We start from the raw sequence: 72,089 nt of genomic DNA, 5'->3' as shown, positions 1-72,089 counted from the left end.
TTGCTAAAAAGACCAATTCCTTTTGCATTATTGAAGGCGTAGGTTTGTACTTAGTATGTTCTGTTGCTCTAACGTGTCAATATTCAGATGGTACAAAATTGGAGATGTGACAACCAGGTTTGTCTTTAATTATATATGCTGATCAAGTTCTTCTGTATTTTACACATGCTATAAAAGAGTCTTCTTGTTCATTATAGAAGTAATGTATCAATAATAATGCTTGTTGGCACATAATGTTTATTTCAAATCTGAGCTAATAAGTGAGTAGCATAATCTATAAACAATGATGTTTGTACCAAGAGGATTCACTCAGTTAGTTGAAAATAATGCGTGAGTTATTAGTATTTATTTTGAATTCCTACAAATAAAAAAACAATGATGTTTGTTTCAAAGCTATCCCATATAGACATGTGGCATGATCCATCTATAATGATGTTTATTTTAAAAGTCTTTGATAGAAGATTAGCATAATCTATCAATGACAATGTTTATTTTAAAACTTTGTGATAGAAGAAAGGCATAATCTATCAATAATAATGTTTTGAAAACTGTACCATAGAAGAGACATTGGACTGAGTCACTTTCCAATATCATGCATAAAATCTGGCTGAAATTCATGAAAGCTGCATTTCACGGTTAATGTGTCCTTACAGTACCAATAATGTTGTTCTAAAGCAGAACACAAACTTTATTGGTTCTGATCTGAACCACACACTCATCCATCACATAGTATCATAGCCTCTCAATAATTCAATTGCTCATTCCTGGAAACCTGTGTGGTGAATCTCAACCGCACACATCATGCTACCTTATCATCTTTATTAACCGTTCATTTCCTAGCCAGTTTCACACACCCCACTGAACTCACTCACTGGAAGCCTTGTTGTGAGTAAGGGAAAGGCTTCCTGCACTGAGCACCAAGTTGAAACCTCTTGATTCTTTGCTTAGAATTCCACAGAATATGGAGACTGTTCTTTTCAATGACTCCCCACCTTTGGAGTTCAAGGTGCGTAGAAATAGAGCCAACTGTATGGTTAATCATCACTAAAATAATCTTAATAATGGGAATTGAAATTTAATTACTGTATCTCTCTCTCTGCCTGTTTATGTAATTTTGTGGAGTATGTACCCTTTATTTTATTTGATATCATGTTCGACCCCCACTTTGATGGTTTGAGAAGATATCTAAAAACCACAAAGTCATGAGAGGAATTCACATGTTATTTATTATATTATATATGTGTCAATATTATATATTAGAACTGTTTGATAGTTACCCTAAATAGAGAGATTAATGCACAGTGAACTCACTATACAGATCCAAAAGATTTGTATTTTGTTTAATAAACTTAGTAAAGTACAACATGACCAGCAGTTATTAGTAATTTGGGTTAATTATTGTGCTAATATGCATCTTACATTTTATAGGGAAAGATAGAGGTAAGGCTTAAGAGTATGATATGCCTTTATGGTGGGTTTTGTCATAGGCATTGGCTTTCATTGGTGATTGATGCCCCCTTTGACACTGAGCCAAAACCATTATAATATGCATCAATTTTTAAAAATTACTAGTCATTTTGATGTTTCTTGTTGAAGCAACCACATATTTTTCTGATTTCTGATGAGTATAGTTGATCATTGACATATTCTTTCTGTTTCTTTAAATTTGGGACAATTTGCATGCATTGTTACATAAAAAAAAAGTCTTTTTAGTTTCTTTACAGTTTTGTCAGTTATAAATTGATTAATTTTTTGGCATATTATTCAAACTTTTGTTAATTAATCAGTGATCTAAGGTTTGAATATATGAGGTTTGTGGCCCTGGACCAGTACTACCCTGCCTTCTCCAGTTCGAGTTCTATACTTCTCTCGCTAGGCAGCAATGCATATGAGAGAATAAGGACTTTGAGAAACTCTTCTGGAAATGGAATTTCTTTTGAACTGTGATTGCAATCATAGAGGGCACCATTGAGCTTAAATTGCTGATTATGTATGGCGGTGATTGCAAATATTTCTTTCATGGAGGGGAATATTTAGTGTCAAGCATTGATTTTGGATCTTTTATATGTATTTAAGGGAAGGGGAAAACCAAACAAGTAGTATTGTTGACCACTGTGTAACCACCTCTTGTGAAATCTTATTTGTGTGATAAAATTAATTTATTCTCTTTATAAAATACTTTATTATGAAGATTTTGTCGGGAGATTTTTTATAATGAAAAGGTGATTTTTCCCTAAAAGAGAACTTTGAGTTAAAAAAAAACTCTGTTTGTAGTAATCATGTCATTTTTCAGAGAAAATCTCTCTTAGTTTTTATTTTTTATTTTAAAAAGTAAATTTTGTAAACAATTTGGAAAAAAAGAGTCATTACAGAGTCGTTTTTCAAACTTACTTCAATAGATCTTCTAAGCATCAGAAAACATATGGATCATCAAACAGGCACAATGTTTTTGCACAAAAGTGATTTTATTGGTGAACCTGTGGCAATAACTTTTCACATATTGATTATTTTGAGGAAGGGATGTTTTTACTAAGAACTTGTAACTTTTATATGCATATATGCGACCAAATTACCTTTTCATGGTTACTAGCAACCCGCTCACGGGGATGCATGAAAAACTGAAGAACTGATTAAAATATGTTTAAAGTTTGAATTTAAAATTTTATACAAACTATTCAAATTGTATATTACTATACAGGTTAAGAATTTTATTTATTGTCTTCAAAATATTTAATTTCATGAGTACGTCTAAATAATCAAATTAAAAAAATCTTAATGTTTCAAAATATTTTATTTTATACAAACTATGATGTATACAATAAATACAATGCCCCTAAAATAGTGTTTATTGACAATTAACTATGATTTATTTTTACAAAAAATTAATTATGATTTATTACATAATAGGTCGAGTATAAAAATATAACTTAAATGAGTAAAGAATTGATAAGTTATTCGTTTTTTTTCTTTTACCAAAGTTATTCGTTTCTTATTTCTCCAACGAAACTCTATTAACAACAAAAAAATAATCAGTAATAATGAGTTATACATCGATTAATATGTATTTTTTTTCAGTCAAAAAAGTTAATATGTAATTTTTGCTTTCTAGTTTCAAATAAGTTTTGAAGTTTCTCAAGACTTGATTTTTGTGGGATCTGCCCCTAATTTTTTATGAAAATGTTTTTTCATTTTTATTCCACTAAACTATCATATTTAACTATTTAATATACTTTTCTTAAAAAAAAAACTATTTAATAGACTTTTCTTATAAAAAATACTATTTAATAGACTGAACAATTCCAGTTTCATCGAATTTATAGAAACATTTTTTAACCCATTAATGAGTAGTAAACCTTAACCCCCCCCCCCCCCCGGGCCCCCCCCCCCCCCCCCTCCCTTATTTTTTTACAGTCCCTATTGATCGGATTTTATGTTTTCGTTCAAAATGAAGCGAAGCCGGAGGTTAATCGGATGGAACTATCATCGCATCCCCAAACACAACGTTGTAATATATTGCCTGCTGGGGAGTTACTAATGGAATTGGATTGAATACCTTGTTTTGTAGTACTACATCGGAATTAGCTTAGGAAGAAGTACTTATGTGGTTCTTTGCTTTTAATTAGTTATGTTTTCTTGGTAATTTCACGTCAGATTTTTGGAACAAAAGAAAAATTTGTGTAAACACCTAATTTTCATTTTTCTTTTCCCCGAAGAATATGTGTAGAGCGCTGTGAAGTGATAATCCGGCCTAGACACTAAATTATCGAGGGATGCATGGTCATATACAACAAATACCGAGTTTTAGAATTTGTTTTCTTTAAAATTACGCACAGGATTGTCAGTTTTGCTAACACCGGCAAATTAATCTGAATGGTAATCAAAAACAGATGTTTACATATAGGCAAACTATTAATTGATTGGTCTTTAAGTTTTTGCTCTAAATAAGTAAGAGCTTTTAAACACCTCATTCATTTAAAGAAGAATTATGACTCATTTATTTAAAAATGCTCGAGCTTACATGTACAAACACTGTTAAATGTTATTTCACCTATATTGTATATTGGTTTGAGTGCGTAGTAAGATTATTTTTGTTTTATTTTTTAGATAAGATTTCAAATATGAGTTCATAAACAAAGAAAGTAGGTGTTAAAAGAATTTTATTCTTTTAAATTAGTACTCCCACTTAAAAATAAATAAAAATTTAATATGACTTCCAAATATTAATGATTTCAGATCACAATGAATTTTTCAAACTTAGATATAATTTCTATAAATATGACTATGAATGTGTGTGTGTATATAAGTGTTTGCCAAATACTATCTGATAAATTTAGAAATTATTCAAAGAGATGAAAAACTAAGAAATTGGTTAGGATTTATATTTTTTCTCATATAAATAAATGAAGCATTTATCATGTTTTCTTATTAGTCAAATTTAAAGTATTAAGTACTGTAAATTCTCTCAATTTGTTTACATCCTTATACAAAAATTTGATCGTTGCTTATAAATAATATAGATTATTAATTATGTAAATAATAAACTAGTATTTCAAATGAATTATTAGTTTGATCCCTATATGATTCTGCTAGTTAATATCATATGCTTCTCTCGAGTTGTTTGTAAAAATAAAATTGTGACAGTATTAAGCCGGAGTTACACAATTTTACTGATTCTTCGAAGGGCCATGTTAATGGCACACTAAAGTCATACGCCACCCCTGGATAGCAGATTATGTTAATATAACATCCTAGTGTACACATAACATAAAAAGAGAGTGAGCCGTTATTACATTTTTTTAATAATTAATAACAATATTGATAGATCAGCAAAAGAAAAGAAAATCAAGCTTTTAATAATTTCATTTCTATTTTAATGACAATAAGAAAAGGCCGAGATAGATGGATTTGTTCTTCAATTTGCAGACAGAAAAATGCTGATGCATCCATTAGTTCTCTATACACTATTTTCACGCTGCTGGATGCGTCTCTATTTGAAACACACGTACATTTTGTACATTTGGGTTCATGTCATGCACATAATACCATCAAAACCTTTTTTTTTTCTGTTAACTTTATATTATATATGAGCTAAACTAAGTTTTAGTCAACAAGAAATGAATAACTTTTAAGTAATTAATATAAAACTAAATCATTTATAATATATAACTATTTGTGATTAAATAATAATATATAAAGAAATAATTTTATATATTCTTACATCTCTGTTTGCTTATATTTGCCATCAGGGTATGAGCAAGGAGGAGGAAGACTCATTGCTAGGGCAAGTTGAAATATGGAGGTACATGACATGCTTCACGGACTCCGTGGCCTTGAAATCCGTCATAGAGCTGCGCATAGCCGACATAATAGACCGTTATGGGAAACCACTATCCTTGTCACAAATCGTGGAGAACATAGATGATGCACCCTCCCCAGATGCCTCTCTTCTACAGAGAGTGATGAGAGTGATGGTACGTAGAAAGATCTTCAGTGCAGAACAATCAGAGACTGGAGAGACCCTCTACGGCTTGACACGTGCCTCGAAGTGGATCCTCCGCGACACAAAAATGACCCTAGCACCCATGTTGCTGCTGGAGAACCACCCAATTCACCTGAACCCTGCTCACTACATTAGTGAGATTATTAGAGAAGGCACTAAAAATGGCACTGCTTTCTTTAAGTGCCATGGCCATGAGCAATTTGAGATGACAGGTTTGGACCCTGAGTATAATAGATTGTTCAATGAGGGCATGGTGTGCACTGCTAGGGTTGTGTCCAAGGCTGTGATCACTGGGTACAAAGATGGGTTCAACCAGATTAAGTCCTTGGTTGATGTTGGAGGTGGCATTGGAGGGTCTCTTTCTGAGATTGTTAGGGCTTATCCTCACATCAATGCCATCAACTTTGACTTGCCTCATGTGGTTGCCACTGCTCCTAAGTATGATGGAATCACCCATGTTGGAGGTGACATGTTCGTGTCCATTCCAGATGCTGATGCTATTTACATGAAGGTATCAAAAACTATCAATACCATATCTTATTAAATTGCATGTGCTAAGGGCATTATAACACTCCAAACACACTACTTTTGGAAAAGGTGAAATTTGGACACTCAAAATATTTGAGTCCCAATATTTTAATATTTTTAAATATCAAATACTCTTAATTTCTCTTTTCTTATCGTATCACATTTATCTAGGGTATCATTATTTCTTTCTCTTCTCTCTCTATCTTTCTCTCAAGGTGCCATTTTTGGGTGTTCAAATACTTTTTTTTTCAATATTTAGTTAACACTTACTGAGTGATCAAGAGAGAGAGAAATAAAAAAATATAAACACGACAAGTGATATGAAGTAATAAAATGAAAAAAAATAAAGAAAAACAATGAAGGTTAATTAAGTATTTTAAAAGAAAAATAATTTGTTCAAACTTCTACATTTTGATTAAAATTAGGTGAACATAACTATGACTGACTGCAGTGAATTTAAATCCTATATTGTTATATGGTAGTAATAAAGAAATAAAAACACAATTTTTTTTTATCAAACATATATAATTAGTGGGGTTTTCAAGTATATGATATATGGTGAAGTCTTTTATTACACGTCAAGTATTTTGGGCACTTACCCGTCAAAACTTTTTCTTTGGGGTGAATATATATATGCAGTGGATTCTGCATGACTGGAGCGACGAGCACTGCGTCAAGATCTTGAAGAACTGCAGGAAGGCAATACCAGAGAAAACAGGGAAAGTGATCATCGTTGATCACGTGCTGCGGCCCGAAGGCAACGAACTCTTCACCGACGTTGGCATTGCATTTGACATGATGCTTCTCGCTCACAACGCCGGCGGCAAAGAGAGGACGGAAGAGAACTGGAAGTGGCTGTTCAAAGAAACAGGTTTCGCCCGTTACAACATCATCAAGATCAACGCTCTTCCTTCCATCATTGAGGCGTTTCCAATCTAACGAAGAGGAAGCCACTACACTTCATGTGCGTGGTTTTATGTTGCATGTGTTGTTATTATTATTAACAGCTATGTGATCTTCGTGTGATGTGGTTTTCATCCCTACCCGTGTTATGTTTGTGTATTAAATAAAAGTATGAAGCGCCCCACCACCAAGTAATATGGGTTATATACGTGTTCCATATATACCAAGAGAGTGGTGCGTGGTTGTGAAGAATCTATATATTGCTATTAATGAATGAGTACTTTGGTGTGCAAAACTTGCTTTCTGTGATGTTTTCTCTCCTCACTCCATATATATATATAATCCTTTGCTCAAGTTCAGAAAACTTCCATCGTTCATAAGTTCTCAACACTTATATGTTAGTTTGTTAAATAAAGTAAGTAAATAGGTCAAAATTAATCAAAAGACCTAACTTATTTGATTGAGTCGAATATGTAAATTATTATAAACTTTTTATCTTCTATTCTTATAAATAAAAAGAGTCAAAATTAATATCTAAGTGGTCATGATTAAGTTGATAAATAGACCACATAAGTGTTGACGTGTAAATAAAAGTTAAGAAGTTAGTGGTAGTTTCTTGTAAATAGGAGTTATGTGAAGTAGTTAAATGGAGTAGTTATGCGGAATAGTTTTAAATATATTGTAGCTGCACTAGTCTATATATTGTAACATTGTAACTACAGTAGTTGAATTTGAAGATTAAGAAAAAGTGCATTCTCTCTAAAACTTGTATGTCATTGTTCTTTTTAACAATTGGTATCAGAGCTCCATTGTAGGGGTCTGATATTGAGTGCATGTGAGAAAAACAGTGAGTGTGAGTCAAGAAAGAAACTGCAGTTTTTCTTTCTTTCGAGTAGAACGAGTTGAGAAGAATGGCAGAAGGTGGGAGTAGCAGTTTCGTGCAGCCTGCAATTCCAAGGTTTAATGGTCATTATGATCATTGGGCAATGTTGATGGAGAATTTTCTCCGCTCCAAAGAATATTAGGATCTCATTGAGAATGGGATATTGATGGTGGCAGATGGAATAGAGCCTACGGAGACACAATGCAAATTGATCGAGGAGCAGAAGTTGAAGGACTTAAAGGTAAATAATTACCTTTTCCAAACAATAGATCGTGAAGTCCTTGAAACAATCCTCAAGAGGGACACGACAAAAAATATATGGGATTCAATGAAGCAAAAATTTCAAGGTTCAACTAGGGTCAAAAGAGCTCAACTGCAAGCTTTACGCAAAGATTTTGAGATTCTTCAAATGAAGGAAGGAGAAACAGTGAATGCATATTTTTCTCGTACTTTAACCATAGCCAACAAAATGAAGGCTCATGGTGAAAGTATGAGTGAAACAGTCATTACTGCAAAGATTTTGAGATCAATGATCTCAAATTTTGATTATGTGGTATGCTCAATTGAAGAATCCAACAACTTAGACATGATGACTATTGATGAGTTTCAAAGTAGTCTTCTTGTTCATGAGCAGAGGATGAGAAGTCGTGGAGAAGAAGAGCAGGTTCTGAAGATCTCCCATGAAGACAAAGCAAGTAGAGGTAGAGGTAATGGTTCATTCAGAGGAGGTCGAGGAAGGGGAAGACAATCATTCAATAAAGCTGTTATTGAATGTTTCAAATTAAATGTCACAAGTTAGGACACTATCAATATGAATGTCCTGATTGGGAGAAAAATGCCAATTATGTTGAATTAGAGAAGGAAAAAGATGAAGAATTGTTATTAATGTCTTATGTTGAATTGGAGCAAGACAAAATAGAAGAAGTGTGGTTCCTTGACTCCGGTTGCAGCAATCATATGACTGGAAACAAGGAGTGGTTTTCAGAACTGGATGAAAGCTTTAGCCAAACTGTAAAACTTGGCAATAACACCAGAATGGTTGTTGTGGGAAAAGGTATCATTCGTATGCAAGTGAATGGATTTACTCAGGCAATTTCTGGTGTCTATTATGTTCCTGAACTTAAGAATAATCTATTGAGCATAGGGCAACTTCAAGAAAAAGGCTTAACTATTTTGATTCAACATGAGAAGTGTAGGGTATATCATTCTCAGAAAGGATTAATTATGCAGTCAGATATGAGTGGAAATAGAATGTTTTCTGTGTTGGCTACCATGATACCAAAAGCTTCTTCGTGTTTCCAAATTGTATCAGAAAATGAATCTCATATTTGGCATTGCCGGTTTGGTCACTTAGGCTATAACGGATTGAGGACACTTTTTGATAAGAAGATGGTAATTGGGTTGCCTTCGGTCAAGATTCCAAAGAAGATATGCATAGAATGTTTAACTGGAAAGCAACACAGAAACTCTATGCCTAAGAAGAGTTTATGGAGAGCATCAAACAAGTTACAACTTGTGCATGCAGACATATGCGGGCATATTAAACCAGAATCAAATAGCAACAAGAGGTACATCCTAAGTTTTATTGATGATTTCACTCGTAAAACTTGGATTTATTTCTTACATGAAAAATCAGAAGCTTTTTCCATGTTTAGAAATTTTAAAGCTCATGTTGAAAAAGAGATCGGTGCATATATTTCTTCTTTGAGGACAGATAGAGGTGGTGAATTTACCTCAAATGAGTTTGTAGAATTTTGCAAAAATCAAGGCATTAGTAGACAATTGACTGTAGCCTATACTCCTCAACAAAACGGAGTTGCAGAGAGGAAAAATAGAACGATAATGAACATGGTGAGTTCTATGTTAGCTGAGAAGTAGGTTCCTAAAATGTTTTGGCCCGAAGCTGTAAAATGGAGTGTGCATATCCTCAATAGATGTCCTACTATGGCTGTGCAGAACAAAACTCCAGAAGAGGCATAGAGCAATGTGAAGCCAATGGTTGATTATTTTCGAGTTTTTGGGTGTGTAGCTCATGCACATGTCCCAGACCAGAAGAGAAGCAAATTAGATGAAAAAAGCAAGAAGTGTGTTTTCTTTGGAGTAAGTGATGAATCAAAGGCATACATATTATATGATCCAATTTCCAAGAAAATCATCATTAGCAAGGATGTGATTTTTCAAGAAGATGAATGCTGGAATTGGGGCAAAAGCAATGAAGAATGCATATCAGATGTTTTAAAGTGGAACGATGATGGCGATGAGAATAACATGGAAGAAGGAATAGAAAACAATGAAGAAGAAGGTAACATTGAAGGAGAAGGCAGTGATGTTGATACAAGAAAACTCAAGTGAAACTGGTGTTTCTTCTAGTGAATCAACTGAAAATGATTCACCAATTCTGAATGAAGGGAGGGTAAGAAGACCACCATCTTGGGCAATAAACTATGTAACAGGTGAAGGTTTGTCAGATGAAGATGGTCTGAATGCTATGATAATGCTCACTGAAGATGACCCACTTACATTTGAACAAGCTGTCAAGAGTAAGAAGTGGAGGGATGCAATGATGGCAGAGATAGAGTCAATAGAAAAGAACAAGACTTGGGAGTTAACTATTCTATCGAAAGGGGTGAAGCCAATTGGAGTTAAGTGGGTTTTCAAGACCAAACTTAATGAGAAAGGAGAGGTAGACAAGTACAAAGCAAGGCTAGTGGCGAAGGGGTATGCACAATAGTATGGAGTTAATTATACTAAAGTTTTTGCTCCAGTTGCTAGACTTGACACCATTCGATTAATACTTGCTTTGGCAGCACAAAACAATTGGGATGTTTTTCAACTAGATGTAAAGAGTGCATTTCTTCACGGTGAACTCAATGAAGAAATCTTTGTGCAACAACCATTGGGATATGAGAAGAAAGGTGAAGAAGGCAAAGTTTACAAGCTAAGAAAGGCATTGTATGGCTTGAAGCAAGCACCAAGGGCGTGGTATAGCAAGATAGAGGCTTACTTTGTTCGAGAAGGGTTTGAAAGGTGTTTATGTGAACACACACTGTTCACAAAGTCGAAGGAAGTAGGTAAAATTTTAATAGTAAGTCTTTATGTTGATGATTTAATATATACTGGAAATGATAAAAGTATGTATGATGATTTTAAGAATTCCATGATGTTGGAATTTGACATGATTGATTTGGGGAGGATGAGATATTTTCTCGGGATTGAAGTAATACAAAGTTTAGATGGGATTTTTGTGTGTCAAAGAAAGTATGCTCATGAAATTCTAGGAAGGTTTGGAATGGATATAACCAATCCAGTGAAGAATCCTATTATTCCAGGCACGAAATTGTCAAAGGATGAAGCAGGAACCAAAGTTGATGAAACTTTGTTCAAACAGGTAGTTGGCAGTCTGATGTACTTGACTGCAACTCGACCTGATTTGATGTATGAAGTGAGTCTTATTAGTAGATTCATGTCTTGCCCAGCTGAATCTCATTGGCTTGCAGCAAAAAGAATATTAAGGTATTTGAAAGGTACAACTGAGCTTGAAATTTTCTACAAAAAGGATGGTTGCACAAATTTGGTGGCTTACACCGACAGTGATTTTGCTGGTGATTTCGATGATCGTAGGAGCACTTCTAGCTTTGTATTCTTACTTGGTTCTGGAGCAGTTTCATGGTCTTTTAAAAAACAGCCTGTAGTGACATTGTCTACTACTAAGGCTGAGTACATAGCTGTTGCGTTTTGTGCCTGTCAGTGTATTTGGTTGAGAAGAGTTTTAGAGAAACTTGGTCATAAGGAGGAAAGTAGTACTTTGATTCAATGTGACAATAATTCTACTATACAACTATCAAAGAATTCTGTTTTTCATGGCAGAAGCAAACATATTGATATAAGGTTTCATTTTCTTAGAGATTTGACCAAAGACAAAATTGTGGAGTTGAGTTACTGTAATTCTCAAGAACAGGTTGCAGACATAATGACAAAACCTCTCAAGAGTTAAAACAATTCTTGAAATTACGAAGTATGCTGGGAATGGTTGATGCGTCAGTTATAAACTAAATGTTTGTTTTTCTTTTTAGTTTAAGGGAGGAAATGTTGACGTGTAAATAGAAGTTAATAGAAGTTAAGAAGTTAGTGGTAGTTTCTTGTAAATAGGAGTTATGTGGAATAGTTATATGGAGTAGTTTTAAATATATATTGTAACTACAGTAGTCTATATATTGTAACTTTGTAACTGCAGTAGTTGAATTTGAATATTAAGAAAAAATACATTCTCTCTAAAATTTGTATGTCATTGTTCTTTTTAACAATAAGTTGATATGTTACCTATTTCCATATATCCTAGAATGAATAGACCACAAAACACAGGAAAATTTTGGAGTGTTTGGATTTTTTTATTAAGGAAAATTTAAGGGCAGAGAATAATATCCCAACTTAAGATAGGAAAAGTCTAAAGACGTAAAGAGAGACGTACTAATATTTATCTCATTTTAAACAGATGAATGAGGTTTCGAGCTTATAACCTATTAAATATGAGATCTTATTTTATTTCACTCAACTTTGGGGCTGGAGTATCGATTTTAATGTATTTTAATGATTTGAATACATACAATTTTATAAGATGAGAGTTATTTCTACTTATATATTTTTTAAACTCTTTCTCTAGTAGATATTGTAAGACGATTTTTTTTTTCAATAGAATAATAGTAATACAAAGAGATATATGAACGGTATGGCTGTTAAGTTGCTGTGGCAAGGCCTGCTTCACTTGTGAATCATCGTTGCCTATTTATAGCCATTGCCCATTGGTTATACATGAGGGGGTGATTGCTTCTATATGTTCTAGTTCCTACACGTATTTACCTGATCAAAGTTTTATCGAGAACTTTCTTTTACAGTCGTTGGTCAAACATGAGGTTGATGATTGCCTCTGTTATTTTCTGGATTTGAATCCACTGGAGTTCAAATATAAACTGCGGTTGCAGTTTCGATCCAATGGTTTCTGTTATTGTTTTACAATACAAACTTATTATTTTAAGGGCTAAGATTGCAGTTGGTAAAAACAGATATAATGCAGTTGGAAAGACAACTATAGAGTAGGCATTTTATGTATTTTAGTGAATTTGTTTGTAGAAATAAATATTGTTAGTTTTATTGTGTGTTAGATTTATTTTTTATTTTATAATAATATAAAAATTTTAATTATTGTTGAAGATAATTATAGATAATAATATTGTTATTTATGATTTCTTATTTAAATATTATATTATTATTTTTGTTAATATTTAATGATATTAATTATAATTTATGTTATTTGTAATTGTAAGACTTTGTTGTTGTTGGGTTTATAATTTTAATTTTTAGAATATAATTTTAATTAAGATTGATAATAAATATTACTGTAATATTGTTATTGGGCGTATTTAAAAAATAAAGGCATATTGAGTTTGATACAATATATCAATAGTTTAAAATTAAAATCAAACTCTAAATTATAATTAATAACTTTTAAAATAAAAAGTTAAAATTAAAAAAAAAATTCCTCAATGTGAAGTGGCCTATAGTATCAATTATAAGCAGAATGAAGTCTCATTCCACTTTCCTGAATTGCTGCTATATATATATATATATATATATATATATATATATATATATATATATATATGTGTGTGTGTGTGTGTGTGTGTTTTCTTTTTTATTATTTCATGTATCTCGTACAATTCATAAAATCAAATTTCTTTAACCTACCTTCGACATTATATATTAAAAAAATAATTTTGAAGAAATTTTTTATTTCAATTTACTGTCATTATAATTCATTTACTTAAATTACATGTTCATTTCTAAAATTTAAATTATGTATTTTTTTAGAATATTCAGTATGATGAGGCATCTGGACCATTAGAGGATGATTTATTGTGGATGCAAAAAAAACATATATCACAGCATATTTGGAATGGTGCTGATGATAGGATGTTAAAAATCCGACGAGCTACACCACTGTACAATCATAGAGAAGCACCGCCCGACGAAATTATTCCTCTATTACAAGTTTCGGTTTGTACCCGATAATGAAATTGGCGCGCAGTTGAAAGTAAATGGAGCATTAGTTAATGCTTTTATTGAAAGGTGGAGGCCAGAAACGTATACATTTCATTTGAAGTGTGGGGAGGCAAATATTACACTTCAAGATGTTTCTGTGCTACTTGGTATTTCTGTGGATGGAAGACCTTTAATTGGAAATACAAATATTGACTGGTTTGAGTTGTATCATGAATTATTGGGTGTCATGCCTGACGATGCTGCATTTGATGAGAACTCACTTTTATTGAGTTGGCTGGCTTCTCATTTCGCAAATATTCATGATTTTACATGCAACCAAGAAGGGCTTGAAAGATTTGCTCGTGCTTGGATCTTAAGATTCATAGGTGGGGTGATGTTTGTTGACAAAAGCAGCAAAAGGGTGCCAATGAGATATTTGCAGTTTTTGAGAAACCTTAGAGAGTGTAGCAGTTATGCATGGGGAGCTGCTCTGTTGGGTAACCTTTATAGAGAGATGTTCATCGCAACGGACTATAATGCTAAATCAATAGGCGGTTTCACTCTCTTGATTCAATTATGGGCATGGGAACGATGCCCAACGTTAGCCCCATCAGTTATTCCTCCACAACAACAAAACACACCACTTGCCTTCAGGTATACTTTCCTTTACTAATTTGAATTGATTATTAATAAATATGGTTGATTGATGTTAATCATTATTTTATGTAACATTTTATTTTGTTATTTAATTTTTTGTGAAAATGGTTGGGAGGTGAATTTCATCACATAGGCAATGACAATTTACTTGATTTTTGTCGTAAATTAGATGTCATGAAACGCGACGAGGTAACAATTTTGACGTTTGTTTATTAAATGATGTTGTAATTCTTAATTAATTTATTAAATTTAACTTTTATATGCAGTTTGTCTGGGTCCCTTATTCTGGACATGTGGAAATGAATTTGAGTCAAGTTTGTTTTTTTGGGTCTGTATTATGGACATGTATCATACCACTTATTTGTTTTCAAAAAGTGGAGTGGCACCAGCCGATTCCAGGCCCAGTAATGCAACCCAACAACATACATGACTTGACATTAAAGGGAAAGGAAGGAAAAAATTGGATGCGACTAATGTAACCTGCGCTTAATGAATGGAATAGTAGCTATGAAAGGAGAGTAGAGCAAACACCGCCATAAACAGAGACCCTTAGTCTGAACTCTGAATATATGAGGTGGTACAGGCGTAAAACAAAAGTTTATGTCGACCCAAAACATGCAAAAAGAGGACTATTGGTATACATTGTTCATTATAATTTAGAAAACAATGTTGCGCTTATTGAAGATTATTTTAATAACTATTCCTTTATTTTCTATGCAGGGTGAAATCGCCGAAACACTACATTTTATGTTGTCGCCTATTGGGAGAAGGGTTTGTACTTTTGAAGATTTACTGTCATGTATCGAGAAGATCACTCTTTTGTCTGACAAAGAGTATAGGATACTTGAGGCACATGAAGATGCTCCCCCTTCTCAGCCACAATTTGAACATCAACAGTTTAATATACTATAGCGAAGTGTGGAGACTCGAGGCTTAGTGCGACGTTGGGAAACTGTTGATGTAGCAATGTACAGTTTGCCTCCGATGCCAGAACGACAACATGGAATGTATTACACACCGTCGACATTCACCCAAGAACCGTCGCAGATGCCACCGATGTATTCATACCAACATGATTTTCAACCAGGGTATAGTTTGGCAGCATATTTGGGTCCTCTCCTCCTTCAACGGGAACTCCTTCATTTTTCCAAAGTGGTGAACTATCGACCCCAAATGTCCCACTTGCTCGTCCGTGGAATGTACCTGGAAATGTACTTGACATGGACGACTTATTAGGGGTCGATTTACGTCATGATTTCTCTGCCGAGACTGACCAAGTGGATAAAAGGGCGAATCGTAGAAGAAGAAATCCTGATAGGGCAGCTAGAAACTGGGACCGGCCATGTGGGACTTCGTCGAGGCATCACAGATATAGTTATGATTGATTAATAATGGGTTTACATTTTTTCCGCATGTTTTAACATTTTCATGTACTTTGTATTATTTTTTTTTTCATGTTTTAATATTGTCATGTACTTTATATGGTTTTTTTCCATGTTAATTTTATATTATTGTCACTTTAACGTTTCAATCTTATTGTGCAATACTTTTAAAATAAATAAAAAAATAACGATAATGTCAATAACACATAATTATAACCAAATATTAAATTATTAAGTTACAAAAAAGTTGGTGGCCTATAATGCAAACATAAAACAAAAGTGATCTCTAACATAATTTAATGGCCAAATCAAAAAGCATTTTAAAACATTTTAGGATTTCAAAATGTATTTTAAGTGAAAATGTATTTTATTGAAAATGTACTTATATATACTTCAAAAAGAGAGAATAATAAAATATAAAAAAATAACATATAATACTAATAATAAAAATGAAAAAAATTATAATTTTTGATTAAATATATAATTTAGAGTCTATAAAAAATTGAACACAAAGTACAAATGATAAACAAATACTAATAATAATGTTATTGAAATTTGGGGGGGTGGGGGGGAGGGGGGGGTGGGTGGGGGGGACATAAGTTAGCAAGTATGACAGGTATCAAAGAAGATCAACCATGTTTCACACCTCAAAAAGATAGTGTTTCTCTCAAGCACACAAGTGTTTCAGTTATATGTATTTCATTCAAACCAATTGAAGTTACAATTCTCAAATTTGCACATCATCTCATCCAATGCAATCACACACATAATATGGATCACTAAGGACTTTATTAGGCTTGTAACATGGTCGGGTTAACAAGGAAATCATGGTTTTTCTCAGATTCAAACACTTAGGTTCTAGGAGAGCATTCACCCATTCCCTATCTATTTTCGTAACCATCAAACCTTTATTATCATGCCACACTTAACATCACACATGGATTCCTTGATATACATTTGCTTTCAGTTTTTTTAGGCACTACCAAGGAATGTAGTTATGGTTTTATGTGTAATTGTTACTCATCTCCCTATAATAGAATTTACCCAAGACACTCCCCTAAATTTGGAACAAATTTAGCTCGATCCATAACAATGCTCACTTATAACCTAAGATAGGGTGCACAACATTAGCATTTGCATTTAGCTCAGGGTTTAATGACAAAATTCATTCACATTTAGGCTCAAGAGGGTGCAAGGGATTCAATCATTCATTTACAACAGGGTTAACTATTGGCTAAGTGGCTGAAATTAAAAATAAACAACAAGGCCTTTATTATATCCACATCAAGTATGCACTCAAGAATATCAAGAATCATGCAAAATCGAGAAAGTAAAATCAATCGTTCTCTCGCAATTATGGTGCACAAAACTCACACGGTAATGCAAAGCATTTAGTTTTTCATCCACAATCTCCTGTCATGCAAGCTAACCGACTCACTCACGCATATTTAATTCACAACCCATCACTCAACAACAACGCGTGCTCACTCGAAAATCAGAAATTCCAAAACATTACTCGTCAGTACACACTTTATCTCATTCATGCAATCGATTCAGCCAAACATGCCTCCAAAAAGTGTCAATTCAACCAAACCCAAAACATATCATTAATTGTTGTCCACAATGCAGAAAGTAAATTAAAAGTACTAAAAATAACTACAACAAAATAACCGTCATAAATACGAAAAATAAAGAGAAGTCTTGATAAAAAGATGGCCCTAATCCTGTGTCGGTCACGGGTCTCATGCTCCCTGAGCAGCTGTGACATTGTTAGTCGTCATATACGACTAACTTTTGTATAGAAAAGTTTTCCAAAATATTTATTTTACCCAATTTATGGTTCGTTTTGTAGGATTGTAAATATTTCTTGTTTAGTTTTTATCTTTGCTCAGTAGAGGCTCTTCACATGAAATTAATGTAAATTTCACTTCAATTTCAGGTAAAAAGAAGAATAATTGGAAGGTGCAGAAGCTACTGTCTCACTAAGTCGAGACCGTGTGCTTAGCGAGTATCATTTGCTTAGTGAGGCAGCAGCTCGCTTAACGAGTAAGAAGAATCTTGAAGGGAATCTGTCATGCAAGCACGCGCTCAGCGCGTCATCAACTCGCCCAACGAGTCATCTGTCTCTTTTGGCGCTTAGCGCGCCTGGTTCGCTCAGCCAAATATCACTTACTCGCGCTAAGTGCGAAAATGGCGCTAAGCATGCCTTTGAGGTCAAAAAGCCCTTTTTAAGCCTAAAATGAAGAGAAAAGAGAGAGCTTGGCAGATAGAGTGTGAAGAGCAAAGAATAGAGGCGCCAAACAGAGCAAGGAAGCAAAAAACCTTAGCTTTTAGGAGGATTATAGGTTTTAGGATATTTTGTAGGTTCATAGAGGTGGAGGAGACATCCCCACCACTGTGTAATCTATTATCTTCTCTGAAAACCCATTTCCTGCTTGTGAAAGATGCTACCTTGTGATGGAAGGCTAAACCCCTTGTTGGGGAATTCTGCTAAGAACTTGATGTAAATCCTTATCCTATCTATTTAAAGTTGTTTTTATGTGTTCAATGTTTCTATCTGTGCTGCATGCTTGTTGCTTGATCGCCCATTTGTATGTAAAGTTAGGAGCTTTAGCATTGGAAAATGTGCAACATCCTTAGAACTAGATAGAATGGGCTAGGTTATCGTATGTCTGGACACAGAGTGCGGTAATTTAGTTTTATTATGCTGTGACCTTAATGTTGTTCAGTTAAGCTAAGTTCGACGAGACATCCGAGAATGAGGTTTAATTAGAGTTAGCCCAATCATGCAAGACATCGATGTTTGAAAATTTTGTCCTCAGCATAGAACACATGAACATTTTTAAATAGAGAAAAATCTTAATTGCATCAAGTAACTCAGTAGGAGGACCTGACATTTTTAATTATCTATTTTAACACCCACTTGCTCATATTTTCAGTTATTAATCATTAGAGTATAATACATCTTTGTTTGATTCATGATTATTGATTCTTTGTACAAATGTCTGCTGATTGAATGAGAGTTCACCAAATGAACAAGTTCCCTGAGATCGATACTCAGTTTTTACCGTTTTATTATTACTTGCATGACTTGGTACACTTGCCAGTTAGATTTACGCATCCATAATAACAAGTAACACTGGGGCGTAAATAGACATCGACGATATAATCATCATCATCTCAGGCCTTTACAACATCATCCTCACCAGATGGTCCTACGTTAGCTCCAGCTCTAGAGGCAGCAACCCCCCCCCCCCCCCCCGTAGAGGAAGGCCTCTGGCGTCATAACCTGCTGATAAAGGAAGATCTGATGAAGACTCTGCATAAGAAAATATTGTCCCTAATGAAGATTTGTCATCATGGGAAGAAACTACTTATGAGGAGTAAAGAGAAAGGAAAGAGGAGTGGAGATTGGAGGAAGGATGACTAATGGTGGGACCGAGGGAGGGAGCATCTGGAATGGCACAAGCCTAAGCTTTATTTGGCCTTAAAAAAACCACAAAAGTATATGCTAGGTTCCAACAATTATTCTAGATATAAGCAAGGTTGATGATGGGGCTCAGGAACTCAAAGGTCAAGGTGTTTGAAGAAACTCCCTTGGCATCGTAGAGGGCGGTGATCAACGTAGGGAAACTAAGCTGGGAAAAGTTGGACTGGGCAATCTGAGTGATTTGAGAGGAGATCATACTGCCCAAGTCCATATCCATCTTCATAATAATCTCGTATATCAGTTGGGCTTAGTCCATGTTCAAGTATGAGGTGTGGGAGGTGGGAGCCAAGTTAAAGTAAGAAAGGACGCTCCGTGTCTGAGCTAGAGTGGTCAAGTCTTTTTGCAGAATCTTCTAAGAGGGCCCTGCTGCATTTAGCATAAGTTGGCATTTAGCATAAGTTGGCCTCCCGGCGTACACAGCTTTGCCGCAATGGCCTGATGGTCGGGATACACGTGGAGGAATTGAGAGAAAATGGGGTACCACTCCCCCCTGAAGGACTATCGGTGTCTCCAGAAAGGTGTTCAACATCTAAGCGTCGAACCGGATGAGCTTCCCTTGCACTTTGCATTGCTTGGGCGAGCCGTCTTCTGGGTCATAGATATTTGCATAAAATTCATTCACAAGTGCCACATCAATGTTTTTCTCCGGCAGTCAGGTGAGCTTCCTGTGCCAGTGCCTCCTCCAAAAACTTGTCATACTGTGTGTAAGCCAACTCCATGTTCCTCTCCATAAAAATGTTTCAAAGATGAATGTTATTCTGATATCGATGCCAAGCCACCTCCAATGTGAATCTGGTGGAGTCCCATATGGGTTCCACCCCCTGAGGTCTACTGGTGGAAGCTCGACGTTTCTTAGAGGCCATCTGCAAAAAGAAAGACAACAAGAACTGGTAAGAAAAAGATAAATAGTGAAATGTAAAAGTAAAAAGGTAAAAGTAAAGGAAACATGCAATGATTGGGTGCTAAGCTCCCATCTAGGTGCTGAGCACCACTCTAGCAAAAGCGAGGAGAGGCTTAGCAAGAGGATACGCGCTTAGCCCAAACATTGCAAATAAGCGAACAAAGAGGGTTTTGGGCTTAGCACGATTGGCTTGCTAAGCCCAATGCAAAATTGGGACCTAAAAATAAAACTTGGGCTTAGCGCGAACAATACACTTAGCTCAATCATCAGACAGAGGAGAAATTGGGCATAGCACGAGGGTACGCACTAAGCCCAAGTGATACAATATTTATTAATGATTTGGCTTAGCACGTGGTATGTGCTAACCCGTGCATGGGAAGACAAAAAGACACTAGGGCTTAGCGCATAATTGGAGCTAAGCCCATGCATAAGAAGAAAAAAGGAATTATAGAAAATTGAAACGACTTGTGAGCTTAGCACGTAAACGACGCTAAGCTCAGATACTAAAAACACAGAAACAAGGTGCTCACTTAGTGCATACATCGCTTAATGAGCGATAGAGTCTAGGAAATTCCAGATTTGCTAACTATTGATGAACATTTAAATGATAAAGAACACAAACCCAGGAAGGCATACACATTAATACATAGACATATGAACTCGCTAAGCGCGGGATGCAGGCTTAACGAGTTCATAAAAAATTCTAGAAATGCATACAAAAACCCAGAATGCATGAGCTCGCTAAACGCAAAGGTCTGGCTTAGCGAGTTCACGACTTTTCTAGAAATAAAAAAGCATGAACACAAGTATACAGAAAAACAAAATTAACGAGGACTACATATACAACATAAAAAACATGGGAGTGCAATACAAGTAACAAGTACACATGCAGAGCCATAGAGAGATAAAATAAAAACAAAACAAAAGTAATGAGGGCATGAGGAAGCAAGAGAGCTCAATGAAAGCATGGAAGACAAAAGAAGATTTATCTGAAAGTGGAAGAGTGGGGAAGAAATGTTCGTGGGAAAAATGAAGAAAAAAAGAAGGCAAAAGATAAGGAAGACAGAGTTGTTTCAAAACTATTCTGTTGTTATGGCTTGTGCGCTTGGCACGAGAATCACACTAAGCCTACAAGCACTAACACTTGCAGGTGCATTGATGGTCCTCGTGCTTAACGAGTATGACCCGCTTATCACACCAATGACGATGTCCTTTGGTCTTTCCCCTCTTATTTCATTTTGAATTTCAAATTTTTTTAAACAAGGCCGCACTTAGCGCATGTTCGAGCACTAAGCCCAATTCATGAAATTACTAACCTGAGAGTGTTTTGGGATAAGCGTGCCTCTCTGGCTTAGCTAGAGTTGCAGGTGAAATCTGGCCTACAACTTTCACTTAGCAGGCTATGAGTGCTTAGCAAGAACAAGTGGCTTACTTAGCCTGTGATGTTATGCGTAGCCAATTATTGCATTGAAGTTACAGAGGTGTAGTATGTTGGACAAGTGGTCTCAATAACTTAAGAGGGGGTGAATTAAGTTTCAAAATTTCCCACTAACAAACTTTTAACCCCCTTCTAAATGATAGGCTCAGAATGCAAAAGAAGAAGCAGTAATCGATTTAATAATGTTCTTTAAACATGCAAGACAAAATTGATTGCAATAACATAAATGAGATAAGGGAAGAGAGAAATATAAACTCGATTTATACTAGTTCAGTCACTTCCCGTGCCTACGTCCAGTCCTCAAGCAACCCACTTGAGATTTTCCATTATCTCTGTAAATGCTTTACATACTTTGAACACACCTTGGGATCCCTCACCCTTGTGTTCAAAGATTATCCAAGAGACAACCCGTCTCTTGATTATAATTCTCATGTCTCTTGATTAAAACTGACTTTCTGAGATGAACAGAAAGATTTCTCTCCTTTATAGTGGATGATACAAATTGAAGTTCTTAGAGGATTTTCTCTCTTTTAGAGATGATAATACAATTTGAAGTTCCTGGATGAATTCTCAATAGATTTGCAAGTGTTTGCCCAAGAGTTGTTGAGAGAGCATTAGGAAATTAAGTTCTCTTAGAATATCTCTCTCTTGATTTTCAAAGTCAGACACACAAATATATAGGCCCTTCGTGCCTTTTCAAAATGGTTTGAAGAGATGTGTCTTTTCAAAAAGTTTTTCTGAAATTCTTCATTGGTAATCGATTACAGGTTTCTGGTAATCGATTACACAATTATATTTTGAAGGGTCGTGACTTTTCAAAGTATTTTTTGAAGTGTCATTGCTAGTAATCGATTACAAACATCTGGTAATTGATTACATGATTCAAAATTCAAATTCAAAACTCTTTTTAAAAGCTGATTTTCAAAATCGTCTTCTAGTAATCGATTACACTGCCTGGTAATCGATTACCAGAGCCTTGATCTCTTGGAAACACTTGTTTTGAGGCAAAAGCTTGATCTTGAATTAATCTTGAAGCAATGCTTGTTTGTTGAAGCAACCTTGTATTAGTCTTGAAGCAGTGCTTAACCTTTGAATGTTTGTTGAAGTAATCTTGAAAGCAACCTTCTGTGATAATTCTTTGGCAGCATCAAAACCATGTATTCATACATTCACATAGTATAGCTTAGCGCGTATGGTCGCTTAGCGAAGCCTACACCTGCACGCTAAGCCCAATTAGTAATTGACCCAAGACAGAGAGGTTTTTGGGCTTAGCGCGATGCAACAACTAAGCGAGTCTTGGCAAACTAATTTGTGCACTTAGCGAGTATGTGCGTGCTAAGCCCAATTTGAAAATTTCCAAAATAGAGAGGATTTTGGGCTTAGTGTGACTTACAAATTAAGCACAACTATCATAATAACACACTTGTGCTTAGCACGCTTTGAGCGTAAGGTGACCATCTTCAAAGCATAACAACCAACCATTAAACACTAACCAACTACACCACATTAATCATACAGAGCATACCCAAAATTGAGCAGACATCACACTACAACAACAACAAGCTCATAATTTTTGAAAGTCAATGTGTAACCAAAGTTAATCAATATTCACAAACATAAGAATTCACATGCATAGATCAAAGCAACATGAATTAATATAACAGAAGAATAAGGTTAGAAATCCTGGGTTGTCTCCCAGTAAGCGCTTCTTTAATATCACTAGCTTGACGTAAAACACCCTCACAGGTCATGGAGGTGGATGATGGTGGTCAATTTATCAATATCGCCACCATTGTAGACTTTCAACCTTTGGCCATTCACTATCCAGTTACGCTCTTAGTTAGTAGAAGAGGGGTCCATCAGCTCAATTGTTTCATAATGCTTCATGTCTTTGATTGTGATTAGGCCATACCACTGGACTTGAGCTTTCTAGGGAAAAGCTTGAGCCGGGAGTTGAACAGTAGAACCTGCTGTCCAGGCTGGAAGATTTTCTTCATCGGCTTCTAGTCATGATAGGCTTTCATCTTCTACTTGTAAATTTTGGAGGATTCATAAGCATTGAGCCTCATTTCTTCCAGCTCCAGTAGTTACAACTTTTGCTTCTCCCCCGCTAAGGACTCATCAAAGTTAAGGAACTTGAGTGCCTAATAAGCCTTGTGCTCCATCTCTACTGGGAGGTGAAAAGTCTTCCTATAAACCATCTGGAATGGAGACAAACCAATTGGGGTCTTAAAAGTAGTTCTATAGGCCCATGAGGCATAATCTAATTTCACAGCCTAATCCTTCTTTGAAGATGCAACAGTCTTCTCAAGGATCTTCTTTAATTCCCTGTTGGATAGCACAGCTTGACCATTTGTCTGGGGATGATAAGGAGAAGCAACCTTATGCCTGATATTGTAGTGCCCCAAGACCTTCTGCAGTTATGCATTGCAGAAGTATGACCCAAAATCACTTATGAGTACTCTTGGGACTACAAAGCGGGAGAAAATGTTATTCTTAAGGAACTTAATGATGGTTTTAGTGTCATTCTTCTGAGCAGCAATAGCTTCTACCTACTTTGATACATAATCCACAACCACCAGTATATATTCGTTACTGTATTAGGATGGCAGAGGACCTACAAAGTCAATACCCCAATAATCAAACACTTCTACTTCAATAATATTTTGCAGGGGCATCTCATTTCTTCGAGAAATACCCTCAGTTTATTGACACTGATCACAATGCAACACATGCTCATAGGCATCCTTGAAAATAGAGGGCCAAAAGAATCTGGTCCCCATTATAATGTCCTCTATAGGGAGAATTGTGACAATGCCACAATATACTCATGGCCTCCTTCTTAGTGACACACCTTCTTAGCAAGTTATTTGCTCCAAGTTTGAACAAATGAGGATTATCCCAAACATAATAATGTGTATCATGGAGAAACTTATCTCGTTGATGCCAATTATGAGTATTAGGGATGATTCCAATTGCTTTGAAGTTGGGAATGTTTGCAAACCAAGGCCACTCACTCACAGACAACGGGGATTCGTCTAGAAACTCATCACGAATCTCTTTCTCCTCCTGAGTGACTTCTTCATTCACCAACCTAGATAGGTGATCAGCCACCAAATTCTCGCACCCTTAGTGCAGCAACACCCATCTAATCAACCTAGGCTTGGAATCAACCTTTGTCAGAAGATACTTAATTGCCGCATGATCTGTGAAAATGATGACCTTGGAGCCAATAAAGTATGATCTAAACTTCTCAAATGCATATACAATAGCTAGCAACTCTTTTTCTGTGGTGGCATAATTCAACTGTGCATCATTTAGGACCTTGCTCACATAATAAATTTAATGAAACACCTTATTCCTCTATTGTCCTAGCACTACTCCCACTGCATAGTCACTAGCATCACAAATCAACGCAAACTCTTGACTCCAATTTGGGGCCACAATCACAGGGGCTGACTGATGAGAATCCCAAAGCTGCCCAAATACAGGGACCTATAACCAGGGATTGGACCAAACAATCAAAGGATGCCCTCCAACAAATGGTAGCAACCATACTTGACAAGGCCCAAGTGGAGAAGAACGAAGGCCCAGAGACACTCCCAAGAATCCAATATTTTCAATTTTGTAAATGTAATTAAATAAATTGGTAGTTGAATCCTATGCCTTTTCAACTGCACCAATTTCAGTCAATGTAGTAATTTAATGTTATACTATATGTATTCAACTCATTTGGAAGGAAAGGTACTTTTTGGCATTTTTTAGAAAATACCTTGTGTATTCGTGAAAGCTTCTCTCTGGGTTCCTTATCAAGCTAATTCTGGACTTATCAAGGTTGAATCCTTGTGGCATCTACCCCTGACTTATCTTCCATCTCTGAAAGTGGCATCATTCGATTTCGTGACCTGTACCAAGTGATCCGTCCCTAATAAGAATCACATCACTGACATAGGCCTCTCCTTGTGAGTTTGAAAAGCCAATAAACACTCTTCATCAAACTTAAACACTTCACCCTTGTTCAGCAGGTTGCTTAATGGCTTGACAATTTTGGAGAATTCTTTTATGAACCTTCGATAAAAGTTGGCATGCCCGAGAAAACTTCGGATGCCTTTCACATTCACAGGTGGAGGCAACTTCTCAATAACATCAATTTTTGCCTTGTCCACTTCAATCCCTTGGGATGAGATATTGTGGGCTAAGGCAATCCCCTTTTAGACCATGAAATGGAATTTCTCTTAGTTCAACACCAAATTGGTTTCTACACACCACTGTAACATCGATTCCAGGTTGGATAAACAGTGGTCAAAGGAAGAGCCAAAGACAGAAATCATCCATGAACACCTCAATGCATTTTTCTACAAGATCAACATAAATGGCTAGCATACATCTTTGGAAGGTGGCAAGGGCATTATATAATCCAAATGGCATCTTTCTGTAAGCAAAGACATTGAAGGGGCAATCCAAGAAACAATAAAAAGCTTGTCCAACTAGCCGCTCTAACATATGGTCCATGAACAACAAAAGGAAATGATCATTTCTTGTGGCATCATTAAGCTTGTGGTAGTCTATACACATTCTCCACTCGGTGACTATCCGTGTAGGGATGAGATCATTCTTCTCATTACATATCACTATCATACCGCCTTTCTTGGGAACCACTTGGATTGGAATCACCCAAACATTGTTAGAGATCGGATAGATAAGTCCTGCTTCAAGTAATTTGATGACTTATTTTCGCACTTCCTCCTTCATGGATGGGTTGAGTCTCCTCTACGGTTGTTTCATCGGTCTATAATCAGCTTCCATCATGATTTTGTTCATGCAATAAGATGGGTTGATCTCCTTAAGATCAAAGATGTGTCATCCTATTGTTGCCTTATACTTCTTAAGTACCTCCACTAATTGTGCTTCCTAAGTTGAAGAGAAGTCATTACTGATGATTACTGGTTTGACATCATTTGCCTCAAGAAAAAAATACTTCAAGTGAGGAGGTAAGACCTTCAACTCAACTTTAGGCTTCTCTAATGTAGAGTCTTTTTTCAATTCTTCAAAAGCATATTCCTATGAGGGAATCTCCTTCAACCTGTCTAAATATTCTAGAAAAGCCCTGAGATCCTTCTCCTCATCATTGGTCAAACATTCAATGGCATTCATTAGGGCTTTTTCCAGCAGTGAATGAATAGTGAAACATTGCACAGCATAATCTGCTCCCTACTCAACTGCCTCTACCTTGAAGCAGGTTTTGCAATCATTGGGGTTCTTTATCGCTTTAAACAAGTTGAATGTCACCTTTTGGTCCTCCACACTCATTTCTAGATTACCATTCCCCATGTCCACGACACATTTAGCAGTGAGCATAAATGGACAGCCCAAAAGCAGGGGAACGTATGAATCCTCCTCTATAAATACTGCATTTTTTCCTCCTCTATAAAATTTTCCATTACTGGTAATCGATTACACAATAGTGGTAATCGATTATAGCTTTTAAATTTCAAATTCAAACTTTTCTGAAAGCTGTTAAAACCATTTTTGCTTATGGTAATCGATTACAATCTTTGGTAATCGATTACCAGAGAGAAATACATATTTTAACAAATGTAGTTTTTACTTAAAAACTTTATAAGATTTTTGAAAGCTTAATTATTTTAAGGCCAAACCTTTGCAACCTTTTTAAGAGATTATTTTAACATATAAAGGTCTATTGTAAATCGTTTCTCTTGATTTCTTGATCTTGACTTGAATCAATGATGAATAGCTTTTAATCTTTTGGCATCATCAAAATCTCCATACAACATATGTACTTACAATCTCTCCCTTTTTGATGATGACAACAATCTGAAAACAAGATAAACGATATACGATTTGCAATGCGTGCACTCACCCTTACTCCCCCTTAAATTTGCAATTTATTGCCTAGTTTTTAGATAAGATCTACCCTTAGTTTCTCTCCCCCTTTGGCAGCATCAAAAAGCCAAAAAGACCGGAGTAAATATCAAAGCCACGAAATATCTAAAGCAAGCATCATAAAAAAAACAATCATCCATTGCAAAACAAAAGCTAAATATCCAAAGCAAAACACAAAATTAACCAAAGTGCTAAATAACTAAAGCCAAATACAAGGCATAAATAGAAAAATGTCTAGAAAATTAAGAACTGATAATACTAGAAACGTCTAAGAATCCATAGGAGGATCAAAGCAACGTCAGATGAAGCTCATGTCGTCTTTAAGACGCGTGATACGGGAGTCCATGGCATTGAAGCTATCGCCGACAAATGCTTGAAGATCTCGTAGCTTAGTATCGCATCATGCATTATGTCATCCATTGGCCATCCATATCCTTCTGGTATCCGAAAGAAGTAACAGCACCAACACTAATAGCAAAAGATCTTTTAACCTTAACAAAAGGTTCATCCTCTAAAGAAACATTGAAATGTGGAAGAAACAAAGTAACAAGATGAGGATAAGAAAGAGGTGCATTGGCCCATAATGCCTTATGCATTCGATAACTAACAAGATGGGCCCAACCAATTTGACGACTGGCTTGAAGAGACCATAACAAGATTAAATGATGCGATACTCAAAGGTGAATGACTCAGCAAACAATCTGCCGGTCATATCAGCATGGTCATTGCAGACCATTTTACGGGCATCATGACTAGAATAGACATGCTTCTAGTCATCAACTAGAGTGCCCTCAAAAGAAACACCCTGACTACTCAGTTTAGTCAAAGAATAAAATAGAGATTGATCAATAACAATAGGGATTTGATGCACCTTAGAAAAAAATGACTCCATCCTGAATTTTCAAATTATTGTAAAAGACTCTAACTAATTCAAGATAATATGGTAATTTCAGAGACATAAACTCAACTAATTCAGAATTTTGAAACACTTGATAGCAATCAAAGGTTTCACCATCAAAGAATTCTACATCTAAATACTTAGGATCGAGAATGACACGATTGGAGAATTGGGAATAATACCTTTGACACTGGTCATCAGAAGAAAATAGAGTTAATGACCAGGGAGATGAAAAGGAAGGAGGATTTAGTGCTGGTGGGTCACCGGATGTGCCGTGGCGGCATTGGCCTGTAGCGGTGGTGGTGGAGGAGGATCCCTTTCTCTTCTTCAAGGATTCTGCCATTTGAGCTTATTTCTACAAATTCTAATCTGTGGGCTTTGTAGAGAATTGAAAAAGAAGAAATTTGAGCTTTGTTTAAAGTGATTTGGACAAGAAATGAGAAAGTTATGGAGATTTGAAGTTTTGAGAAGAAGAGGCACCGTCAAGGAGAGTGAAGGAGAAGAGGGTTGCACAAGGAGAGAGAAAAATGCAGTATTTATAGACAGAGAAGAGTTGTAATCGATTACAGCTCATGATAATCGATTACAGGTGTAACCCGTAACTGACCAAGCCCTCTGGTAATCAATTACAACTCATGGTAATCGATTTACAGGGAATGATAATCGATTACCAGACCCTAAAGACATGGATTTTTCATAAAAATCTAACTATTTTTCACTCACAAAACACACATTTAGTATAACAATCATCAATAACAATCAACAATCAAAATATACAATCAAAACAAGCATCAAAACTCTTAAACATATACATTAAAGATAATCAAAATTTCAACAACAATCATCAACAACAATTAACAATCATCATAACTATCAAAACATATTCATCAAAGACAATCAAAACTCAAGAAAAATCAATCATTAAACCTCAATCAACAATAATCATTAAAAGCAAACACAATCATCAAGGACAATCAAAAGTTTAACAATCATAAGAAAAGAAAATAATAAACAAACAAATTAACTATTTATCTAAGTCATTGATATCTAGGAGTCCTAATTCTCTTCTAATAGCAAAGAAGGTTTCTTTTAAGAGAGGTTTTGTAAAGATATCAACTAATTGATTCTTTGTGTCAACGAATTCTAGTACACAATCCCCATTTTGAAAATGATCTCTCAAGAAATGATGCCTAATCTCAATATGCTTGGTTCTCGAGTGCAGAACAAGATTTTTGGATAGGTTTATTGCATTTGTGTTATCACATTGAATGGGAATATGATCAAGAATTAATCCATAGTCAGAAAGTTGTTGTTTCATCCAAAGTATATGTGCACAACAACTGCTAGTAGAAATATATTCCACCTCAGTAGTGGATAAAGCAACATTATTTTGTTTCTTACTATGCCATGAAACTAGAGCAGAGCCAATGAAATGACAGGTTCCACTAGTGCTCTTTCTATCAGTTTTGCAACCGGCAAAATCAGAATCAGAATATCCTATTAGATTACAAGTGGAATTTTTAGGGTACCATAATCCTAGATTAATAGTGCCTAATAAATATCTCATGATTCTCTTAACTGCACTAAGGTGAGATTCTTTGGGATTTGCTTGAAATCGTGCACACATACAAACACTAAACATTATATCAGGTCTACTTGCAGATAAATAAACAAGAGATCCGATCATACCTCTATATTTCTTTATGTCTATTGACTGACCGGTTTCATCTTTATTCAGATAGCAAACAATACTTATTGGAGTAGCCATATGTTTATCATTTTCCATCCCAAATCTGTGAATCAGGTCTTTGCAATATTTTGATTGACTGATAAATATTCCATTCTTTGTTTGCTTGATTTGTAGTCCAAGAAAAAAGTTTAACTCACGCATCATTGACATTTCAAATTCATTTTGCATATCTTGAGAAAATTTTTTGCAAAGAGAATCATTAGTTGAACCAAAAATAATATCATCAACATATATCTGTACTAAGAGTATATCATTCAATTTCTTTTAAATAAAAAGGTTAGTATCAACCTTACCTTTTGAAAAACCCTTGTCTAAAAGAAATTTACTCAAAAGTTCATACCAAGCCCTAAGGGCTTGTTTTAATCCATATAAAACCTTTTTCAGTTTAAAGACATGATTAGGCTTTTCTGAGTTTTCAAAGCCAGGAGGTTGATCCACATATACTTCTTCTTGGATAAAACCATTTAAAAAGGCACTTTTCACATCCATTTGATAAAGTTTAAAGTCCATTATGGATGCAAAGGCTAATAACATTCTAATGGCTTCTAATCTGGCTACTGGAGCATATGTTTCCTCATAATCTATTCCTTCTTCTTGATTATATCCTTTGGCTACTAGCCTAGCCTTATTTCTAATTACTATTCCATGTTCATCTAATTTGATTTTGAATACCCATTTTGTTCCTATAACAGGATGATTATCATGTTTCTCAACTAATTCCCAAACTTTATTTCTTTCAAACTGATTTAACTCTTCTTGCATAGCTATAATCTAGTGTTCATCAATTATGGCTTATTTTAAATTTTTGGGTTCAATCAAAGAAAAAAAAAGCCATATTATTGCAAACATCTTTGAGAGAGTGTCTAGTTGTTACCCCTTTAGATATGTCACCGATGATGTTGTCAAGATGATGATATCTAGAAGTTCTTCGCTCTCTTGGAAGATTTGTATTTGTTTTTGTTTCATCAATTTGAAAGTCTTCATCATTTCCCTTTCCTTTTCCTTTGTGCTCTTCACCATGAATATGCATACCTTCTAAAGAATATGAAATATCATCTAGAGTATCCTTTCTTGGCAAAATTGGGTTAGTTTCATCAAAAGCAACATGGATAGATTCTTCAACAATCATGGTTCTTTTGTTATAAATTCTAAATGCTTTACTGTGCAAGGAATAACCAAGGAATATACCTTCATTAGATTTTGCATCAAACTTACCTAAATTGTCTTTGTCGTCGTTTAGCACAAAACATTTACATCCAAACACATGAAGGTAAGAAATGTTCGATTTTCTTCCGTTATACAATTCATATGGAGTTTTCTTCACGATTGGTCTAATTAAAGCTCTATTCATTATATAGCATGCAATATTTATAGCTTCAGCCCAGAAATATTTAGGAAGGATTGTATCATTAAGTAAAGTTCTGCCTATCTCTTCTAAAGATCTATTTTTCCTCTCAACAACTCCATTTTGTTGAGGGGTTCTAGGTGCAGAAAATTTTTTTTCAATGCCATTTTTATCACAAAATGATTCAAAATCCTTATTTTCAAATTTTCCTCCATGATCACTCCTAATAGATGCAATTTTGAGATTTTTATTATTTTGAATATTTTAGCAAATTTCTTGAAAGCATGAAAAACATCTCTTTTATGAGTGAGAAATAATGTCCATGTAAATCTGCAGTAATCATCAACTATAACAAGAGCATAGTAGTTTCCTCCAAAACTCATAGTTCTAGAGGGGCCAAAAAGATCCATATGCAAAAGTTGTAAGGGTTGAGTTGTAGACACAATATTCTTTGATTTGAAAGAAACCCTTACTTGTTTTCCTTTTTGATAAGCATCATATAATCTTTCTTTTTCAAATTGAAGTTTTGGTAAACCAATAACTAAATCTTTAGAAATTAGTTTATTTAAATGTTCCATGTTTATATGGGCAATTCTTCTATGCCATAACCAAGGATCTTCATCTTTACTAAGAAAACATTGATCATGATTTGGTGTTTTATCTAAATTTATCATGTAAACATTATTTGATCTATAACCTATATGTTTTATATTTCTATCATGTTTGTTTTCAATAACACAATTATGAGAGTCAAATGATACTAGATAGCCTTTATCACATAATTGACTAGTAGACTGTGCTTAAGACCATCAACAAGTAGAACATTTTCAATGGCGGTAGATGAATTCGTACCTATTTTTCTGACTCCAAGGATTCTACCTTTGTTATTGTCACCATAAGTCACATGTCCACTATTCTTGGGAGAAATATGAGTGAACTTCGATACATCTCCCGTCATGTGTTTAGAGCATCCGCTATCAATGTACCAACTCTTCTTCAAAGAAACCTATATGATCATGTTTATGACTTAGGTACCCAAACTTTCTTGGGTCTTTGAATTTTAGTTTTGATAAAAGATCCTTTTGGAACCCATATCATTTTAATATTTACTATTTTTCCTAAAATAGCATGTAGATGAACCATGTCCTTTCTTTCCACAGTAAAAACAAGTTAAGAAATGAGAACTATTCTTTTGAGTGGATACAAATAAATTTTTATATAATTTTTGTTGTTTATCAAGTTTATATCCTAATCCAGCGTTATCAAACACACATCTTTGCTTTCCTAATATAATATCTAGATTATTTTTGCCAATAGTAAATTTTGAAAGAGAATTTTTTAGATCCTTGATTTCTTTTATAAACTTGCTACAACAATTACATGAATTAGATACTTCTTTACTATCATTTATTACTTCTATGGTGGAAGATTGATTTGTGTCAATTGGTTTTAAATTTTTGACTTCAGTTCTAAGATTTTCTAATTCTTCATTTAATTTTAAAACTTCCTTTTCTAAGTTTGAAATAGTTTTCTTAGAAAATGAAACTAGTTTTGCAAGTTTGACTGATTCTTTATGTAAATCAGTGAATGCATCTTGAATTTCATCAAAGGAAATAGATAAGTTATTGTTAGAAGATGTTATGTCTTCATCGCTTTCATAATTTTTTGCCATCAAACTTATATTCGCAACTTCATTTTCTGAGTCTTCGGATGAATTCATATCGTTATCTTCCCAAGTGATGTAAGCCTTTTTTGCTTTCTTATCATTGAAGGTTTTCTTTTCAGATCTTTCTATTCTTTTCTTGAAACTTGGGCAATCAACTCTAAGATGTCCTGGTTGATTAAATTCATAACACTTTGGAAGAGAGGATGAATCTTCTTTTTTCTTTGGTTTGAAATTTGATCTTCGTTGGTTTACTTTGTTTCTTAAAAATTTATTGAACCTCTTTACGAAGAAACTAAAATCATCATCTTCCTTTATTTCATTCAAATCTTCATTATCACTTCCTTCTTGAATTGAAGATGAAGCTTTAAGTGCGATTCCTTTCTTTTTCTTGTCATTTTCCTCATGTTGATTTAGTCTCATGAGTTCCATTTCGTGTTCTTGAAGCTTTCCAAACAAAGTTGTAAGAGACATGTTAGTAAGATCTCTTGATTCTGTAATAGCCGTTACCTTTGGTTGTCATTCCCTGCTTAAACATCTTAGAACTTTGTTAATAAGATCTTCATTGGGAAATATCTTTCCTAATGATGCAAGATGATTTACTATGTGTTTGAATCTCTTTTGCATATCATGTATAGTTTCATTTTGATTCATTCCAAATAATTCATACTCATGGGTTAGGGTATTTATTCTAGACCTTTTTACACTCGTTGTTCCTTCATAGGTTACTTGTAAGGTATCCCATATTTCTTTAGCATTCTTGCAATTTGAAACTCTAAAATATTCATCAATTCCCAATGCAGATGTAATTATATTTTTTACTTTTAAATTATATTGTACCATTTTCTTTTCCTCTTCATCCCATTGTTCCCTAGGTTTTTCTATAGTTGCATTTCCTGCTACCGTAGTAGGGATGTAAGGACCAATTTCTATGGCTTCCCAGATGTTTAAATCAATAGCCTCTATGAAAATTTGCATACAGGTTTTTCAGTAATGATAACCCACACCATTGAATATAGGAGGCCTATTTATAAAGTTCCTTTCGGGAAATAAAAAGTTTGATGAGGTCATGACTATTCTTGAAGTTTCTAAACCTTATAGAAGAATTATGCTCTAATACCACTTGTTAACCAAGTGGCCTCAATAACTTAAGAGGGGGGGTGAATTAAGTTTAAAAATTTCCCCTAACAAAATTTTAATTTTCTCTTTAAAAGAAATATGCAGACTTAATATGTAGAAAAGAATTAATGAACAATTTACTCGATGCTTCTTTAAATATGCAAAGTAAAATTAAACTGCAATAAAGTAAAGAGTTTAGGGAAGAGAGCATTGCAAACTCAGTTTTATACTGGTTCGGTCACGCCCTATGCCTACGTCCAGTCCTCAAGTAATCCACTTGAGATTTCCACTATACTTGTAAATCCCTTTACAACTTCTCAACCACCCAGGGATACCCTTCCCTTGTGTTAAGAAAACTTTACAAATCAAGAGAACTATTGTCTCTTGATTAACAATAGATTGCTTTGAAATACAGAAGATTGTTTTTTTTTCTCTTTTAGAGAAGAATGATACAGCTTGAAGAACTTATAAGAATCCTTAATGATTTTGCAAGTGTTTGTCCAAAGGTTTTCTTGTGAGAGGATAGGACAATGAATGTTCTGAAAAACTCTGAAGAATTTCGAATACAAGTCACATATATATAGGCCTTTGGTGACCTTTCAAAAAACTTGTGAAGAGTTATGACTTTTTAGAATTATTTTCAAAATTTCCTCACTGGTAATCGATTACAGATATGTGGTAATCGACTACACAGTTAATTTTGAGGAGTTATGCCTTTTCAGTTTGAATTTCAAAATTTTCTGTTATTGATAATCGATTATAGCTTTTAAATTTCAAATTCAAACTTTTCTGAAAGCTGTTAAAACCATTTTTGCTTCAGGTAATCGATTACAGCCTCTGGTAATCGATTACCAGAGAGAAATACATATTTTTCAAAATGTAATTGTTACTTAAAAACTTTATAAGATTTTTGAAAGCTTAAGTCTTTTAAGGCCAAACCTTTGCAACCTTTTTAAGAGATTCTTTTAACATATAAATGTCAATTGTAAATCATTTCTCTTGATTTCTTGATATTGACTTGAATCAATGTTGAATAGTTTTTAATCTTTTGGCATCATCAAAATCTCCATACAACATATGTACTTACAATTTTGTCTCTCAATGTGTAATTTACTGACAAATGTGTCCCTGAAAGATGAAAATACAAAATTTAGTCCCTGAAAGTGTAAAAAGTGCGACAAATATATTCGACCGTTAACTTCCATATTTCACCGTTAATAAAATAGCCTACGTGGCACGGAGGGACAAATTTGTCACTGAAATGATTGTCAATGTGGATTGTCAGGATAAGAGCATATTTGTCATAATATTTTTTTTGACTTTTCGTCTTCCCGCTTCACTAACAAATGCATCTCTGAAAGATGAAAATGCAAAATTTAGTCCCCAAAAGTATAAAAAGTGCGACAAATGTATATGAACGTTAATAATGAATTGTATAGGAGAGAAGCTAAGGAAAAAGGGATTAAAAAAATAGTAAAATACAACTTAAAATTTGAACTCTTATACTTTGATTATCTCTATTTATTCATCTATCAAATTGTTAATTAGTTTTTAATTAATCAATATAACTACTTATTTTCCAAAATAAAATAAATTTCTTTAGTTTTATGATGTAAAAAAATTGAGTTACCATTTAAAAAAAATGAAAGCCTTTTATTTCTTGAAATTTTTTGTTTCTTCAATTAATTGTTAATCTTTATTATGTACTCTGCCACAGTATGCCACATGAAATGCAAGGTCGCTGCAACCCATAAATCAGCAAGAGATACAACTCTATGTCCCATAGACAAAGAATAAATCTCTATATTAGTTTTTTTTTTGTTTTGAAGTTAACCTCTGTATTAGTTTGAACATTATTGTATTTTTTATTTAAATTTATTTGGGTTCTTTATTTGTTAGTAACTATTTTTATTTCATTCATATTATGTATAATAAGTTTTGTCTCGAGTGGAAACACATGAGGTTTATCTAAGGGATTATTTCATATTTGAGGTATATATATATATATATATATTATTGATTAAGGAAAAAAAACTTATAATTTCACTTTAGCTTTGAATAGTTTAAATTTTGTGAGACTTGTTTTTAAATAAATAGTTGACTAAATTCTTTTTTTAAAATAAATAAATTTGGTCTCGCGGCTGGTTGTTTTTTTTTTTTTCTACTCAAAACTCTCAACATATTATTTTCAATCTAAATATAAGGATACTTAAGTTGGAATTAGGATATGGAATAATTTTAAAGATTAAAAGAGGAATTTAGTAGAAATTTGATAAAATTATAAGATATAAGATAAAGTTTTTTCTAACAGTAAAGATTAAGGTTTGATAAGGAAATCAAAATAATAAAATATATATATTAAAAGGCAATTTAAAAAATATATTGCATAAGTACAAAAGGAATAGGAGCAGTAATTTACAAAAACACGACAACAACAACAACAATAATAAATAGTCACAATCTATTATTAACATTCGGATATATTTGTTGTACTTTTATTCTTTCGGGAACTAAATTCTATATTTTCATCTTTCAGGGACGCGTTTGTCAGCGGAGAGGGAAGACGAAAAGTCAAAAAAATATTATGACAGATATGCCCATATGCTGGCAATCCACATTGTCAATCATTTTAGTGACAAATTTGTCCTTCTGTGGCACGTAGGTTATTTTATTAACGGTGACAGACGGAAGTTAATGGCCGAATATATTTGTCGCACTTTTTACACTTTCAGGGACTAAATTTTGTATTCTCATCTTTTAGGGACGTATTTGTTAGCAAATTACACATTGAAGGACAAAAGTGACTATTTACCATTATTTATAAGACTCTTTCAACTAATTCACGCCCTTTAAGAAAAGTAATTAATTTAGTTAATCACATTAAATTTATCAATTATGTATACTATCATTTGAAAATTACCCTATTCTTATCTCTCTATCTACTTAATTGTTTCTCATTAATGTTTGGAGAGAGAATAATTAAATAAGGTTATGTAATAAAAAAATAATTTATGCACCTAGAAATTAGAAAAGAATCTTATTAAAAAGGATAAACAAATTTCTAAAAAAGATCTTATAATTAGGGACAAAGGAAGTATAGTCCTAATACTTATGTTTATCCAACTCAACTTTGATGGATTGAATGCCCATGGATGCATCATGTGTGGTTCTAAGTCATAACAATAAAGTTTTTCCCCACATATATGCTTAAATAATAAAATTTATATCAACATTGGATCAATAAAGAAATGTCTAAACAAGAACAATTTGTAAACAAATTAAAATAATTCTCTCACAATAGAGTGAAAAATAATTTGTATGGAAGATCACACATTTTAATTCAACATATTTTAAAATTTAGAGAATGTCACATATAGAAATCTCAGATTCTCTGCATGTACAACAACTAGTGTTTCCCCAATTAACTTATCTGAGACTATATTAGAATCATTAGATAAATTGGTTTTTGTTCACATATCAATTAGCTATCAAATCCATACACCATTTTGTTGCATGAATAATTGAATGTTTTACCAAATGGGAGTACTGTGTAAGAGCGGCCCCTTGTTAACTTTGGTTCATTGAAACATGTGAGACTCATGCTATGTGAAAATGTTGAGCTTTTCACCATTGTGGTCTACTTGCTGTACGATCATAGCTTAAAACATTTGTTTAGGTCATTTAGAAATAGTTCTATATATATAAAGTTCTTACACTCACCTTATGCCACCAACCATTGTTTGAAAAATCAGAAGTATCACTGATCAAACTGCGCACTAACATAGTTTATTGATTTTACTAATCACCTTTATCCAAAATTCAAATGTTCCCTATAAAGAATCTTGATAATATTGTTTTCCATTGAGTTAGAGTGATTTACTCTGTGAAAGAGCATGCAAATTGCTACCAAGTTAATGAAATGTTTGTGTGTGAGTACTGTGTGCTTGGGAAATAGATTAGTGCAGTTTCAAGTTGTGAAGCATACCACTAAGGGCATTCTAAATTATGTGCATACTAATGTGTGAGGTCCTACTAGAGATTCTTCCTTGGGTGGTTCTCACTATTTTGTGACCTTCATTGATGATTTTTCTTGCAAAGTCTGAGTGTACTTCATGAAACAGAAATATGAAGTCTTTGAGAAGGTCAAGCTGTGGAAGGATGAGGTGGAAAAGCAGATGGACAGAAAGATTAGGTACTTAAGGTCTGATAATGACATGAAATACACAGACTCATGGTTCTAGAAATTCTTTGAGGAACATAACATTCAAAGACATTTATCACTATGAAAAACACCACAATAGAATGGTGTTGCAGAGAGGATGAATAGGTCCCTTACTGAAAGGGCCTAGTGTCTGAGGTTGCAAGTTGACCTTTCTAAAGGCTTTTGGGCAAAAATAGTGATTATTGTGTGCTATCTACTCAATCAATAACCACTAGCATCATTGGATAGGAATGTTGTAAAGGAAGTCTGGACAGGTAACCCTTTTGATTTTAATAATTTGAGAATATTTGGGTGTCTTATTTTATGCATACATCTGGTGATGAGAAATCTAAACTTGATCCAAAGTTGAAAAAGTATGTTTTTGTAGGTTATTCCAAAGGTGTGAAAGGGTTCAAGTTTTGGGATCCTATTTCCAAGAAATTGGTGATTAGCAGGGATGCAGTGTTTTGATTAGCAATCCATGTTACCAAAGATAGTTAAGACAATTGTGCCCGTGTCTGATGGAGCTTCCCCCCAGCTCCATGGAGGTTTAGGGGGACTTTAAGCAGCTGTGGTGATTCTTGAAAGGGAAGAACCATGCAGTCCAAGATCTAAGGCCACACCCACACCTGAGCCTGGATCAGTGAGTTTAGGTGGACCACATCAGTAGTACAATCTTGTCAAAGACAGAGATCGTCACACCATTAAACCCATTGTTCGATATGGTTTGAAGAATTAACTAAATTAGTTGCTTTTCCACTTCTCACTAGTGTTGGAGATCCTTCTACCCTTGAGGAGGCTATGAATAGCCAGGAAAAAGACAGATGGATGGGTGTCATGGTGGAGGAGATGAAGTCTTTACAAAAGAATTAGACATGGGAGCTACTTGACCTTCTTGTGGGCAAAAGAACCATAGGATGCAAATGGGTGTACAAGAGGAAACCTCCTGTATCAAAAAAAAAAAAGGAGGGAAAGTGCAAGACTCCCCTAGTAACAAAGGGGTATGCATGACAAAAAGTGATTGATTATGATGAGATTTTCTCTCCAATCGTAAGACACACTTCTATCAGATAGTGCTAGCCTTGGTAATCAGTCATGACATGCACTTGGAGCATATGGATTTAAAGAATACATTTCTTTATGGTTTTTCTTTTTCTCTCAGTTTTGGCATGCACGTCAATTAGATCCTTTCATTTATGCATTTCACTCATTTTCTTGCTCATTTTTTTAAAAAAATATTGAGAATCTTTCCTATGGTAGTATATGGTCCGTGTGGTAGTGCTTCCGGTTATATTTCTTCAGGATGATCAATTCCTTCTTCAGCGTGCTTATACTGTCAGGGCGACTGCTTTGTGACCAAGTTTTGGTGGTGTGAGGGAGAATAGTTGTAAAAATACTAGTGATTTGTGTAAATAATAAACCAACTTGAATGATATGGAGTGCAAAAGTTATCTTGCGCTATTAAGATGTGAAAAATAAAGTAGAGTACCATAGCTAACTAAGTTCGATTTTACCTTTTTTTTTTACTTATTGTTTTTATTTATAGAAACTTGAACCACCTTTTTAACTATACGATCTCTCTTTTATCCACTCAATAATCCCTACACCCCTCAGACTTCCCATTCCCCTGCAGCACTGCCCTGCCATTGAGATACGACCAGATCACATTGCGCTAGCCCACTGTGTTTAGATTCGATCATCCTGTGCCACCTTTCCCCATTCAAGATTTACGCCACCCATCCCCTTCAAGATCCAGTAGTGTCACATTGCATGCAACCCCACCCTGTCAAGTTTAATTTTTTTTCGCCCCAACTATATACAATGAAAACACAATTTTGCTGTACAAGAACGAAATTGTATTTTAGTGAGAAGGGTAATTTTGGAAATTAGCAAAAAACTATTCACATGGGTACTGAGAAAAGGAAATTTTGTAGTGTGAATAATAGCTTCCCATATTAACTGTTCTGTTAAAATTACGACCATGTCATTTTACAAGGCGGAATGATGACTAATGAGGTGGCAGTTTTGACACATAAAAACAAAAAAAATAAAATTGACACGTGGTCATTGATCAACAACCTTTGAGTTTGTTGGATCGTGAACACGGTCCTTAATGCTTCTACCTACAAGTGTGTGAATTTCCTTAAAACAAAATCTGTCCCACGCGTGACATGCTTAGTAAATAATGATATCCATTAATTATGTGATAAAAGATTCAATCTATAAATTTATATGAATAGAATATCTGTGGAAAAGAGTCTATCCATTAAATAAATTAATGTACCTAAAAAAAATTAGTCTCTAAAAAAAAAAGAATAAACCATTAATTTAATAATAAAATTATATAAATAGTTCCTAAATTATTAGAAATCATGTTATATAATGATTCAAAGCATAAAAAATTAAATTAATCCAAAAACATTAGCAAAATAAATTAACATAGAAACTAAACCGATAAATATTTAATACTTTAGGAAACTTTTTATATAATTACATTATTTTAAAGACTATCTAGGAGAGCTGATAATAAATTGAAGGACTAAATTGGTGGTTTGTTCAAAACAAAAAATTGCCGTTGCCACTTGTTATCCATAATAGTATACTAAAATCTCAATTCCATCTCAAAACAATAACTCATCACACAAACAGATTTATAATAATAGTGTCATATTAGGATGGTTTTTCTTGTAGTTAAAAACTCATCAAAAAGTCTTTAAAAAAAACTCATCAATAATCATGCTATTATTTGGACCCTTGCATTACAAAAAGAGCCAAAGAAAGCACATAGTTTGGGCAGCACCGAGAACTACGGTATAGGCTAGCAGTGGGGAAAATGTATGGCATCCAAAGCTACACAAACAGACACACAAAACAAACCATCACAAGACCCTTCCTCAATGCAAAAGCAAAACTCAATCTGAAACAAAAATGCCATTTTTCTACTTCCCATATCCCTTCTTCTTTCTGGCCCCACCACTTCCCTCTACTGTTCTAGTGGCTCTCTTTCTGACATCAACACCACCAAGTACCTACAACAACATCACAACCATTGACACCTCTTCTGAGATACCCTAACATCACATAGCTGGTATATATATATTATCTATCTATCTAGATATCAAAGTATCAAACATTACATTGCATTGTGCTATGTTATGTTACATTACATTACATGTCTTTATTCCTATGCTTTACCTAGATAGGACAAATATCATGTTTATCTTGTATGAAAAGTTGGTGGGCTAGAAAAAGCAAAAATCAATGCTAGGCAGAGCAGAGACACCAACCCCAACTTTTCAAATCTTCTTTTGCATCACTAACTTCTTTACAGCATAAAGCTAAGCAAAAAAGAGACTCCCTTTGTTATGCTTGCCCTTCTATTTCAATTTCAACGTGTAATCATGGCTTTTGTAACCTCAGGTTTGGCCTTCAATTATGTTGGCACTTTGGTTTTCTTAATTTTTTTTCTCTTTCTAGTAATTGCTACAAATGAAATCAGCGGATAAACAGCATATGAATGATGGGGAGGTTGAATTATAGGGGAGGGGGTGCATGAATTGAGTGCAATCATAGATCACCCATTTGTTTCAAAATGAACTTGTCTTTTTCTTCCTTTTGCCTTCGGTTAAAAGAAAAAAAGGTTGAATGACCCTTGTTCCTGATTGCACCCTCATGAGATTGAGGAAGCGTAAACGATGTTTTCCTTCTTGTTCCTCTCTTCGCAAAGTAAATTCACCTTTGTTTTCTCATGTTTCTCTCTATCATAAGCTCCATGTCTGAAAATTCACCTTGAGAAAAATGTTGATAATGTAGACTCTCAAAAGGAATTAAAGAATTGTCACATCATTCAGAAATTGTCTCTTTTTACCAAACTGTAATGCATTTTAAATAATTTGTCATATGTGGATTGAATTGACTTGCATTTCGTTTTTCCATTAGTTCTTGATCTGACAGTGATGTAGTAGTCTCAAGTGTTTTTCAGGTGTTTCTTATCTGCTATTTAGTTCAATAATCTTTTGTGTAATTGTTTCTTATCATTGTATAGCTTCTGAATCTCAAGCATCTCTTCTTACTAAGTCAGAAACCAAAAGTATGTTTGTCGCCTTACTTTCCTGACAAATTCTTCTAGGCACATTGAGATAGCATGCTATGATTTACTCATCTAAATGCACGGAATTAAAATTTGACAATTGTTTTGGTACATTGACAAGTTGTTCGTATTGTCTTTATGCTATCACTCTTTGCTTATGGATGCTTTCAAAATTGAAATACAGGTAGACGAGGATGAGATTTATTGGAGACGCAGAAAGGAAGATGAAGAGTTGGAATGGACACCTAATTCCACTCACTTAATATCTCAGTTTACTCAATGTTTTAGTGAGTACATTTGTTTATCTTGATCTCTTTCTGTTTCTATAGATTTTTTCATCTCTTTTCAATCAATATGTTAATTGATTGATGTTATAAGTCAATGAGGATGTGGAGGGTTACTGAACATTGTGAGAAATCTCAAACAGTTCCAGTAAAATACTTAAACTAGAAATCTCAAACAGTTCCAGTAAAATACTTAAACTATCAGATTTTCATGCTTTCTCATGTAAATTATCCTTCTAGATATGGTGATATAGTTTGCTAGTTATTTCTATCAATAAGTAGTAATTTTTTGTTTGGCAGTTTCATTTTGAGAGCGCTCTTGATAATTCAAGCCTACATATGAAATTAAAGTAACTCTGCCTTTCAAACAGGAAAAAAAGAGTTTCATTGGTTGTTTTGTCCTATCCAAGATTCGTTTCTTACTTCTCTAGGACTTTCTTTCAAAAGACAGTTTAAGGGAATGCCTCTTCTGCATTCTGTTTTCTGTATTAGCAAACAAAACACACACAATATTCAGAATGCATTAGAAGAACTTATTTCAACTCTGAAATTCAGTATTTCAAAGTCTATAATGACTCAACAACACAACAACATGATGATTCTGTCCTATATCATTTTATTGATCATCCAAGTTTTCTTTCAGTGTTGATCTATATTTTGTTACACGTAGCTAATGCTATGGTTGGATCACGATCATGGATAGGAGGACTCTTTCACCGCACAACCACCAAGCGAGATGACAAATTCATTGATTATCCTTTGAGTCCTATTGAGGTAAAACAGAAGATGGTGATTTGTTAAATTTTCCTTCTGATTTTCTGTTTATTTTCAATTGTGACTTACTGTTATTACAGACTCTGAGCTTAATTTGTTTCTATGTTTATGTCAGGAGGAAAGACTTCAAAGGCTTCAAGAACGGCTGCAAGTTCCTTATGATGAGACTCGACCTGATCATCAAGTATATCTGTTTTTCATGAACCTATTTTGCCTCTTTATTTATCAAAACTTCAGTTTGCTTCTTGAAAATTCAAGCTTCATTTCTGGTTCTTAGGAAGACAGACCCTACCCTGTAGTTTAGGAATACTTTCAACTTTTGACATGTTATGTTTATACCACATTTAACTCACAAAATCATTAACTTTCAACAGGAATCACTAAGAGCTTTGTGGCATTGTTCCTTTCCTAATGTATCTCTGGAAGGCCTAATATCTGACCAATGGAAAGATATGGGATGGCAAGGTCCTAATCCATCGACTGACTTTAGGTACACTTACATGTTCTTATAAGATCTCAAGGCATTTTCGTCACTTTCCCTTTGCATTAAGGTTTATAGTAGCATGGAATTTTCACTATTTTTTTTCCCCTTACATTTAATGATTCTTTAATGTATGGTACAGAATTAAACCAAATCATTTCATTTCACAGAAATTTGATGATCCTTCATATATCAGTTTTATTAGATAGCTACTAGGGATTAAATTCTAGTCATAGGGATCTATGCGTTGCTTGTTCCATAAGCACACAAGGACATGACTATAGAGAACTTCAATAGACCAATTCTTTTAATATATTATGGAGGATCCCAAATTAATATGCTGAGCTGATAATTTCTGATTAGTTAACTGAATATTATATGAAAGCACTTGTTCATAGAGACTTCAAGTGAGTAGATTCTTTCCTTATCTTTAACAATGATCCCAACCTAATTGATATGGTGACTTCATTGTTTCTAATTAGTAATTGCAAATTATGTGAAAACACTAGTTCATACAGACTTAAAAGAGAGTGCATTATGCTTGACCTTTCCATTACCTCAAAATTTTCTATTTCAAGGTATTGTGTCTAATATCCTGATTTCTTCAGGGGGTGTGGCTTCATTTCCCTTGAAAATCTACTGTTTTTCGCAAGGAAATATCCGGTATGCATTTGTGTCTTCTATTCTGTGTATCTGAAAGAACTTGATGAGCCTTTTTGTCCTCTCATTTTAGTTCCTTGATATCTATCTTGGCAGACAAGATGAGTTATAACTAATTTTATGGAAATTCAAATGAAGGAATCTTTTCACAAGCTGTTGTTGAAAAAAGATGGAAAGAGAGCAACCTGGGAATATCCATTTGCTGTTGCTGGCATTAATATATCATTTATGTTGATACAGATGTTGGATTTATGCTCAGGTTTGTGTACAATTTCACAATGCATTATTCATTCCACTGATTCTGCTATTATAAACAGTAAAGGGTAGCCCAGTGCACCAGGGGAAAATGCTAGAAAGTAGGGACACAATACGAGACACAGATATGGCATGAGTTGCATTTGGTCAACATCTTTTTCTTTTTCTTTTTCTTTTAACTTTATGTATTGATTTTGTTGTTTGACCTTTTGGCGTTTGTAAATCTTTCCCTTTATCAAAAAGCGAGGAAGTAAAGTACATTTTCTAATAACATTTCCACTAAATGCTTTTTTTTTTCGTTTTTTTTTTTTTTGTTGCAGAAAAGCCACGATGTCTTCCAGGCATGAATTTTGTTAAGTTATTAGGAGGTGTGGTACATCTTAATCTGCCCTTGTCAAATGCTTGCATGTATTTGACCACTTCCAGGAGCTTTTTGATGTTTTACTCCTTCAAATGCTCATAAGTCTCATTACATCTTACCGCAGAAAATGAAGAAGCATTCGATGTTCTATACTGTATAGCATTTGAGATGATGGATGCACAATGGCTGGCTATGCATGCTTCCTACATGGATTTTAACGTACGCTTTTTTATTCCCTGCGTTTTCTGTATCTCCAATCCTTCATGTCTTTTCCCTCCTAGTCCAATGTTAGGAACGTAATTATCTACTAATCACTACAAGCTATAGGTAATTCCTTCTTGCTGACTTTATTTCCAAATATGGTATTTATAACATGAAATGGATAACAAAAGCTGAAAACCACTAGTTGGCCAGCTGTGCCGTAACAAACATGAAATGGAAATAACAGAATTAGTTTGTTGTCACTAACCAATTCTTACAACAGAATTATCTTTTGCATTATCCTATTGTCTAGTTAGCAAGAGCTAATTGTGTAACAAAGTCCTTGTAGTGGGCTGGTTTCCTGATGATCCTCTTGGGCCTACTGTTGTCCTGTGCTCTATTGCTATCTTCCTGGGCCTCCAACCACTACAGATAATACCAAAGGAAAATAAATAAATAAAAATAAGATTAGATTAGAGTTTTGAAATGGCAAGTACTTTGATATTAAGGCTACTTTTCAATTTATATCTGATCTTGGAAATTGTTTAATTTCCATATCTTATTTATGGCCACTTTTCCTTATAGTAAGAGAAACTTTATTTTCTGTTATTACTCAAGGACATTAAAACTTCTCTAAGATTAAATAGAACAAGTTTTGGAAAGAATCATAGAAGATATTAATGAAGCAAAATTGTAACGGGGAAGTAACTAAGTAAGGACTCTTCACATAAAGTTGGTATTACAGAAACTTTCCAATTTTTTTTTCTCTCTTTTTCACGAACTGCTTTAGTTATGATTGTCTGAAACACACACTAATGTATTGTTTGATCATTTCAACTTCTTTAATGCATTGACACTGCAAATTATTGCATGGCTTTAGGATGTTCTACAAGCAACAAGAATGCAATTGGAGAGAGAGCTATCCTTAGAAGACATCAACAAAATACAAGACCTGCCTGCTTACAATCTGTTGTAACTTGTAAACAATAGCTTAATTCTTCCTCTTCTGCTCATAAGCAACAAATTCCAAGTGGCACAATTTTGTAAGTATTGAAGACAATTTCGCCACCATGCTTATTCTCAGCGAACTGCAAGGATTTACTCCTCTTCTGAATCTGTTTTCAGAGTCACCTTTGAAGTTCTTTATAGCTGACATTTGGTAAATGAGCTAATGACATTAAACTTTGAAGGGGGCCTTTGAGAATCATTTTTGAAATTTTAGTTGTTGTGGAATTCTTTAAATCCTTAGGGGAAAGAAAAGAGATGAAATGTGAGAAACAATCTGATCAAACAGTTCAAAAGAAAATTAGAAATTAAAACTTAATTGGATTAAAATCTTGAAGCTATAATATTGATGAGGTTAAAAGGGGCTAGCAATTGCAATACAAAATTTAAATTCACTTGTACACACTTGTGGGTGCGAGTCACTTCATAAACTCTTGCCTGCATAATGTTGTTACATTTCTGCTTTATCTCATTATCTGTCAACGATTATGGAAGAAGACATTGATTAATTTAGTTTGATTGTGACAGGGACTTAAACAAGTTGTTGTAGACTAGTCCAACTATTTAAGAACAGTTAAAATGATCAGTTTAACAAGTTTTGGAATTAATTAATTCACTCTATATTTCAATGGTGCCATATGGTTAAGGGCATGTCTAACTTATCTTAAATAAAAATGTAACTCATCATAGACAATTGGTAAAAATCTCTTATGTACTTTAAAATGGATAGTTGTAAATATTAATTACACCAATCATCTTTGATGGGATGAGGTTGTTTAACCCATCTGTGCATTGCACAGTTTTTAAATTAAAACAAAGAAGCGACTAAAAAAGTCACTAAAAAAATAACTTGAAAAACTATTCCACTCACACGTGGTGACGCTGGATAGGTTTTACAATACTATGATAAGTAGACAACTTATATAATTAATTGATCCCTGTAATGTATCTAAGTTTTTTAGTTCCATAGCTTAACACAAGTTAACGAAGTCTTATTGGTTAATGGTTATTAACAGCATAACTAGTAAATTTTTGCCTGTTAGTCTGTAAGTTAGTTTTTTAACCTCTTTAATAGGCCTTACCATTAATTAGACTTCTAAAATAAGTTTTCAGAGGTTAGACAACTTTTATAAAGGTCAATTTGTCTTTAAAAAAAAACTCTGCTTCAAATGAATATATTAGGCTCGAGCCATAGATTTGAGAAACCTTCAGGTCTAATAGAACTCAACTATCCAAATCTATTTTCACCCCTTGATGTCATCATTAATAAACTATCATTAAAATTAATAAATTTATCATATATAATAATTTAAGATATGAAATGATCATTTTACCTTTTAAAAAAATCTCTATATCACATAAATATATTAGGTTCGAGCCTTAGATATGAGAAGTAGCCCAAGTTCAAATCTTATAAAACTAGTCTTTTTTTTTCATATATTATTGAGTGTTGCTAGGTGCACCCAGCATTTTTGCTGGTGCACCCAGCAAAATTCTTAAATGGCAAAAATACCCCCGGCCTATTTTTTACTTATAATTTTTTTTGCAGAAAAGCACAAAGCCTCCATTTTTTCTGTGTTTTTGTGGTTTTCGTTCGGCATTCTCTCGGGTTCGTTGGTTCGCTGTGAAAGGTTAGGTGCGGTGAAGGTGAAGGTGCATTGCGGTGGTTGGCGGCGGTAAACGAGGTACGCAGAGGGTGTGGCGTTTGTCGTGGACGTACGGTTCATTTACGGATCAAGTTGATCCGTAATTCTGTTACGGATCAAGTTGATTCGTAATTGTTACAGATCAACTTGATCCGTAACACACTTCCGGATCAAGTTGATCTGTAAGTCTATTATTTTTGGTATTTGCTGTTTTTTAATTTATTTTCCTTTTTTTCCTGTTAAATTACTAATTTTTTTCCATTTTTTGTTTGATTTGGTTAGATGGACGAAGATGAGTGGATGTATGAAATAATGTTTGAACGAGCGGATATGGATTATGAAAATGCAGAAGAAGCATGTGGTGCGAATGAACCACATGTTGATTGTTCGGATGTGTTCAACACTTCTCAAGTTATAATGTTAATGTTTGTCACAGATTTAATAAAATGAATACTAGTAGAAAAAAAATTATGTGGATTTCTTTGTAGGTGTTTGAGTGCTGAGAGAATGTTTTGCGGTGGGCTTGATCCGTGGCTCATGAAAACGGATTTGTGACAGTGATTTTAGGGTCGGACTCAAACACAGGTAGTAGAGGAATGACTACATTTGTGTTAATTGGCTGTGAAAGGAGTGGCGAGTATAGGTGTAGGAAAAAAGAATTTATCAGAAGAGACACTGGGACTAGGAAATGTGGGTGTCCCTTCAAGCTTCGTTGCAAGCCAGCGGTTGGAGGAGAAGGCTGGGTGGTGAAGTTGATTTGTGGAGTGCATAATCATGAATTGGTCAAGTCATTAGTTGGACATCCATATGCAGGGCGATTGACTAAAGCTAAAAAAACACTTATTGCTGATATGACGAAGTCCATGGTGAAGCCAAGAAACATTCTGCTAACTCTGAAGGAACACAATACCAATAGCTGTATGACCATTAAACAGATATACAATGTAAGAAGTGCATTCCGTTCTTCCATAAGAGGAAGCGATCTTGAAATGCAACATTTGATGAAGTTTCTTGAACGTGATCAGTATATTCATTGGCACAGAATAAAGGATGAAGACGTGGTTCGTGATATCTTTTGGTGTCACCCTGATTCAGTGAAGTTAGTCAACGCATGTAATTTGGTATTTTTGATAGATAGCACCTACAAAACAAATCGATACAGACTCCCACTGCTCGATTTTGTTGTGCTCGATTTTGTTGGGATGACACCGACTGGGATGACATTCTCTGCCAGTTTTGCATATGTGGAAGGTGAACGCGTTAATAATTTGGCATAGGCTTTACAATGCTTTCGAGATCTTTTTTTAAAGCGTGGGTGCACCTAGCATCACTCTAAATTATTTAAGCACCCAAATACCGATGGAACAATCTCGTTTTTTGTTTCTTCTTCCTTCTTCTTCTTTGGTAAACTAGGAATATGCGGTGTGCCTATTGCCTATACCTTACATATATGCAATTTTAGCACAAATTACAAATGTCAGTAATTTAGAGCATGCTTTACATGGTGCAGACTACTAATCTTTTGGAAAATTTCCCAAGTAAAACATCAATTTAATGACTGAAATAAGTGTCATTATTAATTCGATCCTTAATATTTAAAGTACAAATTTAGCTCCTAAATTTTACAATTACCAATCAATCAATTTTTAAAAAATTCATATCATATTTTAATCTAAAATCTTAAAACATTAAATTTATGGTCTTCCTGATTACATGTTCTTTGACTTTTTCATTCCTAACTAATATGGATTTTATTCACATTTATACTTCAATAATTATGAACTAAAATAGTTAATAATATCTGATTTCAAGAATCAAATTAATAAACAAATACATTTGAATCAATTTTAATTATTTTTTAAATTTAAAGACAAAGTTAATTGAAGATTATAATTTTAATAATTGATTTGATGTTTTATTTGAAATGTTCTCTTGAGCCCCTCTTTTGTCTGTCTTTCTTATTGTGAATTGTGACTTCAAAAGACAATTGCATGATTTTAAAACGTCTATATCTTTGAATGGTATCGATATATTGGAATTGACCCTGAGATTGACTTGTTTAAGTCCACTTTATCATTATAAGTCGATGACTTTCTGATGTGTACTTCTGCTGATAGAAATACAATTTATTTTAATTAATTTTGTTCTGTTGTTCTATTGCTCTCTGATAATCCTTCAACTAGCACCTGCAAGCGACACCTAGCTAGCTCTCGTTATATGATGCAATTTAAAATGATGCAATGCTACCAAAACGGTGTAAGATTATAGGGTCAAAAGCATCATTGCATCAATTTAGCATGATTGCTTCAAATTATCACATCTTGCAACTAGTTTATTTATATTGCTTAGGTAGGAACTCATATTCAGATGACATTCTTACACTTGTCCATTAAAATTTCGTCCCTTAAAGGAGTTTTAGTTACTAGGAATTGTAACTATAATTACTACTCATAATTACTTAGCATCATGCACCATTGGTTTTACAAAGGTCGCATATCATGATGTCATATGTGCCTAAAATTAGTCAATAACATTCACTACTCGTGAGAATAGGATAACACAAGAAATCGTGGTTGATTGGATTCATCAACAAGCATTGAACTTTTTTCTTATGAGACCTCCACAAATTCATCATAGCATGGCACAAGGATAAGTGGGGCAAAAGAAGAGAACAACTATTTCCTCGAATAGGGGAAGCTGCTTTACTTGATGTATAAGCATTAAAAGCGCATATTCATGTCCACCATTGAAGCCTATCCATATCCAGCACTTGATATATATTTAGATGAGCCATTTTCAATCACTTTATTGTCCACTTATATATATTCCCTCAATTATGACGTCTATAAGACTATAACATCAAGGCTGAAACTGACAACAATATGTGAGATTACATCCATATCCGATACAACTCTGACTAAAGAAAATCATTGTTTTCCTTCTCTCAACTCGGCTTTGCAATAACATATTTTTTTATTAGTCAAAAAACATTACATTAGAGGTACTAAATTCTTATACAATGTTCTTACTTATAGTATTACAAGTCTTTATATATAGCAATATCGAGTCAATTGACCATTTATATAAAGAAGAAAACCCTTTGCTTTTATATTTAACCAAGACTAAGATTTAAACTTTAGGTCTAATAAACACTCAGCATTTGTAACCTCACCTTTAAAAATGATATTATAATGATATTATATTATTTCTGTGTAGCTATATATAGACCAAATTGAGGCAAACCACACTACCTACCAAGCCTTTTTTTAATTTTTTTTTCCTGTGAGATCATAATATATTTAAGTTGTAACAAATGATTCCTACTATCATTTGACATTACCACTTGAACCCCAAAGAAAGTTATAAGATCAATTTGGTAGTAAGATGAAAAGAAAGAAAGAAAAATTGTGGGTTCGACTCTCTTGCTAACAAAAAATTAACAATTAACTACTAATATTTGTGATAAAAAAAACACTTGAACCACAAGCTAGTCAAGGACATTTTCCATGATGAAAAGGAGCATGAGAATGTGAGAGATGACTTGTAGTTTCTTCTTCTAGCCATAGTAGAGAAGAGTTGAATCTTTGTTATCTAACTATATTTCTTTTTCTTAGATTTTATATTGATTGTTGGACAATGAATGATAGAAATAGGGTGGACGACAATGATTGCCTAGTCTAATACTCTTGTACTCTTGTCTTCTGAATAGATCATTTAATCTATTTGTTAATTAACATAAGTTGAGTTGTAATTGTAATTGTTTTTTATTTTTCTGTTGTAATAATTTTCGATTAGACAGTTAGTTATTGTATTCTTTGTAAAGAGCTTTATTTTCTAGGTTCAAAGAGTTTGAGAGTGTTTTGAATCCTTTAACTATAATTTCTATTATACACAATAAATTTAACAATTTTATATAATATCTCTTCTCCTTCTATCATCTGTGTCTTCTCCTTCTATCATCTGTGTTTTACTTTCTGAATAGTATTTCTCAAATTTTTTCTGACATTTTCTTTGTCTATATTCTATCCAGCAACATTCTCTAAGCAGTCTAATACTTTTGAGGGTATATTGGTATTCATGTAGCAAGATGTACTCAGCTATTATAGAGTATACATTTGGTTTTAGGTGTATACTTAAATTTAAACTATTACATGCAGTATTTTTTACTACACTTTAACTACTATATTTTTAAACAATTAAAACATATATAGTGATATGAACCACACGGCTCTTAATGGTGTAATTCGGTGTCTACTAATGTATGCCACCAGCCACTGTATACTGTTAATTTAATTAAAAATTGATCAACCACTTTAAAAGGAAAATACATGTATCAAGATATGACATGTGCCATTTGCCCCTTTTGTGTGATCCAAATTGGGTTATGAAATTGATGAAATGAAATCTACTAGTATATATGAAGTACCAACAAGTCAAAGTGCCAAACAGCTAGGTGATCTGATGCATTGACTTTGAGGACCATAACCCATGTGTTAGTGATTGCAAGAGTGATGGGTTTGTTGGTTGTTAGCACTCTCAACTTTGATAATCTCTTTACATTGTTTCAAATTGATGGCTTTCTCACTTAAAAGTGTTGGTGGCCGGTTATAATCTTTGGCATCAGTCCATTGCATGTCCCATTCCTGGAATTTATTTGTCAAATTTAGGCCACTTTTTATATATCATTGACATCAAAGTGGTAAACAACGTGCTGTTTGCATTGAAAATGGATACTTCGAGAACCCTTTAATGTCACTGAAGAAGTCACTATTATTCTACATAATTTATGTTTTTTTTAAGATTTTACATAATTTATGTTAAGAGAAAACAACTTGAACTAGAAGGACAGTTATCTGTCATAATATATATTGCTTTTGACTTGTTACAATACTACACAAACTTTCATATTTTTAAGATTTTTTTTTATAAATTCGGGTATATTTTTATGCAATATAAATTAATAATATTTCTATAAACTTTATCAATAAACTAAATATAAATCCTTTTAGTAAAATAGATATAATTTTTTTACCAATGTTGTCAACAAAATTTATATCGCCATAAAAGAACTTGCCGATGTGATTACTAATTTATCCTCTAGTTTGAGATAAAAGAAAAACGGGGAGAAAGAAAAAAAAATTTGAAGAAAAATTTTAATTTATATTTTATTTTTTTTAACCAAAAAAATACTATCCATTTTTTTTAATAATTTCTTTTCTGACATCTAAATACATCGTTAGAAGATAATTGAGTCATCATGAGGTTTTTTAGGCTTTTTTTTACCATGCAAGGTAATTTTATTTTAAAATTATAAAAATATTGTAGAATTTGAATTAATTCTTATCAAATGAAGTCGTAGAAAACTTTAATGACTTTACTTTTACATTTTACTATTTAATACTAATAAATATAGAAGTTGTAATTATCATTTTTACTTTATTTTTTAATTTTGTGTTATTAAAACTCGTAACTATAATGTACGAATTATAATTAATATTTTTATGTTTATACATACATTTGTAAAGTCATGTATGAATTCTAATTCATTTTTTATTAAAAAAAAATTAGTGGCTTGAATTATTCTAAATAATATTCTAATGGACCCGTCCTGCAACAATCATTTTCTTTTAACTCTGGGACTGGGAGTGAGTCTGTTTGTGCTCTTTCCTTCTTGTCATTCTATTTTTGAAAATTTTGCCTGGCACGGTAAATTCTGTAATCATCCCGAGTTTCCATATGATACGTAGAGGCTCGTGAGTCGTAAGAATATCTTCCTAATTAATCATTATACGAGACAAATAAATTTTGTTTAATATATTAATTAAAATAAGAAAAATAAGGATTGGTATTTATATCCAAAAGTGCAAAGTCATGAATACCTTAATTTAAAGTCCTAAAAACTAATTTAGAATAAATATAGTGTCTGAAGTTTATTTCTATATTATATATGTACGTACTGATATGGTGGACAACCCCTTAATTAGTCATGTCCTAAACTGTGAAGGTCCTCAAGTTAATATAGGATTGGATACACATCGATCACACAAATATATCTCGGCTTAGAATTCCTCATTCATGCCTTAGACTATGAAAGTACTCAAGTTAATATAGGATCGGATACACGTCGATCACATAAATTTATTTAGTTGATTTCTAAACAAGATGAATAGGTTAATTGTTTTAAACTTTATTTGTTTTCACTGGGTAATGGGTATCAAATCTGGAGTTTTCTATTTTTTTTTCAAAGATTTACTATAGGATTAGTTGACATGATCACTGGTGGCATAAGATTTTGTTGTTGTTTATTATCATAAGACAAAGGTAGAAAGGTATCTTTAATTTAGTTTTCATATACTCTATATTGATAGCATGAGTGACGGATTCTAACAAAAGTTCTAAAGTATGGGTTAGCATGTAAGGTGTTTGGGGACTAGAAAAATTATATTTAAGTGATATTAATTTTAAGTTAAGATGCATTCTATTTATCCAATACGTTATCCTAATAAGTGGTTTTTATATAATGATTTTAATTTTTATTTAAGATTTTAATTTTATATTAATTTTAAATTAATTTATATATTATATAAGTTTAATTATTTTTTCATGCCTACAAATTTGTTACTTTTTTTTCCTTTAGTTCATATAATTTTTTTAATTTTTAATCTTTCTACTATTTTTCTTATTTTCATATTTAATTTTAACAAATATTTGTGAGATATTTTATTGTTGATGTAATACCAATTAATGTGACACACATCATAATGATATCATTTTTTTATTGGTGTCACACGTGATAACATCATCATAAATTAGCAAAAGTAACATTTTTGTTACGAACATTTAACATAGGAATTCAAAATGAAAACTTAGAACTTGCAGGGATAATTACAAAAATAGAATACAAGACAAAAAAATTTAAAAAAAAAACTCCAACTTTCAAGAATAAATTAAAAAAATACAGCAATCAAAAGTTATATAGATCTGACATTCAAAGACGAAAAACAACATATGCAAGCTTTTTAAAAATTTCTTAAAATTGGATTGACTTAAAAGAATCACATAACTTTTAGATTTTTATATTTGTCATGTTAAAATTGAAAACAATGTTCACATATCACACTCTTATTAATCTTGTATAAGAATATTACTTTCACATGAAAATGAGCAATAACAATTATTGATTTATGAATAATTAAAATTAAATAAAAGTCGTATATTTTTTAAATATTAATTTGATTAATTTTTAATCTTAATCATTCACTTAAGACAATGAATATTTATTTTTATTTATTTCATTTAATTTCAATATATAAGTGGCATTTGTTTAATGTTATCTCTTTTCCATTCTCGAGAATATAAAAGTAAAAACATTTATTCTCATGATTATTAAAAGGTTATCAAAATATATTTTGGTCTCATCAGAGTATCATATATTCCTAAAATAGTTAAACTCTTGTGTCTTAGGATAATTTTATTTCCATAATGAAGGATAAGAAAAAAAAATTCTCTTGAAAATATAAATTCAAAGATATTTTCTATCACCCTTGTAACTTCCATTTTTACTTATTATTTTATTTAAATATTAATTATTTTTAATTTTGGAATAACATTTCAAAATTAAATTCTAACTTATAATATTCCTAATAATATAATGCAGTACCTTCAAAATATATATATATATATATATATATATATATATATATATTAACTAACAAATATCTACTTATTTTTTAGTTGGAGCACAAAAAAAGTATAAAATAATAAAAAAAGAGAAAACTAATTATATTCAAAATAAACAAATATTTAATATTTTAGTTTAATTAGATTGAATAGTTCCCCTTAGTCTGTTTAGGTCCGCATTTAAACCAGCTAATAACTAGTATAGCCCCACGTTTTAAATAGACCAGCATTCGAAAGCATGTATGCCTACTTTTTATTTGGTAAAAAATTTGTCTTGCTAATTAACCCAGTCAGTCTGCCAACCAGCCGAAAAATGGCATTTTTTTTTTACTTTTAAAATAGTTAAACTATTTTTAAATTTTATTTATCTTTTGTGTGAGAAAAAAAAAATCAGCCTACAAATCTAGGGGTCATGGCAATATAACCTTTGCACATCAAACCTTATAATAATCTACTATTAAAAAAACTATAGGACTTGATATTATCCAAACCTACACAAGTTGCTAGTTTCGTAGATTATGACTTGTACGTATAGTATGCCCTACTTCAATCATAAAAAAACAGTATGCCTACTTCTACATTTAATTGGGTATATTAAATGAATAATTAATATGTATTTATAGTATATTAAATGAATAATTACAAATTAACTTCGTTTGATACAGGTTTATTTTAAAAGAAAAATGTAATAGTTAAACTTAAAAAAAAAAGTGTGCTGATAAGGAAGATATTAAGCATAAAATTATGATGGAATATAATATAATTGTCATAAAAATAAAATTATAAATTTATTATAAATGAAATTTGTTAAAAAACACACCAACAATTTAAAAATTATTTTCACTAAATGTATATAAAATATAAAATAATCGATAAAATATCTAATTCGGAGAGTAAAACTAGGGAGACGATAATGCGGCTAACTAAAACCGCATGTGGATCTGAGTTAATTATCAAATGAATTAAATAGTTATTTTGCCTCCAAATTTTAGGTGAGAATATTTATGCTTATTTTACAATCATATATATTGCATTATACGGAGGATTAGGGTGATTACCGTTTCGGATCAATTTGACAATTCGATAATTTGAATTAAATCAATTAGATTGTTTCGGAATTTTTTCTTGTTCGGGTCTAAAATCAATTAAAATTCAATATTGATTGGTTTGAATATTAGATTCATTCTTTTCAAATTTAAATCAACCCAAATCAAACAAATTATATACTTATTATTATTTTAATGCTCAATTGTGTGTTTTTTAAATCTTTTTATTGTGTTTTAATTTAGTATACCTTTAAATTAAAATTTATGTTGAATAATTTAGTTTATTTCTTTTATATTATTATATAGAGATGGACTTTTATGATTTAATGAATTATGTGTTATTTTTTTATAATTTATGCTATTATTTAGTTGTTCTAATTAATCACATTTAAATATGTTGCTTATATTATTTTATAACAATATTATTTATCAAATTTGGGACAAAACCATGCTATTTTTTTAAAAAAATTGATTTTATTTTTTGTCAAATATACGTGACTCAGCCCACTCATAATTATATTAGTAATTTTTTTTATGAACAAACATTAATTATTAGTTTTTAGTTTTTGTTAAGAAGAGAATTTGAACTCATTTTTTTCATTCTCTTTCTCTTTTACTAGAGCAATATTATATCTTTATCATCCAGTTGGTTTGGTTCGGACTAAAAAAACATTCTAAGATTCAAACCGATCCAATTGAAATCAAATTAATTTTAATTTAATTTTCTTTCAAATTTGAATCAAACTGATCGACCATGAACACCCTTAAAAACACAATTAAACACTTCAAATGAAAAAGGACAATTAAGCTAGACCATGTGCTATATCAATGCATTAGATACATTTTCTTATTCTATGATGGGTCCACGCGGAAATAAAAGCTCAGAACCTACATGTCATTCATGGCAAATGGCCAACCGTTCATTCAATTTCTCATGCATCTCCCCTCACTAGATTGCATTCTTAAACTCTCTTTTTCCTTTTTACCAAACCAATGCCAAACCCAAAACAACAATTATTATAAAAAAAAAAATGTTCATGGTATCATGTGATGCTTATCTATTAGCAAACAAGAGCCAGTGGATCGGTGGCATTTACAGAAACATTCCACGTCTCAACTATAATGGTCATCATCATCATTGGTCAATACTAGCAAGTGATCATACACAATCCAAGTTTCAAAGTTCTATGTAGTCTCACTCTCACATCATCTTAGTAAATTATAATAACTCTGGCCTCCTCACCTACCACTCTATATACAAAGGAGTCAACTCATTTGATCGGTTACATACCCTTACAAGGGCTTGTGTCCTAATTAAAATGCTCTCAAAGGGTCAATTAAACAACTACAAAGTACTACAAATCCTCATTCCTCATCACACTCAAAAGCCAACAAAAAGGGGTGCAATTAATGGTCCAAGCAAGGGCACAACAACAAAATATATATCCAAAAAAAAAGGATTTTTTAGGGGTCAATTTTGCAAAGTAGTGTGCACTAATTTGTTCTAGCCATGCCGAGCGCCCATGAAGTAATTGAAGTCATGATGTTGGACCCTTAGTTGCTTCAACCATGAATCTGCCACGCTCAATAGTGAGACTAGTCTTTCTTGGTCCCTACCACAATTCCCTGAGACCCACACACTCCCTTGCATCTTATACGTGGCCAAACCAAATGCTGGCAGCGAAATTCCTTCACCTTCCTTTCTCTTCTCGTGGGCTCCGTCGGTATCATCATCAAGGTCCATATCTATAAAACACAAGTACACACATAAGGAAAAAAAAAAGTTCCACTTAGTGCATATTCTCTTTCCAAAATTTTACGGTTTTTATTGGGGTGAATTTTCAAGATTTTTTTCCTTTTCCGCAGAAAAAGTTAAAATGATATAGTAGTTGTACATAATTATGTAGTGTGACATATGGATAGAGAATGAAATAATAATAATAACACCTTGGAATGAAGATGAAAGTGTGTGGAAAGTGAGGAAGCATGTTGAGAGATCTTTAATTGTTCTTCCCATGGGAATATGATATATGGGGTACCTGGAAACAGTAACCATGGAAGATCTATTCATCAATTGATCATATACATTAGAATATTCCTTACATCAAGGATACTTGTTGAAATCAATTCCAAATTTAGTTAACCGTAAGGACCAGTGATTTGGTAGAAAAAGGACCAAAAAAAAAAAAATACATGTTTAACATGAGAGAGAAAATTAATTACCAAGCAACTGCCATCCAACTTGCTGGGGAAAGATCTACACTTCTTAGTGACATCAACCCCGGGTATCTTTCTGCTAAGCCAGTAATCTGAAAGTTAAAAATATATTAGTCAGCAATAGTGTGCCATTTGTTCTAATCTAAGATAAAATTTTGAGAGAATTAGTTTTGAACATAATTGAAGGTGTGTCCAAATTAATCTCAATCATAGATGTCGCCTTCAAATGCGTGCACGGTTAGAAACATTGATTTCAATGGTAAACGAAAGAGGCCCAGAGGTACTATATAATTTTTAAGCCTTTAAATTTTTGTAATAAAGTTAATCTTGCAAATATTTAAATTTCTATTTACAAAGAATTGAAGCGAAAATTACGGTTTTTTTGTATCATCAAGGATTTCTTTTATACCCTCAATTTCTGGAAGTCATGGCATTGAATTGGATAAAACGCTTTACAAAAGATTTCTGCGGAGATACGCTAATCTATTGAAACACTAAATTACGGATTTTTTTTGTTGAATATATAGATAGATCACAAGAATCCAAACACAGAAAAGTGAAAACTACATTCAGCAAAGGTTTTTGGAAGGAGAACATATGCTCACTCAAGAAGTATAAAAATAAGAATAATAATTAATTACATTGAAGAAGGTGGGGGCGGGGGGTTCCACAGAAGAAAGAGATAGCAGAGACTAGACTAAGAAGTGCCAAGTTATTATGAACAGAGAAAAACGAGTTCTCCGGATTCACATGATCATAAGTCAAAAGTCACAGTTAACCTTTTATGGATGCCCTATCACTAAAGATTTTTGGTGATTACAATACAAACTTCTAAAAAAGAACATTCCCTATTCCCTCCCTATGCCTAATCTGTGGATTCTCATCTAATTAGAAACACTAAAATCAGAATCCAGATATAGATGAAAATCATGAAATTCTTTCAGCACATCTAATAACTAATAAAGCTGCAAAAAAAAAAGTTAGAAATGGCCAACAAGAACAAAACAAACGCACCTTATCCATTAGAGGAACTCTCCCATATGGAGTTGATCTTTCAAAATATTGGAAGTAAAGGTGACCCAATCGGTCATTCATGTGCCACAAACAATCGTGCTCAGATCCTCCTTCTTCTGACGAAGTTCCATCCCACCTCCATAGTTTGTCACTCTCACTCTCTTCACTGTAGGAATCGCTGTACGAATCCCTTGTCTCACACTCACCTGACTCGGTCTCTTCCCTGAATAAGAAAGAAACAAACACTCAATTCAAATCTATGCATCCTGTTCCCTCTCATCAAAGATTGATATTACTATTTTTTTACAAACAATCATGAAGTCCAGAACCATGAACCATAATATACAAAATCACTTGAAACAAAAACAACTAATCAACAGGTATCATAGAACTATGACCATAAGAACATTGATACAAAGAGTCATTTTTTTAAGCTACATAATTGGAGTTTTTGACTCTCAGGTAGAACTCCTAGGTATTTCTAAAGCTTCGGCCCTTTAAACCTGTTATAGGACTAATTTTTTACCCGAAATTCAGTCATACTTAAATTCCTTCTAAATGTGTGTTCTGTAAATTCAGATTCTCCTCACTAATTCTTGGTCACACTTAAAAAGTTTCATCTGAAGATATATTAGGTAGAAATTGAATACAGCTCCTTGCCGTGTGTGTTGCCAACCGAATCATATCCATTGGGTACCAAATATCCCATTTGGTGATAAAAATATGCTTATATGACTATTCTTACATCAACGAATACCCTCAGGCCATGATTTGATTCAAAACTACAAAAAATTGAACAACAACCCCCACAAAACTGATATAGATTATCTTCATGTGCATATATGTAAAACATACCTGAAAGTGTTGCTGGTGAATATCTGAATTGCGGAGAGGTAAGGAACATAGTACTGAACAAGTGTCTCCCCATTGGACAACGTGATGGGAACTCCAGCTCCATAAGCACTCCATTCGTGGAAACGATTCCATAGATCACCCAAAGTGAAGTACTCAACAGCTTCTCTCTCCCACGGGTGCCACAATCGGTTAAGGTTTCGAATCTCGTGCTGTCAGAAAGAAAAACACAAAAACTTAGGATCACAACGAAAAAAAAACACAAAACACAATGAACCAAGCAGAAAACAAAAATTAACAAAACAAAGGCAAAAAGTAGCACCTTGGGAAGAAACTGAGACGGCACAACAGGTGTCGTACGCCGGAGGAAGCAGTCAAGGTTGGACTTAGATTGCATTGACCCTTCATCGAAAATCATGGTGTCAGAGGAAAAGAAAAAGATTGAAGGAGTTTCAGCTTCTCTTACAATGAGAACTAATTAAGATGAGGAAAAAACAAAGGAGCAGAGAAAGAGAAGTTGAGAAATTATTGAGGTTAATAACTAAGAAGAAAGAGAATTGAAAGGCAAATTATCTCAACAGCTAAGAGTCAAAGTCTTGTTTTTTTTTTCTCCCGCAAAACTCTCAGTCTAACGGTCTTATTTTTATCTCCTCGACAACAATTTCTCTGTTTTAACAAAGCCAATAATAATGTTTCCAACTCAACACATAGTTACATAAACAAAAACAAACAATGACAACTCTTTCTCTCTCTTAATCTATCTAACTCTTCCTTTCTTTGATAAACTAAGTCTTGAAGAAAACTCAAGCCAACCCTGCTTTGTTCGACATTTAAGGAAAGACAACACGCTGACGCTTTAACCTTAAACCAACAAAACGAAGTCCAGAAACAAAGACACGCTAAAAACTAAAAGAAACGAAAGACAAGCATATGGAGAAAGAAAACAAGGGAACAATAAATTTATTTTCATTTTTTTTTTTCTTTTTTTAAAAAACTCTTGTAACAGAAACCCGTGTTGGCGTGTTTGTTTTGTTTGAGAATAAAAACTGAAAAAGGTGGAAAAGAAGGAAAACTGACCAGAGAGAAGGTGAGTATGGGAGGGAGATGGAGGAAACTAGAAAACAAAATAGTAAAACGCTTTGGTTTGGTTATGTTGAGAAATATCCAAAACAGAACAGAAAGTGAAACAGGGAACTTTGCTTTGGTTTCTAGAAAGTGCGAATTTATGATGAAGTGTTAAGCACGGATTTATATTATGGGATGGGGTGGGTGGTGCTCTCTTACAAACCAATGACTACCGTCTACCGCGTCACACAGAATACGAAATCTGTAATAACAATTCTAAAATTCATGCGTTTCTTTCTCTGTGGGATATATAAAACTCTGTTTCGGGTTCTTTTTTCTTCTCTTCCTTTGATTTATTTTTTCTTCATGACGTGTATAATTTATGGAAAATTAAATAAATTGAATAGTTAAATTATTTTTAAATATTTAATATAATTGCTTGCTTGTCATATATACTTTTATTTGAATCGAATAAATTATTTACGCTCTTCCTCTAAATATCGCAGATAGTTGTATATCTAGAATAAGATTGAACTCAAAAAACGTTAGATTAAAATAATTTCACACCAATACATGATTCTCTTTCTTTCATTGAAGAATATTCCTTAGATTTTTTTACAATTACTAAATTAAAATTTTGGATTAGTCCTTTTTATAAAAAAGAATAATTCAAATAAAAGTTAAAACAATAATAATTAATGATAAAGGATATTAAAGGAATTAAAATAAAAAAGAATGTCTCATTTATGTTGTAATAATTTTGGAAAAATATAGTATTATTTTAGGACAAATTTATCGTGAATTCACTAAATTATTTAATTATCTTCCTATTTTATGAATTAGTGTATTGGTCTTATAAAAAAAAAGATTAAAGTGAGTAATATTCAAGTAAAAGAATTAACTTGTTCAAAAAATATCGGGAAGTGTTTTTGTTAATTGATGAGATTAGTCATAAAAGAGAAAATGGAGACATTGATTTTATTCCAGGTATTGGATAAGGTTCGTTTTAAGAATAAAGTTAAAAGAAGAGAGATTAGCTTCTTTTGGGGCGCTGATTGGGTATTAAATTGAGGCTTTGAAATTGAACCATTGATATTCAGTGGATGCAAAATTAAATTTTACCGTGACTGGTAAGACTAATTCTAAATTACCTTATTTTAGAGATAGAACATGCTGTTCTTCGGCAACAAAAATTGGGCCTAAATTAATATTATTAATTGTTTTTCATATATATGAAAAAACTATAATTAATTATTTACATAAAAAAATTCAAATTAATTGATACCTGTGAGTTTGTTATATCAAAAAATGAAATTTTTTATTTTTTGTATAAAATTTGAGAAAATGGCATCTCAGATTCAGTTGATATTTTTTATAAACAAGCTGATTTTATTTTTAAAAATGGAAGTATGACCACGAATAAAAAAATTCTGAGTGCTGAAGCAAACAAAACAAAAGTGTCAAAAAATTGACCAGTCCTTGATATATAAACATTAAAAAGATTTATTTTGCAAAACTGGACAAAATATCTTAAAACTGTCAGGCTTATGGTCACTTTCTTCTTCGCAATTTCTGATTTATAATCAAAGTCCTCAAGGAATTTTTAGCTCGTGAAAATCTATTAACTATATAAAACCTTAAATTTCTTCAAAAAGAACTATAACCTTAAACAACATTATACAAATTAAAAATTAAAGGAAGTAACTTATTTATGTACTGATATACCAAAATGTCATGCATAATTGAGTGCAATTATATAAAACGAAAGAAAATAACTTTGATCAACAAATATTACGTGAATAACAAGTCAAAATTAAATCCATTAAAAAACTTCACAGGTTATATATGTAATATGTAAATTGTATTGTATCAAAGTCTATCCAACACAAGTCAGGCACAATGCAAAGCCACAGTTTTGACAGAGTCCTGACTAATAACTACACAAACCAAACAAAATACTGTTGTATTCATTCAACGCCTTAATTGCCCAGCAAGGCACGTCATTGGTCATTGCCTCATTGGAACACTGGTTGCAGAGAAACGCGAGAACTGTTCAAACTTTAAACAAAACAAATGGAATGAGGTTATCACAATATTGCACCTTTTTACTCGTTCAACTTCGACCTTCTAATTTCGGGGAAAAGAAAAATTTAGAAATAAAATAAGAAAATATATATGGTATCCTAGTATTATTGATCAGTGCTGTATGACGGTTATATCTTTATTTTTATCCAACTTGAAATTATAATAGGGTCATTTATTTAAATTTGAATTCAGACAATCAATACCTGATAATATATATGGAATAATGCCGTATCAATTTAATTCATTAACTTGATATATATTAATCTTTACACGGTGTATAATTAAATCGTAAAATAAAAGAAGTATAAAGTATAAATTAAAATATATTTTACAAGATATATTTCAAATCAAATAAATTAATATAAATATATATATAATCACATTTTATAAAATATTATCTAATAAATTATTAAATGTGTGAATCAATTGATAAGAATTATTTAAGTTTCATCGTAAATCTCAAGTTTAAATTATTTTTTTAATAATTAAATAAATATATATTATTAGAAAAAGATAAGATATAATCTAGAGGTTGATATTCATTTGAGTAAGAATAAAAATTATTTAACGAGAAAATTAATATTTAATTCTCACGTTATATAAAATTCTTTAAAGACAATAATAATTACGTATTACGAACAAAATTAATTTATGACCTAATAGATTAAAAAATATCGTGGTCTCTAATCTAAAAAAAATACCACATGTGATTGCTGAAGCCAACCAACTATTGTAAAATTCCAAAATAAATCCCATAGTTGATACAATGAACCATCCCCCAAGACCGTGATTCCCCCAATCTGAAGTCGTTTAACTCAAATTGGACACTTCTATCCGAGCTAATCCAATGATCACTAAGGCTATGTATATCCAAATTGTTAACAGATACTTGTTATTCATTCCATACAGCAGAACATTACCGTCAAACAAACTTTAGAGCTACATAGGAAATGCAGGATTCAAAGAGCAGCTAGGTTATGAAGCAGAAAATTCTTTTTGCCTTCACCTTGAGCCACATCCACAATCTAACAACAACCATCTCTATAACAATACCAAGATTGGTTTGGACATTATTAAATATTATGTTGTTCCTATGGCACCACAATGACCATATAACAGTTTCTTAGACCCCCCACGATAACAACTTTCCTTTGTTTCCCTTCAATAGACCACTATGTTGCAAAAAGAGCATCTCCAACATATCTGGTAGAGCTAAAGAAACACCAAACCATGAGTAGCATGACCGCCAGACTAATAGAGCAAAATGATATGAGAAAAAGAGATGTGTTGTTGTTTCCACCACCTGATAGTAGAAGCAACGAAGTTGTTGTCCTTCCTCAAGCTACACGCCCCTATTGATAAGGTTTTCTTTTGTTGAAATTCTATTTAGAGAAGCTCTCTAAACCAAACTAAGCTTGGATGGAATTGGTAGTTTCCAAATCTGCCTGTAAAACGAAGAAGGTACATATTGATCACACAAAGGTTGCACACACAAGCATGCTTCCCTGACAAAACTTTTGAATTGACCCCTTCCCAAGCCCAAGAATCCCGACTCTATCTCTCTCTTTGGCATTGAACCACTCAACTCACGCATAAGCACTATCACAAGTTCCTCCTCCCACTCAAAAAAGGACCTTCTCCACCTCAAAGACCATTCCCACCCTCCATCAAACCAATATCCCATACCTGTAATATAGCAATTTTTTTGTAGAGTTCACATAAAGTCTATTAAATCTCACACTTAACAGTTCCTTCCCCACCCACAAATGTTCCCAAAACATAATACGTTCACCACTCCTATGTTCTCTCTTCACTCTGCTCCAAAACCATCCCCTAGATGCTCCACTATGACACACAGAACACACATCTCTCCACCATCATAACGACTTTGGATTATGTAACACATCTTCCCCACGTTTCCCATTTCCTTAATAATTTTCACCCACAGTGCATTGTCCTCATTTATAAACTGCCACAACCATTTAGATAACAATGCTTTGTTAAAGCTCTCTACATCCTTGATGTTTATGCCACCTTTGTCTTTAAACACACATTTTTCCTACTAACCCAACACATTTTACGGTCCTCCCGCCTTAGCCCCCCTACAAGAAATTCCTTTGAAGATAAATTATCTTACTAGTGACTTTGCTAGGTGCCTTAAAAATAGAGAGGAAAAATAGTGGGATGGATAATAATGTCGACTTTAAAAGACATACTCTGCCTCCAAATGAGAGATATTTGTGATGCCATGCTGCCAACCTCTTCCGGAGTTTGTTCAACACTGGTTGCCAAAAGCTCTCTTTCCTAGGATTCCCCCCAACCGACAAGCCCAAATAAATAAATAGTAGATGTTGGGTAATCAATTCTTCCTCAAATAAAATTACTCACTCTCACATAAGATCGTGAGAATACAACAAAGATTACACCGTAGAAAAAATAATAACAAACACAAGAATTTAATCTGGTTCGGCACCTCTTGTCTACGTCCACGGAACCGTCTCAAAGTATTTCACTATCACAAAAATGATTACAAGATTGTAACTCATCCCAAATAATGTATTACTCTACAAACTCGAGTACCTCACTCAATGGTTACAAGAAATGATAACACTCTCACACAAAGATACTTTTCTCTCACCAAAGTGATTTTGTTTCACAATCTTTCTTCTCACACATACTCTCTTCATGTGTTGTTTCTCCACTAATTATCTTCTCTATTATAGTGAAGATTGTCACCAACTATAATAAATAAGCTATCTTGGAAGTTGAAACAAAAAAACTGTCAATGCATCCATTCAACTAAGGTTCATCTAGTAAAATACAATCTTTCACTTTGCATTTAAGTCACCTAAACCTTAGTGATAAAAATTCAATTTCCAATATGCATGCACCTTATTTTTTGGCTTGAAACTCTATAGTAGACTCATGATTTGACAATTTAAAACCATTGCTGACCTTTGGATGACTCCTTCCGATACTCCAATCCCCGCTATATGGATTTTATGAAAAAATACCTTCAAGCCCAAGACTAACTCAAAGCATTATGAGCATGAATTTTAAGGATAATGCATCCCTCATGGTAGGCTCTCCCAAGAAAAGAGGGTCATCAGCAAACTGCAAGAGTGAAACTTTAAGGGAACCATTACACACACACACAAGACCTCCAACCATTGGGATGAGTTACAATCTTGTAATCATTTCTGTGATAGTGAAATACTTTGAGACGATTCCGTGGACGTAGGCAAGAGGTGTCGAACCAGATTAAATTCTTGTGTTTGTTATTATTTTTTCTACGGTGTAATCTTTGTTGTATTCTCACGATCTTATGTGAGAGTGAGTAATTTTATTTGAGGAAGAATTGATTACCCAACATCTACTATTTATTTATTTGGGCTTGTCGGTTGGGGGGAATCCTAGGAAAGAGAGCTTTTGGCAACCAGTGTTGAACAAACTCCGGAAGAGGTTGGCAGCATGGCATCACAAATATCTCTCATTTGGAGGCAGAGTATGTCTTTTAAAGTCGACATTATTATTCATCCCAAGACTAACTCAAAGCATTATGAGCATGAATTTTAAGGATAATACATCCCTCATGGCAGGCTCTCCCAAGAAAAGAGGGTCATCAGCACACACACACACACACACACACACACACACACACACACACATATATATATATAATAAGAGGATAAGAATGCGTAATTAATTGAAAATTTTAAAACACATTTAAATAAAAACATTTCAAAAGGGTGAAATGTTCACATTCGTATAGTGAAATCATAATAGAACTTGTTCAAATACTAATAAAATCATCTCGCCTCAAAATGAGGCTACTCATTCTGAATGAAAAGAAGACACACTAAAGTGGAAAACATAAAATAACTATATTATTCTTGAAATTATAAATATGAAATAAAATCTTATGTCCCGATGTCACATTTATCATAGCATTTCTCTGGCATAGATTAAACCTCTCCATCTCCAGCATGGAACTCATCATATGTTGGCTCACCTGAAACAAAATGGCATTCAACCCAAACACAAACACACACCGGGAATTAATTATCACATTCATGTATAATAAAACACTAGAGCATGTGAAACATATAATACTTAGAGCTGAATTTATATAAACAACATCGCTTCACAAAAAGACACACATTATTCACACTCACTCAAGTTCACACACTCCAGAAAATAACATCAAACCGCAATTGTTAACTCAATGAAAGTCAAACGCAAGCGTTATGCTACAAATACACTAGACTCAAGCATATATGCAATGTGATACCATTTTTCAGTGAAAAACCTCATTGGACGCCTAGGAGTACATGACGTGGCATGCCTCACAATGGGTAAGTTAGGTCACTCTCATTAAATGAAATCATAGGGAGACAACTCAGAGTCACTTTGTTTTGCGAGAATGCTTCAACCATGTGGGATCAACACAGGCTTAAAGGAGTACTCAAATCGAGTATATTTACTTCCAAGGCCTAGACTCCGAGTAGTCCATCAGGGTCTCTCCCTCCTGATTCAGGTCCAACCTAAAAAATATTTTAACACACGGACTCTACTTATGAATTATGCATACACACAACTACTCAATTGTTTACAAAATCTCAATTATTTTAACTCATCGCGCCTTAAGTGATTAAACTCGTCAGGTTCCCACCATGGAACTCATCACAACTCATCGCACATTAACTCGTCACCCTTAAAGGGTCTTACAGTTGTATAATTGCATAATTCATAACTCACAATTCAATACATACAACATCTCTACACTCGTGCAATTCACAATTCATTACATACCAAATAGTTATCACTTACACACAATCTCAATCACAATTTCATAATCACAATAAAACAATTTATCACTTCTCATGAATCATGCACATATCACTCGGTAGTAATATTTACATGGCACAAAATATGTATAAATTAAATCGAACTATATTATTTTCAATTAAAAAAAACTTCTACAACAATTATTTTAAAATATAGCAAAAATAATCACTATTAAGCAATAATTTCTATAACTTTATTTTATTTATTATTAATATTTTCTATATTTTTTTAGAATATATATATATATATATATATATATATATATATATATATATATATATATATATATATTTGCAAAAAAACTATACGTGGTTAGCATCATAAGTGAGATATATATTGTATTTCAACAAATTGGTACAGTACGTGTGGTACATAAATTTTGATTGCAATCCAAAGGAATACAATTGTTTGGGCAAAACCTTTAATTCGAGTGATAGCAATTTATTGACAATTTGAAAACAGTGGTAAATGCACAAGCGTAAAACAAAAACAAATCGTAAACCTTAATATACACAAAAATCAAGTGATAATAATTTGACAAAAATTCACCTGCTTCAATAAAATATTATGTCAATATACACTAAACAAACAAAATCATAGAAGTTTATGATAATAGATATCACACTCAATTTAGCATATGAAATACTCAATTGGAAAGGGTTCATGAATTAAAAATTTATAAAAATAACCCAAAATTGATTCTCTAGAGATCCCTATACATATTCATTCTAATTCCCAAACGTAAGTAACTCATCTCTTACCTCGATGTAGTTGCTCAAGCGTTCTCTGTTAGCAATGGTGGCGTTTCTAGTGCTCTCTAGAGCTCCTCCTCCGGTTGCTCTGTTAGGGTTCTTGTGCGTCAGAAGAAGGAAAAAAGAACATAAGGTGTTTTTGTAAAAGCTGCTCTAGGTTAAAAGTTAATTGATATAATGAGGGAATTGATGACCTAATTTAGTTATTTATTTATTTTATTTAAATGAAAAACCCAAAAGATACGACTATTACAACCATATGCTACCATGAGAAAGAGAAAAGGTGCCAGCAAACTCCTTATCTTAACCCCTTTTAATTCTTAAATTCTTTTGTTAGACTTTCATTAACTAAGACAAACATAGAAAAGGACTCCATGCATCCTTTTATCCAATGAATCCACTTTGAACATAATCACATCCTCCTCATCATGTAATATAGGAAATCCCACCTCACAATCGTATGCCTTAGAAAGTCTGCTTTGAAGACTAAGCACAATCTCTTTCTAAGATTGGCTTCCTAAACAACCTCATTCACCACTACAACTCCATCTAACATATTCCTCCACCTATAAACATTGTTTGAGACTTATCAATAATCTTTGGTAACACACCCTTGAGCTTGATAGATAAAACCTTGGTCATAATTTTGTGCAAGCATCCCACAAAAGATATAGGTTTCTATTTGCCCAAACTTGTGGGTTATCCTTCTTGAATAGCAAAAAGAGTCGCATTAGTGCAACGTGGAAAAACACCATTGCCATGAAACTCCCTTATGACCCTTAGAATATTCACCTTTGAGAACTCCCAACAAGACTTTATAATCGAAAATTGCATCCATCAGGACCCGGGCACTTGTTACCATCACAATCCCGGATAGTTATTTTAATCTCCTTTTCAAAAAAACTCCTTTGATAATATGATGTTATCTTCCAATGCAAAGATTTGAACAAGACACCATCCAAGGAAACCTCCAAGTGATCTTCCTCCTTAAATTTATGTACAAAGAAACTTTTGACTTCCTCCTTTACCTTTTTAGGATCTTCCTCCCATCTCCCTTGAATTGAAAGCCCTTTCATATTATTAGTTCTCCTCCACCAATTCCCACAAAATGGAAGTAATGAGTGTTTGCATCTCCCTCCTTTAGCCACTTGATTCTATATTTTTTATGCAAGAGAAATTTGAATATCCTTGATACCACCCAGAATTCCTCAATAAGGTTGCTTTTTTCCTTTACTTCTTGAATAGATAAATCGCCTTTTATGTCCCTTCTATCTAAATCACCAATCAAGGTGATCAATTGGCTCCTCCTAGTCTCCAGGTCACTGATAACTGCAAAATTTGGGTTTAATTGATTGTCAATTTTCATTAAGAATGATTAAAATTCCTCTATTGTACTATTATTTTTAATGAAATAATGAGTATTTTAATATCACTTTAATTTTTTACCAGCAAGATTCAAAAGAAGGAAATTACAAGTGCTTTTGAGGAAAAATTGATGCAAAAACTTAAAGAAAAAACTTTGAAGAAAAAGTTATAGATTGGGCCAGTACAAATTTAGCGTGAAGAATGCCCACAAAGAAGCCTAAAGGCGCGTTAAGCATGAATGCCAAGTGTATGATCACTGGCATACTCGTTAAACCTAGAAGGTCCGCTTAGTGCGAGGTCGCGTGAATTTTAAGCTACCTTAGACCTATAAAAGGAGTAGGACACACCGAGACTCGAGTTCTATAATGAATACATCTTAAGCCTGAATAGCTCAAATAGGGGAAATTCTCTTTCTATATTCATTATCCCCTTCTCCTCCTCTATCCATCATCCCTCTTCTTCTTTCGTCCACATCAACCCTTAAAGTTTAAAGCCTCTCATGATGATGAGAGGCTAAACCCCCATTGTTGAGAGCCTAGTGGTCAAACTCTTGTAATGTAATTTTTCCCTACTATCTATTTAATGCAATTCTGGTTTTTATTGTTCTTTTATGTGCTTTATTGTTGTTGATTGTGGTATGATCACCCATACTCATGCATTGTTTAGGAAGTAATGCATTGGAAAATGGTTATTTTCTAAAGAACTGGGAAAGGGTATCTAAATAAAACCATGTCTAGGAATAGAGTGATGTTTGTTTAGCCTATTTCATGCATTTTTAATCTTAATCTGATTTACTATTTCATCTTTGCA

General features: G+C 33.2%; 3 protein-coding genes across 11 annotated transcripts in view; 2 read left to right on the top strand and 1 right to left on the bottom strand.

The window, feature by feature from the left end:
* Positions 1–7,226, top strand: part of LOC100800801 ((R,S)-reticuline 7-O-methyltransferase) — a 9,442-nt gene extending 2,216 nt beyond the window's left edge. The window contains exons 1-3 of the mRNA XM_003539858.5: positions 1–1,006; positions 5,247–6,011; positions 6,668–7,226. The exon at positions 1–1,006 is cut by the window's left edge and continues 2,216 nt beyond it. Coding sequence (XP_003539906.2) covers positions 962–1,006; positions 5,247–6,011; positions 6,668–6,967 — 1,110 coding nt within the window. The 5' untranslated portion in view covers positions 1–961 and the 3' untranslated portion in view covers positions 6,968–7,226. The remainder of the gene's footprint in view (positions 1,007–5,246; positions 6,012–6,667) is intronic.
* A 34,214-nt stretch (positions 7,227–41,440) lies between these two features.
* On the top strand, positions 41,441–46,890 carry LOC100800270 (ELMO domain-containing protein A). 8 transcript variants are annotated; one of them, XM_014764815.3, is made up of 10 exons: positions 41,441–41,686; positions 42,873–42,975; positions 43,643–43,746; positions 43,862–43,930; positions 44,121–44,236; positions 44,836–44,890; positions 45,026–45,146; positions 45,463–45,510; positions 45,628–45,722; positions 46,585–46,890. In XM_014764815.3, exons 3-10 carry the CDS (start codon positions 43,651–43,653, stop codon positions 46,678–46,680), a joined length of 696 nt encoding a protein of 231 aa, XP_014620301.1. In that variant the 5' UTR covers positions 41,441–41,686; positions 42,873–42,975; positions 43,643–43,650; the 3' UTR covers positions 46,681–46,890. The 8 variants fall into 8 exon arrangements, with proteins under 8 accessions (XP_014620301.1, XP_006592422.1, XP_014620300.1 ...); XM_006592359.4 differs by having other exon boundaries at positions 41,443–41,686; positions 43,616–43,746; XM_014764814.3 differs by lacking the exon at positions 41,441–41,686 and adding an exon at positions 41,726–42,018.
* An 11,304-nt stretch (positions 46,891–58,194) lies between these two features.
* Positions 58,195–62,501, bottom strand: LOC100799384 (uncharacterized). 2 transcript variants are annotated; one of them, XM_006592355.4, is made up of 7 exons: positions 62,242–62,491; positions 61,487–61,566; positions 61,168–61,376; positions 60,313–60,535; positions 59,305–59,390; positions 59,029–59,120; positions 58,195–58,827 (listed from the first exon to the last, which is right to left on the bottom strand). In XM_006592355.4, exons 2-7 carry the CDS (start codon positions 61,559–61,561, stop codon positions 58,586–58,588), a joined length of 927 nt encoding a protein of 308 aa, XP_006592418.1. In that variant the 5' UTR covers positions 61,562–61,566; positions 62,242–62,491; the 3' UTR covers positions 58,195–58,585. The 2 variants fall into 2 exon arrangements, with proteins under 2 accessions (XP_006592418.1, XP_003539903.1); XM_003539855.5 differs by having other exon boundaries at positions 61,487–62,501.
* Positions 62,502–72,089: the final 9,588 nt, after the last annotated feature.

Source organism: Glycine max, chromosome 12 (genome assembly GCF_000004515.6).
Source record: "Glycine max cultivar Williams 82 chromosome 12, Glycine_max_v4.0, whole genome shotgun sequence".
Taxonomy (NCBI): domain Eukaryota; kingdom Viridiplantae; phylum Streptophyta; class Magnoliopsida; order Fabales; family Fabaceae; genus Glycine; species Glycine max.
This window is presented reverse-complemented; position numbering and strand designations above follow the sequence as displayed.

Excerpts from the sequence above, each read along its gene's own strand:
- LOC100800270 (XM_006592356.3), top strand. The coding sequence starts at position 42,244 with ATGACCCTTGTTCCTGATTGCACCCTCATGAGATTGAGGAAGCGTAAA. Across the intron at positions 43,931-44,120 it reads AGACTCGACCTGATCATCAA|GAATCACTAAGAGCTTTGTG; the intron begins GTATATCTGTTT and ends AACTTTCAACAG. Across the intron at positions 45,723-46,584 it reads CTTCCTACATGGATTTTAAC|GATGTTCTACAAGCAACAAG; the intron begins GTACGCTTTTTT and ends GCATGGCTTTAG.
- LOC100799384 (XM_003539855.5), bottom strand. The coding sequence starts at position 61,582 with ATGATTTTCGATGAAGGGTCAATGCAATCTAAGTCCAACCTTGACTGC. Across the intron at positions 60,536-61,167 it reads TTCACCAGCAACACTTTCAG|GGAAGAGACCGAGTCAGGTG; the intron begins GTATGTTTTACA and ends TTTCTTATTCAG. Across the intron at positions 59,121-59,304 it reads AGTTGGATGGCAGTTGCTTG|GTACCCCATATATCATATTC; the intron begins GTAATTAATTTT and ends TACTGTTTCCAG.